The following is a 72,089-nucleotide window of genomic DNA, read 5'->3' on the forward strand; positions in this document are numbered from 1 at the left end:
CTATAGGAAGAGAAAGCAGCCCCCTTTCTGCTCCAGGGGGACAAGAAGATGTTCTAAAGGAAGCACTGACCACATTGAAAGCACACACAGAAGATCAAATAATGCTGCAATCCTATAAGCCTGACAAAAGCTTTTTTGATGTGTGGCAGGTTACAGTTATACTGAAATACACTATGAAAATATTTTTCACTTGTTAACAGATGTCTTCAGCAGATTGGTAAACATCAAAGATTCATCTTGGTCTTTTGTTATTTCTATCTCAAATACTACCCGCCTCTTTGCTTCATTGTATTCTCCCATTGGGTAAGGAATAACACAAAGGCATATGATCATTTACAAGTCAAGATATTTAATATTAGCATTTCATTAGTGATTTGAAATATACACCTTTCAGAATATGTGAAGTACAACAAATATATACATATTTTAGGGTAAACAGAATAGAATTTCACAGCAGGAGATATATTTTTTACATCAATAGTATGTTCATTTTGGAGCACAATGGCTTTAGTAAATGATATAAAATAAAGAGGACCATCAAGGCAAAAAAAGAGATGAATTGTGATAAATTATTTATATGTTGAACATTAAACAGTCTTCATAGATAGGGTGACCAAATGATTTATCATCCAAAGGGATGCTTCTGAGAGGGAAAAGGCACGCTGGCCATAATTAACACTGGGACAACAGACAAAAACCAGGACAAACCAGGATGTGTGGTCATCCTCCTCATGGGGACATTTTTTTTTTTTTTTGCAGTACGCGGGCCTCTCACTGTTGTGGCCTCTCCTGTTGCGGAGCACAGGCTCCGGACGCGCAGGCTCAGCGGCCATGGCTTACGGGCCCAGTGGCTCCGTGGCATGTGGGATCTTCCCGCATCCCCTGCATTGGCAGGCGGACTCTCAACCACTACGCCACCAGGGAAGCCCCATGGGGACATTTAATGACAACAAAACTGCTTTTGTGGTTTTTCTTTTTTTCAAAAGCCAAAACAAAACAAAATAGCTTGCTCATGTGCTAACAACTGGTCCGTTTTTGATTAACTGCTTTGTTTGCTAAAATAAAACTATTTAATCTGAATATAAATTATTGCTGACAACTGTTAGAAGAAGAAGAGAAATTCAATGGGTAATCTATTCAATTTTCAAATTGTTCTGATCATTAGAAAAAAGTCCCCCTGATGTAAAAATTAATCATAATAGAGATGTCTGCTGGGTACCATTTCTCAATTAAAATATGCATTTTATATTTTTAAGATCACCTACTTCCAATATTGACCTGGTTGGCAGATAGAGTTCATCTCCAGTCCCAGCCCTTATTGACTGTGGCCATGAGGAGCACTGTGTTGCGAGGATTCTGAGGCCACCTTAGGGCTCAGCAGAAAGGCACGTGGTGATGAGTTGGTGATGTTTACAGGAGACATAGGATATGGGGCAGTGACAGGTGTGGCAAGTATTGCCATCCTAGATTTGGAAAAATACCTGGTTTAACAATAATTTTGTGACAGATATCTAATACAAAAGAAATAATTACACCTTGTTGATCTTCTACCTCAATAAATCTACTACAGTGTAATTAATACACCAACTACACCACAGGAGAACAATGCCATCACTCTGAACTGGAATGAAGACAGCTATCTCATGATTTCCACACATCACTGTTTTACAACTCTCTCAGTCCAAAATCAAAATAAGGAAGATCAAATTCTTAACATCTGAATAGAAAGTCGTAGGGCAAAAACCCAACACAGTAAACATGCAATTAATTGTTCCTCTGTTTCCATCCCTTACCTATTTTGTTGTCTGTGGGCTGTATTTTTATCTACTCGAGAGAACACTAAGTAATAAAATGAATTTTATTACTTGTAATAAAATTTGTAATTTTTAAAATTACAAAAAATAAAACTTGTAATTACTTTATTACTTGTAAATTTTCCTCTTGTAAGCGAATACTAATATCTCAATTTCAAAGAACGATTTTCAGCATTTATTTCACTACCACATATTTTGTATTATTTATCCTTCATACAAAAGAGAGATCTGTTTTGTGCCTTGTAATGAGGAAAATTCAAAAAGATATAGTTGATACATCTTCTAAAATATAGGAGGCATCCCTAATATTGTTGCTGCTTTTGTGGCCATGAATTATGTTCTATCTTTAGATCTTAATTCTCCAATTAAAAAAAAATAGGGCAGAATTAAATTTGTGTTGAGGGAGAGAGCCATCTTCAAATTGCAAGGCAGCTTTGGACTACACAGCTCTACTTTTCTAAGAGTGAAATCCTATTGAAGTGGCTTTCCAAAATATTTTGTGGAAAATAAGAATTTATAGATGGTAACACCTCGTTCATGCTCCCCAAACAGGTCACGAATTCATCAGGCAGCAGGGTCTGTTCTGGAATAGTTTCATTTGGTGATGCATTTTCCAAAAGCATGGTGGTTTCCCCTTCTACAGGGTTTTGCATGTCTGGAGGGCTGCATTCTCCTTGATTTAAAATGAGGCTTAATTCTTCAAGAAATAGTGTGTTGCTTAGCGAATTCATACTTGAGACAGAGAAAGAAAAATTAGGATATTTTTTAAACCTGGCATTCTTTCCCAGGTTTAAACAATCAGCTGGTGGCTCCAGAGTTGAGGAAGCTGTTTCATCATTATTGCTGAGATGGTTTCCCCCAGTGAGAAAATTTGAAATCTGGGGTTTATATCCAGTGTTGAGATCAGGAATATATACAATTGTAGTGTTGGTGAGTAGTGACTTCTGCAGGCTGTCGTTTGTCTCCACGGATCCTGTGTTCTTTTCCCTTTTGTAGTCCATAGGTTTTTCTTCTGGGAGAAAGATTTCTATCTCTGTAATCACTGGATCAACATATAGGACCTGTTCTCTGGAATTACTATTCATAAATTCACTTTTTTCCTAGAAAGAAAAGACATTTTTTTTTTTTACAAAAGAATTTTAAAGGAACCAACTGGATAATTAAGGACTGGAGTTTTGCTTTCCCTCAACTTTCCTTTCCCCCTCATTTTTCTTCATATTGTTTCGCTTCCCATATGATTTCCTCCTTTTGTCTTTTGTTAACCCTGCTCCATTCCAAATGTTTGTTAAATTCTCCCAGGAGGAGACTGAAGGAAGGGAGTAATAAAAATAGTCCATGCTGTAAGCACATGCCTTTATTTAGAAATTTTAAAGAGAAAGAAGCCTCTTTCATATTAACTTGCAAATTCTTTCAGGGCCTTTTAAAATTTTGGACTATTTCTTAATATTATAGTTCCTTTCTACAAGAAAATACTTTGTTGCTTAAATAAAAGAAAGTTGGCGGTGGGGGATAGTGCATGGAGAATCCTATTTTGCTTCCATTTGAGAATAAAGTTGTAGTAAATGCTTTGTGCTGTGGTTCTAAAGGCGTGCAGCTAGCTGCTCACAAGTCAGACATGTCTGTGGTGATCAGTCAGGAGGGTGGGTGAAGAAAGTTTTTCTTTGTATAAAAGCCTGATGACTCTTCTGGTAAGAAAAGGACTCGAAGCCTTCCAGCTGATGGCTGGCTTCCCAGGGCAAATAACTCCCATCCAACACAATTACAAAATTATAGCCACTTGCTATGGACTGAATGTTTGAGTCCCTCCAAAATTCATGTGTTGAAGCCCAAACCCCCAATGTGATGGTATTAGGAGGTGGGGCCTTTGGGAGGTAGTTAGGTCATGGGGGTGGAGCCTTCATGGATAGGATTAGCGTTCTCATAAGAAAAGACACGAGAGAGCTAACCTCTCTGTCTGCTATGTGAGGACACAACCAGAAAGCAGCCATCTGCAAGAGAGCTGTCACCAGGAACCAGATCTGCTGGTGTCTTGATCTTGGACCTCCCAGCCTCCAGTACTGTAGGAAATAGATGTTTGTCATTTAAGCCACCCAGTCTATGGTATTCTGTTGGAGCAGCCTGAACTGACTAGAACACTACCCCTTAGTCTTTGGGCAGAAAACAAAACCTCATCTGAAGGAAACCCTAAGGTTCATTTCTAATTCCAGGAGCCCAGAATGGGAAGGAAGTTTGACAAAGACAAAGACCTTGAATAAAGCAGCATGAAGGGTCGTTCAAATTTTCATCAGCTCTGCCTCCCCAAGGCATTTGCCAGGTTTGGGTTGGGAAGGGCAGACATGTAGTCGTGGGTCAGATGAATTCAAAGGAACTAGAGTTGCTACAGTAAACTGAGAGGAAGGCGGTGTTTTCCCCTCTTCAGGCTGGCAGCTGAGTGGAGAAGTGGATGGGAGTCAGACCATAGTGAAGGACATAGAAGAGCAACAGGGACTATTCCAGTGTGAGGACAGTAAAGGAAGAGGAGGATCTGATCACAACGAGGGCAGGGACAATGCTCTGAATCACAGAGTGTCCCCAGTTCCCTAGGATAACTAGTGGGGGAGCAAGACAGAACGACTAAGTGGAATGTATATCAAGACCACAGTATTTATTAGTTGTAGTTTGGTGACTATGTACTTGTCCTTCAGTCAGCTGTTAACTATGTGCTTTATTCTATATGTGGGTTCAGTTATTCCAGACCACCCATCCACTGTGTAAGCAACATTACCTCCTTCAAAATCAACCACGTCCACACCCTTTCTCTCCTTCAAGGATCCAGAGGCAAGGATCCCTCCTCTTGCTCCAGGTGAGACTTTCCTCCACATCCCTTCATAGTCGTACTTGATCAGTCCCCTCCCTCCCCCGCCCCCCCCATACTAGTCCTCTCAAGCCCATTCAATTTAGTACAAACACGCTTCTGAGTCCATACTGCTCTGGAGCTACTGTTAATACATTCGTCGCATCAGTATTGAGAGTATTTGATCATGTGTCAGCATAGCCCCTTTCTTACTTCCCTTCTAGACTACACTCCTCAAAAGATGTCTCCACTCTCAGTCCCCTTCCATTCACTTCTAACTGAACCCCTGGACCGGGACCACCAGTGACCTGCTCCTTGTCACATTCCACAGATGCATTCCACTTCTTATGTTACAGACCCTCTACAAAGTCAGCACCAAGGACCCTTGCTTCTCGACACTTGGCCCACAACTCACGATGCTTATTTCTCTACCTTCCCATTCTGCCTCTTTCCTAGGACCATTCCTATTCCAATGGACACGCCCTCACTGACTCCTCACTGGCTTTAGCAATAGTTTTCAACCCCTTAACAGTGTGCTCAGCATGGCTGTGTAGTGGAATCACTTGGGAAGCTTTGGAAAATGCTGAGGCCTGGGTCTCCCCCTGCCCTCCCTCCCCCAAAGACCCTGGGTTGTGGCCTGGGAATCAGGATTCTAGCATGCAACCAAGGCTGAGAACTGTTGCCTTAGGGACTCACCTGGGGCTAGGGAAGGAGTTGGTTAACGGGCTCACTAGATCTCCAGAAAGAGCCACTTTTTCTTGTTTTACAAATACTTGTCTTCCTCACATCATTTGAACAAAGGGTTCCTAGGCTAAAAATAACTTTTTTTCAAGTTTGAAAACTATTGATTGGCAGAATGAAGTCTGAGTTCCATAATAAGGTCTCCTGTGATCTGATCCCACTCTGCATTCCCACATTATTCCAGTCACTCCTCACATCAAGTGTTTCCACAAAGCAACACCCAACATGCTCTTCTCACCTCTGTGCCTTTGCTCATGTAGCCTATTTTGAATGTCTTCCGTTTCTCCTGAGCAACTCCTTCCTGTCTTTTAATATGTTTCCTCTATACTCTCATCATGTTTTGTCTCATCTCTGTTACTGTACTACGTCACTGCATTGCAATGCTTGAATGATGTGTCTGTCCCATCAACTGAGTTTTGAACCCCTTGACAGCCAGGCTGGAGAGCCAGAAAGTGTAGGAGCACACATAGCAGATTACTTCCCCTCTTCCATAATCAGCAGCAGCTCCTCCATAACTGGCAAAGTCCCCTACAGCCTCAGGGTCTTCCTGGGGCACTCTTCTATTCTTTGCTAAACTGGATACCTGGCCCACCCCTGGTGATGCCATTTGCCATAGTCCCCTCACATTCATCTTCTCGAATTCCACTGGGTCTCAGGAGCAAAGTGGTGTCCTCCCTGGGCTCCACCTGCTTCTCCAGTCTCATGTAAAACAGAAGCCCCTTTGTGTCTCTGAGGCTCGATCTATTGAGATTTTCTTCTCTCTTCCTTTTGTCCCTGAAGACACCTTCCAATTGCTTGGCCACCAAGTAAGTGGCTCTGGCACCTGGCTTACAATCTTCCATTCACTCTTCTCTTTTGAATGGCATTGCTTCTCTCTTTCATCTCTCTTTTCTTCCCTTAGTCCATTCTCTCATCTCTCTTAAGTATGATTTGAAATATGTATAATTTTATCTCTACATAAGCCATACAGTTGTGCAAATATGCACACATATTTCTTTATTTGAATGGAAATTCTACTCTAATTATTGGACTGCACTCTTGGTTTCAGCTGCCATTTAGTTTGTATTTGATGGTGTTTGGTTACCTGTAGCATTTTCACAACATTGCTATTTTCTATATTAGGAATATCTTCATAAAGCCACTTCGGTATTAGCAATAAGATTCTTCTTTTAATTCTAAAAAACAAAAAATGACTAAGAATAAGCATCTTACTTGAGGATTGGTGCAGGCAATCATCTAGGAGATTAGGAAATCAACTAGAATGGAATGCATAATTAAAACCAAACTTTCCGATGCAGAAATTAAGATTTCCATCTCTTACTTTAAAAAGTTATGTGGAAAGTTGATTCAATATCTTTTCAGATTTTCCTCTTCTCTCTATTGCTCTGCCTGTCTCTAATAAGCCGGAACATTACAAAACACTCACACTAGATTCAAGATAAATGGGAGAACCACCCAGGAAGTGAAACTATACACATGTTAAATATGGCAAACCATTATAAGCGGAGATGTCAGTGTGGAAAAGTTTGTAAAACCTAAGGGATATTTTGTAAAACTTTCCAAGGGGACCATAACCACAGAGAAATATTAAAGAAGAGAATGTCATATAATAAAACGATAATATTTGAGCTCCTCTAATTGTAATGATTCTAAATAGGGTTGAGATGATAGTGGTGGCCCCAGACTTTCCTTATGTAGTTGGAGCAGGAGTCCTGGGAAGTTGGCTTGCAGTTGTGTGGCATGGTGAGGACACCAGTTTTTACTTAGGCTGTGTGCTTATTACGGATCTCTGGGATCGGGTGGTGGAAGGAAGAGTGAGAAGCTGTGAATACCTCACTTTTCCTCCTAAGCTACCCCTTGGCACTGCCACTGTGTTGAAAGCACTTTCTGCATTTACGTAAAAATTGATTTGAGCAAAAAGGTTGTCCCGGGAGCTTCGAAGAGACTACACTGATCTCTGGCACATTATTATGTGTTAACAATGCAGCACAACAGATCAGACTCTTATATCTGTTTATGCAGCTTCTCTAAGAACTTTTGCTAAGTATCAACCAAATTAGCTGCATGGACTTTGCTTGCCCAATTTGACCTTGAACTGTAGGGTAAAAAATAATTTCTTTACACATATTTATACAATGTTTTATGGTTCAGTTTTTTAAATAATTCACACTCCCTATGTATACCTAAAATTAGACCAAATTAGTAAGTTCATGCTACTGAAGAAAAGTTTTTATACAGCATACTGATACAGTGAGAAAAATATATATGTGTGTGTGTATATATATATATAGATAGATAGATAGATAGATAGATACCACTCTTGTTTTCATTATATTTAAAATTGTTTTGCTCTCCATTTTCCAGTTCTGTTTCTGAAATAAGCCTTTTATAAATAATGTCAAGTTATAGTAAAAACAGTATCTGCTCATATGTAAAATAGTAATATTGGAATTATCTCTAGTTTTATCTGTTTAAAAAGAATGCTTATTTAAATAATTAAATTAGCAAAGAATTGTTTTATTTTCTTATTTATCGTTACCAGTAGGAAGTTAATTTTTAGTTCGTAACAAACTTAATGTTATTTAAAATTTTACACTCTCTAGGACATCTTTGGATAATAACACAAATATTAATATGATTATGCACTACAAGTTGGAACATTAAGATATTTCAAAGGGTTTTATAATCAAGTATGTTTTAAAACAACCTGAAATAAAGTTCCATATTAGTTTTCTCACCTCACAAGGGTACCAGGGATATATTTATTAATGTGTAATTTAAAAGCTTAGGTTTTGAGGAAAAAGCCTATGTAAATTTAAAAAATATATCACTAGTGTACCTTATTCACAATAGCTTATTCTGAATCTCTCTACTGCATTTTGATTATAAATTTCAAAGAAAGAAGGATTATCTCATGAAGCAAGTTATGGCAAGAAATAGAAACTCAGTGCCAATTAGGCAAAGAACATTCACATGTGTTAAATCTGTGCGTCACTGGACGAACTGGGGGACTGCCACATCAAACAACTTTATTAACCAATTAGAAATACTCAGTGCATCTGGTAAAATTTAGGGTGTCAAAGGCCTTGCTTCCCTCAAAGTCTCATTTTAAAATAATTAGGCATTGATCTTTATTATACTAATACCATATTGGAAAAAAATGACTGAAGGAGGCCAAGGGGAACGGGCATTGGGGCTGGATGCTAAAACACTAACACGATTGGTATCAAAGTGATGAATTCACACATTGCCACACTTCTCTTCACATTGATTCAGGGGATTTGCTTGGGTAGAACTTGAGGTAGGTTACGACGTAAACTACTGTGAAGAATTCAGGCACTGTAGACAGACTTGAGGGCACAATGAGAAGGCTGCGTAAGGAAAGACAGAACATGGGCTGAGATGTCAGCTGTTCCTGGCTTAGTGTTTGGTGACCTTGGGCTGAGCACTTAACCTCTCTAAGCCTCGTGTAAGTCATCTGTAAAATAGGCCACTGAGCTTTTCTGGCAGGATCTTGCAAGGATTAAATGAATGACATTTGTAAATAGTTTGGCATGGGTGGGTACTCATTGAACAGTTTCTTTTGTCTTTCAAGAAAAATGTTGATGAATTTTTCTAGTAAATCATAGAATTGACTACATTTTGATGGTATCAATATATGTCTAAATGAGAAAACAAATTCTACAAAAACTTACCCAGTTCTGAGCGATCTGTTCAATATCCCAATCAAAGAAAGAATTGATAAAATAACGGCAAAGAAGACCATTCCTACTAGAAGCCCAATGTCTTGTTGCCTATTGTCTGAGAGGAAAGAAAAATAATTTTAGGTATAATTTCCATCTATGTGACGCCAGAATCATTGTTCTTCTACTCTGCTCCAAGTGAAGGTCATTGATCTCAAAGGAAATAGGAAGGGGAAATAAAATTAACCTTTACCTTGGGCTGTAAAGTGACTGCCCTTCCAAACTGCACAATACCTTTTGTTTGAGGGAATTGGGCTGCATATATCTGATGTCAGTGAATTGAGTCTCTGGCAAACGTGGTCAGCATTAGACATTTTTCTGAGCTTGTGCTTGCATATTTTATATAAAAAAAGTTTAGTGATAAACATCACTTGGTTTGTTCGGCACGAGTGAGAATTCCCAATTGCTTGCGACAGAGTCTAAAGCTGGCCACAATCACAAATGAGTTGTGTTTTTTTTTTTAACCTTTTGTACAAGACAGAAGTTATGTACAACTTGTCACCATTCTTCGAAATTTATTGTTCATGATTTTTTTCCTGCTAAAAAAGAACCTTCACTCTACTTAGAACAATATTTGTTATGAGAGAAATCCAAATTGCCATATATCTTACACTGACATTTTATTTTAAAAACAGTGCTTTTTTTGAATTTTGAAGTGGAATTAATCACCTGTAATCTTTAAATAATTATTATATTCAGCATGTGTTACCTACCAGGCTCATCCTATTTTCTCCCTAGTACATGAAAAACCCTATTTTCTATTTTCAAATGTAAACTTTAATTTGGACATGACTTGTCATGCTGGAGTTGGTTCTGAGCCATGCTGGGTATTGGCCCCTTCCATCCTCCTTCCTCCCCAGCTTTGGCAGACGTTTATCGGATACTTACCATGTGTCAGACACTGAATTGGCCCTGCCCTAGTTATTCCCCAGCTGCACCTAACATGCACTTGGGGGTCTCCATGCTGTCCAGCCCCTCTCCTAAAGCCACTGGTGGGCCAGGGCCAGTGTGGCTTACTTTGCTCCAAAGTCCCAGTGGGGTATGGAATTAAGTGTTTTCCTAGGACTACAATACTATTGCTAAGGATTTCAAGCAACTAATGGGAGGTACTGGCTTCCACATATCCTTGTGCATTAGTCCTGGAGGAGAATGAGGAATTCCCAAGTTAACATGGGGCCAGGTAAAGGGGTTTGAGGAGTAGAGCAGAGTCACCAAGAGAATAACCTGAGATACCTGGGTTCGAACTAGATGCTGCTGCTTATCAGCTCCGTAACATCAGAGCATAATAATGAACTTGCTGAAGCTCAAGTTTCCTCTTCTGTAAAATAATACCTATCTCACAGAGCAGCCATGGGTTCCTAGCCTCCACAATTCCCACAGAAATATCAAGGTGCAGGTCTGTGCAGGCATTTGTAATTAGGGATCTGTGCTGAACCTAAGCACTTGGCCCGTAATTGATTCACGTAACACAAGTTCAGAGTACCCTTACATTGCTTCATTTCCTTTATAACACTTGCTGCCACCTTCCTTTTCTTTTTTTTGTTTGTGGTTTCCCCCACCCAACCCTGTCTATCTGGAATGGAAGCTCCACGAAGACAGAGCCTTTGTTCATCTTTTTCACTGCTGATTCCCCAGTACTCAGAATAGTGCCTGGCACATAAAATATGTGCCTGGCAACATAGAATATTTTTTGAATAAATAAACAGAAGTCCAAAGAATGTCAATATCACCTGCCAAAGTTTTTATACTATTCTTGCCAGATTTCTATGCAAGGAGATAAATGCTCTACAACCTGATCTAATATCTTTTTTATGCCTGAAACATTTAGATATGCTTATCAATGGAAAATACAAAGTCATACTAACAAATAAAATGGGAGCTGGTTTATATAAGAGAAGGAGCACAGACTTCAGGATTTGAAAATTGTATTTGAATTTTAGTCCAAACAAGTTCCTCAACCTCTCTGAGCTCCAGTTTTCCCATCTGTAAAATAGATACATAGCACTTACCTCAACAGGTTGCTTTGAAGATTGATGACGATTTTGAAGATTGAAAAAGGTGATGTATATGAAATTCCTAGCACATGGTAGACACTCACATAATGGTATTTTTTAGGAAGAATTTTTGAGGTCTTGAGCCCCAGCAGCAATTGAACTGAACGTGTATCTAACCCAGAGCAAAGCTGGCAAAATCTACCTAAACCGCTCCTTACATTCAATTTTAAGCAGATTCTTGTTTGATTATTTTCCTATGGAAAGCATGTGGCATATCTTACTGTCAAGAAACGTATGCCTGACACATGATTTTTCAGTCTGGAGCATTCAGATGGATGATTAGTAAAGACTACTCAACAAACCTAAGCAGTATTTTCTTACCAGAAGTAAGGTGTCCTTCAAAGATGGAAGCAATTAGAAGCCCAGAATTCTGAGTATCATGTTGAAATGATTTCACTGTGACCTGGGGAACTTAAACAAAAAGAAAATAGTGTCAGCTTTTTATTTTTTGCACTCAGGTTACCCAATTTCCTAAGAGAGTTTCTTCACTTGTTTGGAGATGATTAAAGCAAACCAGTAACTTTAATAGGCTGGAAAGATGGAGTAAAAGCAAAAACCTGTGTGTGTGTGTGTGTGTGTGTGTGTGTGTGTGTGTGTGTGTGTGTGTGTGTGTGTGTGTGTGTGTGTGTGTGTGTGTGTGTGTGTGTGTATGTCTTCTTTTTATTAAATTGGGTAAATCCTAAAGGAGGAAACATTCAAAGGACAATAAAAACTACCTAGGGTTTGTAAGACTTGAAGGTGTGTCCACTAATTTCATGAGGCTTCTAGGCAACAAATTCCAAGGAGCTTTATTTCATTCACCGAGCCAGAAAAAAACACACAACTGGTCTCTACTTGATTCCTTCCAATAGATGATGCAATAAAGTTTAGGTTTCCTTAAGAGCCTCCAAGATGTGTCACTTTTGCCTTTGCACAGTCTTAGAGATGCTGTTTGTGAACAGCCTCTTGACTTCATATAAGAAGCCCAGTTTTGATTAGCAGACACTTTGAGGTTATAACATAAGGGTGGAATGCCATTAATGACTTCCCTCTGCTCCTTCCCCACGGGCAAGGATCCTGGCCAGCCCTGTCTACCCGTAAAGCCTGTCAGAACACTGCTAATGAAATCTTCTGACCAGGGTGGGGTCAGCTGCCTTGGTAGCTAACTTGTTTTCAGCCTGAACTCAGAAGAGTCCTGGATGGGCTTCCCTGGTGGCTCAGTGGTTAAGAATCCGCCTGTCAATGCAGGGGACACGGGTTTGAGCCCTGGTCGGGGAAGATCCCACATGCCGCGGAGCAACTAAGCCCGTGTGCCACAACTACTGAAGCCTGTGCTCTAGAGCCTGGGAGCCACAACTACTGAGCCCTCGTGCCACAACTACTGAAGGCCGTGCGCCTAGAGCCCATGCTCTGCAACAAGAGAAGCCACCGAATGAGAAGCCCGCACACCTCACCTCAATGGAGACCCAATGCAGCCAAAAATATAATAATGATAATAATAAAATAAAATAAATAAATTTATAAAAGAGAAAAAAAGAGTCCTGGAGTTTCCTTACCCACCTCCTCCCTCCTGATAATTAAAAGCTGCCAGAGGTGACTTCAAGGACACAATTCTCCCAGCTGACAGAAGATATTCCTGAAAATGGTTCTAAGCTCTGGATCTCCAAGAGGGCCTCAAGCCCTATTTATTCAGTCATTCTGATTTCAGTGTTCAAATTCTTCTATTAAAAGAATCACTTTGGGGGCCAGGAAGAAATCACAACTTGAGGTGTCCTTAACTGCTACGGAGATATCATAGGCTTGTATAACAAGCTATGCGGCCAGGGCAACTCTCTTTGAGAAAAATATCACAGAGTTCCGATAAAAAGATTCCTATGGGTCTTTGGAAATGTTTTAAAAAGGCTGATCTGGGTGCAAACACAGGCTCGATTGAAGAGTAGTTTTCTAAGAACAATGGGTAGGGAATTTTAGAAGATGAAAACATCAGAAAAGCCAAAAGTTCTTTCCTGTGTTTTTATTCTCACTTCTCCACAGCAAGAGGGAAGTGTTTCACTGTGGATTGTGACAAATCAGAAGCTCTTTCTGGCTCCTCAGTGCTTCACTACGTCTCTTTTTTCCCTAAGTATGTGGTTCCATCCCCAGTGGTCAACAGCCAGGTTTATTCATCTAAATTAGTATTTTACAGGCTTATGTTCATTCTCAGGGAGCCCAAGCAGGAGTCTGCATCTACATTAGTTTACAATTTTAAGAAAAATATTACATTAAAATGTAACACAACTTTCAATTTTGCAAAATCATGGGTTTATAGCATATGTTGCTGGATTATTTTTGTTTTCACTTTTATTATTTTAAAGTTAGCATTTTTATTTAAAAATATATATGGTGCTGTTGGCTTTTAATACAGGTTAATATAATTCTGTTGTATAAACTACAGGTGGTTATTTGGCATGAAACATCCGTTATTAATTTGCATCACATAAAAATAATTTTCATATCTGACTAGGGCTTTATTAGCCCTAGTAGAGAATAAACATAATCTTCCTTTAGAGTCTTTTTGTTATCATAGTTTCAAATCAACCAGGTGTATTAATTTAAATTAGATTAAATTAAAGTCAGTTAAAAGAGATGCTTAATTGTAAGAGGGTAATTTCACAAAGAATCAGATATCTGAAGTAAGACAATTTATAAACAAAACTGTCAGAGAAGAAATCAAGCCAATGACAAATTTTTTTTATTAATGTTTATTGGAGTATAGTTGCCTTACAATGTTGTGTTAGTTTCTGCTATACAGCAAAGTGAATCAGTTATACGTATATACACTGTACCTATATCCACTCTTTTTAGATTTCCTCGCCATTTAGGTCACCATAGATCATTGAGTAGAGTTCCCTGTGCTATACAGTAGGTTCTCATTAGTTACCTGTTTTATACATGGTAGTGTATATATGTCAATGACAAAATTTTTAAGCGAAGGACTGAAATGAAGCCATATAGACTATTATCTTCATGACATACTGCCACCAAGTGGCTAGGTCATTTCTTCTTAAATCATACTTAATATTTTTCATTATAAAAGCAGTAACTATAATAGGAAAAAATAATTTTAATAAGAAAAATAAAAGAGAGAGGGAAAAAACCTCTAATACATCCCCTTAATCCACCTGCCATGACTGAAAAACATTGTTTATATCAACTCTAACATCAGTGTATTGCCTAAAATGCTAGAAAAAAATCTCATGGTATTTTTGTTATTTATTTAATATCTGCAGTGTTATGTCTGTAAAGAGACAGTTCTGTCCCTGCAGCGGAATATTAAATTATGCTTTATTACTCTCACAGCATATATTTGAGTATACTCAGAAACCCCAAATCATCTCTAATTTGGTAAGAATTTTTATATAACTTATACACACTGACATTGGACACTAGAGTTAGTCTTAACAGAAGGCAGTATGTTTATAGGGAGTTTAGAATGGTTTTAAAAAAAGATGCAGTTTCTTGTTCTTGGACAAAACTAGAAGCATAACTACATTCTTTGGCCTACCCAATACCAGCTTAATTTAATCAAATCCACTCAAAAGGAATTAGTTTTAGCAATAATGTATTCCATCTGTTTCTTAGGGATAATGTCAAATCAGCCTCCTCAGCCTTTCTCTCTACGTCTACCATGGGGCAAAGTGTGTTTTGTTATTCTTTTAAAGTGATGATTTATCGAGTACTGATTATGTTCCAGATACTGTACTAGACTTTACATGCTTTCTCTCATTTAATTCTTACAACGACCCAATCAGGTAGATAGTACTATTGTCCTCATTTTATGGATGAGGAAACAAAGGCATAAAAAGGATAAATGACTTGTCCAAAGTCACCTAGGTAGAGGTCCAAGAGTGAAAATTCCTCCCTGGTTCTGGCATGTAATTTGTGCTGGTCACTGGCTCCATTAATTAATAATCTCACTTTAGTAGCAGGATGGCTCCAGATGGGGCAGCTGAGTCAGCCTTGCAAGCAGTGCTCCCATGCTGAGACTTAGCCATTGCTCCCTGGGTGCTGGCCAGTGTGTTAGAGCTGCCTGGCCTTGTAGGGCTCGGAACCCACCACAATGGACGATGGTTGGGCTAACCCATTGAGCACTGATTCTCAGACTCTTCCAGCCTAGAGTTATCTTCTTCTGAACACCAACTATTTCCCTTTTATACAAGCAATACTTGCTAACTGTAGGATGCTTGAAAAGTATAGAAGAGTATGAAAAAGAAAATATAATTTTACATTTGTTCACAAACTAGAAACAATCATTTTTTTACATTTGTTAACAGTCTTTTGTGTATATCTGTACCCTAGTTGAGATCATGCTCTTTACTAAATGTTGTGTCTGCGATTTTTAAATTTAATATTATATCATGAACATTTTAAAATTTTTTTAAAAATTGTTCAAAATCATCATACTAATGACAATTTAATATTTCATGATGTTTGTACTGTGTTTATTCAATCATCCTCCATTAAAAAAGTATATAGCTTGGTGATTTCAAATAACCAGCTTTGGATTCAGATGAAACTCAGTTCAAATCCCGGCTCTACCACTTGGAGTTGCTTGGCCCTGGGCAAGTTGCTTAACTGCTTTGTGACTCAGTATCTTCATTTGTAAAATTGGGTAATAACAACGCTTCATTCATGAGGTTTGATGACATAGTTCATACAAAGCACTTAGTACCATGCCTTATACAAATTAAAAGCTTAATAAGCGTTAGCTATTGCTATGATTGGACTTTTAGATTGTTACCAAATTCTTACTTTTATAATTAGCTTTTAAATAAATATCATTGTACATAAGACTCCTTTCCATAGCTCTGCTTATTTCCTAAGGCTAGATTTCTATAAGTGGAATTACTGGGCCAAAGGGTATGGACATTTATAATGCTCCTTTGTTTATGTTTGTCCTTGCCAGTCTTGGTGTCAGAGCCACACTAATCAAGACCTGCTTCTTAGAGGTTTGACCAGAGCCGACACAGGGACCTTTCTAGATCTTTCTCTTTCAGAAGTTTCTAGATATTTAAGAAAGAGGAGCCATATTAAAGGTGCGTTTTTCAAGTTAGTGAAGGGTTTTTTTTCCATCTTGTTTTTCTTAAAACATAAAGATCTCCTTTTGATTTCTTTCTATTCTCCTTCTTCTAATAATCTCAGCTATTCACAGCATTTACATGCTATCTCCCTAGGCCAATTTAGCTCTGTGGTTGGAATTCAACATTATTGGGCCAAGGGTGAAGATTTGACCCCAGTCCATGTCAGATGGCAAAGCAAAAGACAGTGGCCAGACCTATCAAATAGGCACCAGAAGCCCAGGGCAGAGAAAACAATACATCAGAACAAACTCTTTATCACACCTCGAAAAACAAGTCAAACTATGAATCATTTCATGAGTTACCATGTTATCCTTGTATATTAATGATAGGAGGTCGTGCCTAGGCATATTCAAGGGACCGTCTTCATGCTTATATTCCTAGGCTGTAAGTACTTGGTACATAGTACCGAGTAAAGAAGGTAAGAAATATGTATATGGCAATCATATTGTTAAAGAGAAAGAATAAGAGAAGGAAAAGGTAAAAAGCAGCAGCCACCTAGACGTTTTCTTGAGTGACATGGACCACACAGAGGTGAGGGTCTGATGTCAAAGTGTAGCAAAATTCTATGTGCAAGGATAGGCAGCTTCCAAGTTTTACCCAGTGGTTAGGATTCTTCAGAGGTGCAACCTTGTTGTCAAGCCAGCGTGTTCCTGTTCCTGAGTCTGAACAGTCTAGTGGACATTTGCCATGTTTCAGTTGCCCAGCACCAGGACTTACTCTGTGGGCATCCTAGGGTAGGTAGGAGGCCAGTAGGGCTTCCCACTGTGGTAGCCTCAATGGAGCAGAGGCCCCCTCTCCCCACAGCTAGCAAGTAGCTGCAAGCAGATGACCTGAGCCTAGCTCATCAGATGCCCTCCTCCCCACCTCGCACAGGACACATAGCTCCAGGAAATCGCTTAGAATCCAATATGGGTGCAGCAGCTATATCCAGGGTCTGGTAGCAGCAGCACCAGTGGAGTGTCCAGGGCACAGGGCAGGCAGTGGCAGTAACCACAGTGCCAGCTGCAGAGTTCTCACCAGATTCTTCCTAGGCTGCGATTTTGGCTGTGGTTCTAGTTCCTGCAGCCCTTGGATCCTGCCCGTGATCATTTTGCCAGCCTTTCTACTACTTTCCAGCTATCTTTCCCATAATTCTCTTTCTGCTTAAGAGAACCAGATTTTATTTCTTTTGCTTGCACCTGTCACAGTGAAAACTTGTGTAGTTGGTAAAAATTGCAGTTGTTGGTAGTGGGTGGTTAGGTGAGGAGACATGGTAGGACAATAATGACCCCACAAAGATGACCATGCTCTAATCCCTGGAATTTGTGTATAGATTACCTTATATGGCAAAAGGGATTTGAGATGGAGAGATTATCCTAAATTACAGGGACGAAATTTCAAGGGTCTTTATAAGAAGGAGGCAGGGGGGTCAGAGTCAGAGAAAGAGATTGGCAGATGCTATACTTCTGGCTTTGAAGATGAAAGATGAGGCTACAAGCCAAGAAATGCAGGCAGCCTCTAGAGTCTGGAAAGCGCACTGAAACTCTCTCCTAGAGCTTTCGGAAGGAACACAGTCCTGCCGATTCCTTAGTTTTGGCCCAGTGATATTTATTTTGGATTTCTCACCTCCATAACTACTAGATAATACCTTTGTATTGTTTTAAGTTACTGAATTTATGGTAACATTTTACAGAAGCAATAGGAAACTAATACAGGAGATTATTACTTCCTCATGAAAAAGCATAATCTTTATTCTCTATTACCGGATTACAAACCTCAGAGAAATTGTGAAACTCTTATGAATTGCTTTTTATTCTACAAAACCCTGGTGGTTTATTAGGGACAGGACCCAAAGATTAAATAAATCCAGATGAAGGGTCTAAAATGATTAGTATTTCAAGGAATATTGTGTATATGTTTAACCCAGTTTAGTAACCACAAATCTACAAATTTATAATCCATCTCAATATGAATGAATCAGAAATCTCTAGTTACAAATAACAGCATTTTTGCAAGAGTACTTTCTGTGTGCCACTTCTAATTTGCATTATATTTAATACCACCTATATTTGGTTCCATTGATATAACATTTGTTTTAGTGGCTAAAAAGCCACTAAAAGTCCTGGAAAATTAATGAGAATCTTTGAGTCACTGGTAATGCAACAACAAACAGTATTTTGTGAGAACAAAGTACGATGTGGTTTAATATCTTGCTTATACTTGCCTTCCTCTGGAGAATTGTCAAAAAAAAAAAAAAGAATATGATTTCTCTGGGAAACTTTTCTACTGCAAGTTGCAATTCAAGCAAGTTAATTAGTCACTATGAAATGTGACTGCCCTTCCCTCAGGCTTCTGACTTGTCTTTAAAGGGATTAGAGAAGCCTCTGCCTTTTCTTCATTACAAAGGGATCTGTATTACAATGCAGAATTGAAAAAAAAAAAAACATTCCTGCCTGGAAGACCTCTCCTCACATTGGTAGTAGGGAATTCATGTTCACATTTTCAGTGTTGGTTTTTTATGCTGACAAACCATCTTTTCCCCTTTGGGGCTCTTTCTGTACTGCTTAAAGACCCCAGAAATTTTTACAGCGACTATCCAGGTTGGTGGTCTAGAAGCTGCCATTTCAGCAGCCCCTGGAGGTTTTCAGAGCCTCTGCTGAAACCTCACACCCAGAGGCAGGGGAGGGTGTAGGCAGAGGGGGTAATGTGGGATGTGATGGTTTACTGGAGCCTAGGTCCTGCATCCCGTGCTTCTTGGGATCCTGGGCTGCCAAGAGACTTGGGGTGCCCAGTGACTGAGAAGGCGGTGGGCAGGAGGAAAAGGAATAGAGAGGGAACAGGACAGTACTAGAGAGAGTGGCCTGAGACTCTCATGTGCCCACCCTTTTCTGGCCCCCAGAGCCACTCTTACCAAGGCAATGGCTTGGGCACTCTGTTCTCCTCCTTTCTGTCCACATTTCCTACCCACACCCTTCATGACACTTCTCCTTCTTAAAGGGTGTGTCCAACTTCCAGAACACTGGTTTTTACACTTCGCTGCATAAGTATCACTTGACTAGAGGCTGAGGCGTCTGTATTTTAAACTAGTACCAAGCATTTCTAATGTAGATGGTCCACAGACCCTGCTCTGAGAAGCATTGCTTTCAGGACATTTTCCTGAGCCAGGGCCAGCTGGAAAAACACACTATGCATTTCCCTGTGGTGCCTTGTCTTGGGCAAGGTCCCCTTTCCCGTGTATACTTTGTCCTCATCTCAGACTGCACTATCCTATCCCAAGGTTTCCATTGTTTCATTCTTATCACTTTAACCCAAACGTGCTTCCACATCTTGTATTCATTGCCAAAGTAGAAATAGTTGATAGCATCTTACAGTTCCCTCTTCTCTCATTCATTTGCATTTCATAACAAGCATTACATTAAATGAAGTTATGTTGGCATATTAGCTAATGTGTAGAGGAGAATATGGTTAGGTGGCCCAGGGAAGGTTGACCTGGGACCCTCCTAGGTCTCTTAGGAAGGAGACCAGTAGAGCTACAGGATGAGTGCTGGAATCCTACAGCCTGAGCTATGCCCTGGCCCTACCATTTACCAGCTCTATAATGTTCAGGCAACTGCTTAACCTCCCTGAGCCTCATCTCTTCATCTGCACAGTTGGAATAACAGTTTTATAGGGCTGCAGTGATGAGTAAAATCCTTATCGCAGTGCCCAGCACACGATAAGCATCCAGTAAATGTTAGCTATATTATTTATTATTCTGAAGTCACCTGGATTCAGTCACCGAATTAGCCTCTTGTTATTATACCAGTGTAGAAAAATCTAGAGAAATTTCTCCTATGTGATTATTAAAGCCCAAGAGGAAGTAATCAACTAAGGTTGATTTTTTTTTTTTCTTTTTTAGTACAGGAGTCCCCCTTTATCCAACGTTTTGCTTTCCTTGGGTTGTTACCTTGGTCAGCTGGGCCCCAAAATATTTAATGGAAAATTCCAGAAATAAACAATTCTTAAGTTTTAAATTGCATACCATTCTGAGTAGTGTGATGAAATCTCACGTTGTCTAGCTCTGTCCCACCCCAGATGGGAATCATCCACGGATCTGGCCTGTTAGTCACTTAGTAGCTATCTTGGTTATCAGAACACCGTCTTGGTTATCATGGTGCTTGTGTTCAAGTGACCCATATTTTACGTAATAATGGGCCAAAGTACAAGTGCAGTGATGCTGGCAACTTGGATATGCCAAAGAGAAGCCATAAAGTGCTTCCTTTAAGTGAAAAGATGCAAGTTCTCAACTTATTAAGGAAGGAAAAATAATCCTATGCTGAGGTTGCTAACTTGTACAGTAAGAATGAATCTTCTATCCTTGAAATTGTGAAGAGGGAAAAAGAAATTTGTGCTAGTTTTGCTGTCATACCTGAAACTGTAAAAGTTACAGCTATAGAGTGTGATAAGTGCTTAGTTAAGATGCAAAAGGCATTAAATTTCCACAAGATATTTTGAAAGAGACTACGTTCACATAACTTTTACTATAGTATATTGTTATAATTGTTCTATTTTATTACTAGCTATTGTTGTTAATCTCTTGCTGTGCCTAATTTAGAAATTAAACTTTATCATAAGTGTGTATGTACTGGAAAAAAAACATAACGTATATAACGTTCAATACTATCCGTGGTTTCAGGCATCCACTGGGGGGGTTGGAATATGTCTCCCAACTGTTAAGGGGGGACTACTGTGTAAGGCTTTGTTTTCCATTGAAGTCTAAATACTCTAAGGAAGGAAAAGATAATACGTCATTTAATCCTTATTATAATTGAGTTCCTTTGGTTTCTTTTGGAGACCAGGTTTTTAAAGACCAAGGAAAGGCGCTGTCCAGAGGGAAAGTGGTACAGAAGAATGCTAGGGGCCTGCAGGAAAAGCCGTACCTACTTCATGATTTGTCCTGCTGTGCCATCTGGGCATAATTTTGGAAACACATTGTTTCAGGATGAATCAGTTTAGTGATACACATATGAGAATTTTAGAGAACAAAACCAGGAAATTCCTGCATGGAGGGTGAAGTATTGCCTGGGCTGTGTTTCTTCATAAATAAATAAACCTTAATGACTGGGAAAGTTTAGCCAAAAAAACCCCATTATTAAACAAGTTGGTTATGAAACAATTCAAACTTCAGTTGTGAGGTTTGATTCTTACTGCTTGATTTCTATATTTATAATGTTATATACTTTTTATTATACTTTTGTATTGACTGTCTTCTCTAGAATTAAGGGATCTTTGTCTCCTTTGCTCACTGAGGTTCTGCAAGTACCTAGCAAGTGTCTGGTGCATGGTAGAGGATACATGAATACTTCATGAACAACTTAAATGAATTACTGTCTTTTCATGGATACCTTTTTAAAAAGAAATTGATATTAAAGATTTACTGAAAAGCAGTTTGGCAACTTGCATCAAACATCTTAAAATGTGCTTAACTTTTGATCCAAAAAGACCTAAAGACGTAAGGAGAGTTCATATACAAAGCTATTCAAAGAAGTTTATTGATAACGGAAAAAATGCAATAACCTAGATATTGTTTAAATAGAGAAATGATTAAATTATACTACATCCATAAACTGGAATGCACCCATTAATAGGTTTTTAAATTCAACAAAGTAGATTAAGTAAGAAAATCAGGATATAAAACAGTACATATACCACAGCATCAACCATTTAAAAATATGTGCATAGGAAAAAACTAGTATTAAATCCATTAAAATGTAAACAACACTTATTTCTAGGTTGCATATTACAACAGACTTACATTGCTTTTACAAATAGATAAAAATAGATAAATTTTTGAAAAGATTTAATACTAGCACTTTCCCTAACACACTTTCCCTGTTTCTTCTTTAATGTGTCTTAGACAGGAATTTGTACCAAGACAATAGTTTATGGTTCCTCTTAGCTAACATGTTAAACATGGATAGATGCAAGTTTTCAGGGATATTTCATTTTAACTGGCATTTTTGCCTCTTAAGTGGTTTTCTCCCCCTTAGGAAACAAAGACTTTACATTTAGAATTGTTGCGGGGTAGCTGATATTCCTGTTCCTTCTATGTGAGGTTTACGGCCTTTACTTTTAAAGGAGAACATTTGTGGTCCTATACAGTAGTCCCTTGGTATCTATGGGGGATTAGTTCCAGGACCGCCCCCCCCCCCCCCACCGCGGATACAAAACTCCGAGGAAGCTCGAGTCCCTTAATTAAAATGGAGTAGTATGTTCCCATAACTTATGCACATCCTTCCGTATACTTTAAATCATCTCTAGATTATTTATAATGCCCAATACAATGTAAATGCTATGTAAATAGTTGTAAATACAATGTACATGCTACGGAAATAGTTGCTGGTGTGAGGCAAATTCAAGCTTTGCTTTTGGAACTTTCCAGGCTTTTTTCCCCCAAATATTTTCTATCTATGGTTGGTTGAATCTGTGGATGTGGAACCCATGAATATGGAGAGCTGACTGTACTGAACCTGTAGGATATTTTAGTAAGCTGTTCCTCCACTTTGATGTATAGTTGACCCTTGAACAACACAGAGGTTGGGGTGCTGACCCTCCACACAGCCAAAAATCCCCGTATAATTTATAGTTGGCCTTCAGTATTCTTGGTTCCACTGCATCCCAGTTTTGCACCCGTGGATTCAACCAACGACAGACTGTGTAGTACTGTAGCATTTATTGACAAAAATCTGTGTATAAGTGAATCCGCAGAGTTCAAACCCATGTTGTTAAAGGGTCAACTGTAATTGGTTAAAGAAAGAAATTGTGAGATTACTGAGGGCTGGTGGTAAGAAAACTCGTGTTCTCCTTTAACTGCTGTTAAAGCAAATCATGCTTGAAGCAAATCATGCTTCAGTTTCCTCATTTGTAAAATGATGCCAATTACACTACCAAATATGACTAATGTAAAGGTCAAACAAGCTTATATATAGTGGTACGTTGTAAGTGGTAAGTAAATGTTAATTATCAATTTGAATAATCTTGCTAAACAATTTTAGATTTCATTAAAATAGATTATCAACTAAATTCTGACTATTCTAAAATGGCATCTAAAGTCCTAAGAATTTTAACAATATCAACTTAAAACAGAATACCTTAAATTTAAAAATCACTTTAAAAAAAGAGAACTGATAACCAGTATTGTAAATGATTCCCTTAATAATGTGTTTCTGAGATTTTGGCAGTAGGGGGCACCAAAAGAACTTCTTAGCTTGTCTGGCTCTTGGCACCTTCTGCTTATTTGGTGTCCATCAATATTTATAATGTATGTCAAAGTGTTTTGAAAACATAAAACACAATTCCAAGATGTTGTATTATAGTAAGAACGATATTAACAGTGCTGTGATTACAATTAAGTACTTCAGTTCTGAAAAAAAAGTTTTAATCTAGTGTATAGGCTACCTACAGTAGGGAGACATCTTCAGGATAATGGGGCCACTATGGAGTATTATGAAAATTACTATAGATTTATTTTATTATTTGCTTACAATTGAGTCTATTTGGCTAAGATTTTATTGAACGATGTGTAAATGACTAGAAAATTAAACGAATAATATTAAGAGCAGGAAAATACCTAAAGATAATAGCTCAGCTAGATTTTATTGAGAAGAGAATTACGTAATCCCATGCATACTAAACAAGCACCCCCAGGTGGTTTTTATGCTCTGAAATGTTTGAGAACCATTACATAAATTGTAGTCAGCCTTAACAAAATCAAAGGAAAATGACAATTTAAATGTTATCACCTGCCCTAGAATAGTTTTGTCGATTTTGATAGAAATTAAGGAGAAACAAATATATACTTAGAAAAGAGACAGAAGTCAAAAGAGAAGCCTAAGAGATTAAATATATAAATACACTCACCTATTTCAGGAGTTTTATGAAAAAAGGGTGAACTCCAGGGCTGCCAGTACCTTTTAGCTTTTTCTTGACATCTTACTTGAAATACGTACTCAGTGTTTGGCTGCAAGTGGAATTCTGACTGTTGCGCGTATGTAAAATTGGTGTCAAATTCTTTAACCTAAAATGGATGAATAACCATAGTGAAATACCATAAAGATATGATGCACTGTGCTTTTAAAACAATTATTCCATTTAGCAGAAATGTATGGGACACTTACTATGTTCCAGGACCCTGGGAAAACAGAGAGGAATAGGCTACTTTGTATAAAAGATGGCCAAAGATAATCAAATACGTGTTATTTAACCTTAAAAGTGAAATACATGTTGCTTAGTGTTTGACAACTCTTTCAAGCTTTTAAATATCAAGAAATTCCAAAATGTAATATAGTCTTAATTTTGGAACAGCTGATTTTAATAGGGTGGGAGAAAGGGGGACATAATAGCAACTGTTTGAATTCAGTCTTCCCTCCTCTCTCTCTCTCTTTCTCTGCAGTTGCATATTTAGATCAATAATTCTTCCTGAATGATGAAATAATTTCACTTGTGAATGATGACTTTTGGAAAAAATTACCTACAAACTAAGCTGTTAAATTGGTCCTTATTGCAGATCTATGCATTCTACAAGGATATATATATCCTTTCTCATATATATATATGAGAAAACAAAACAAAACATTTAAGACTGTTGAAACGTGAAAATCCAATGGAAGATAAGCAAGAAAATAGCTGAGGGATAAACTTAAAAATCATTTTTCTGGGACTACAACCTGCTATAAAATATAATGAAAAAGGACCCCCAGACAAGCTGGTTCAGATGGGAGAGAAAAACCAAGGCATTTACGCAGCACCTTAGTGTGTCGTAATAGTGGATCTACTGAAAAAAGTGAAGCACAATTGAAACGTAAACATAAAAAACGTCTAGGGCTTCCCTGGTGGCGCAGTGGTTGAGAGTCCGCCTGCCGATGCAGAGGACACGGGTTCGTGCCCCGGTCCGGGAAGATCCCACATGCCGCGGAGCGGCTGGGCCTGTGAGCCATGGCCGCTGAGCCTGCGCGTCCGGAGCCTGTGCTCCACAATGGGAGAGGCCACAGCAGTGAGAGGCCCGCGTACCGCAAAAAAAAAAAAAAAAAAAAAGTCTAGAAATGCATTTATTCAGCAACTGGGAGAGAACAGTCACCATGAAAGAGAAAGTTAAAACTATCACGATTAAAACACACACACACAACAAGGTATACACGTCATTTAGAGATTCTAATGTTAAAACCCAGTCTTAACATAAATCTTTAAAACTTGCAATGCATTGAAAATGTAAAAATCATAAACATATCTGTTTTGGGATATCACGTTTCCTGAAAGATATCATTCAGAGTTTCCATAAGCCACATTTCTACCCACGGCCCTTGAAATTTTCTGCTCTTCTAAATATGACTGAAGGCCCCTAGAGTCTACTGGGATCCAGGAGAAATTTTTTTTTTTTTAACATCTTTATTGGAGTATAATTGCTTTACAATGGTGTGTTAGTTTCTGCTTTATAACAAAGTCAATCAGTTATACATATACATATGTTCCCATATCTCTTCCCTCTTGCGTCTCCCTCCCTCCCACCCTCCCTATCCAACCCCTCTAGGTGGTCACAAAGCACTGAGCTGATCTCCCTGTGCCAGGAGAGTTTTTATTAGTGCCAAAAGTTTGACTTCCATATGCACCCTGCTTCATATGAGCTTCTTTTGGAGGGGAGTTGCTGTTCTCCAATATGTCTCTTGCCATTATGTTTATAGATAAGTCCTCTAAGAAGAGAAATACCCTAAAGTACAGCCAGAGTTCTAAAATAGAAAGAAGAATTTTATGGAACTGTTAACAGTTGCTTCTACTAAGAGGCCAACCAGGTGCCTGCTTAGGGCCTTGCAAGCTGAAGATGGTACCTTCAAAATGATACTTTCAGAGGCTACAATAGTCATTGAGAGAGCTGGACCTAACTGTGTTCCTATGCAGAGGGTATGACCTCAAGGGCCAGAAATATAACTTTATTTTTATAGCAGCTGCTTTCTTTTTAGAGCCTCAATTCTGAAGGCGTGAGGCCTGGAAACTTAATCTCCATCATTTTGAGGTACCTCTTTTCCTAGGGTTACACCTAAATTTCTGGGAGCATCCTTGGGTGAAGGGGAGAATCTCAACCTATTCAGAGTTCTATAATCCCAACTTCCTCTGACTTCCAACCTGGGGCATGGCCCAGATGAGGGGTCCTGCTCAGTAACCACCCAAGTCTAAACTCTTTTTGTTCTTCCCCCTTACCAACCTCTTCCCCTCACCCATTCCCCCCCTCTCTGCTCAGGAATCTTTATCTAGTCTTTGGTGTGAGAGGGAAGGGGGATGGGGATTGAGAGAGCCAGTCATGACTAATCACATTTTCTTACAAGTCTTCTGTCCTATACTAGCATTTATACTTTTGAAATGCAAAGGCCAAGGATTTGAACCTTGGCTATCTGCCTGCTGTTCTACTAACCATTCCAGGAAAAAAGTGAATGCTTGGTTTTGTGCAGCCCATGAGCTAAGAAGAGTTTTTACATTTTTTAAATTGTTGAAAGAAAATCCAAAGAAGACTATTTCAATGATGCATGGAAATGATATAAAATTCAAATTTCAGTGTCCAAAAGTAAAATTTTACTGGAACACAACAATGTCCATTCATTTACATATTGCCTATGGCTACTTTTATGCTACAAATGCAGAGTTGAATAGTTGGGACAGAGATCTTATGGCCTGCAAAGCCTAAATTGTTTACTATTTGGCCCTTGAATAAAAAGTTTGCCAATACCCTGGTCTAGCTTAATCAGAGACTCGAGTCAATGTTAATCCATTCAGTTGAACTTCTAGTCAGGATTTCCCTACTTTACTATCACTGTTGTTGGCACCATTAAAGGCAAATAATAATAATACTAATAGCTAATGTGTTAAAATATTATCTGTGTGAACCAGACATTAAAATATCAATGGAAATACAAAAATGCTTATGGAACAGTCCTGTCTTCCAGGGACTCACAGTTAAAGGATGGGAAAATACACGTGTAAAATGGTAAATACAAACAACATGGTAAATGTTCCTGAGATAAGGTACACAGAAGTGGGCAAGGATGCCAGGGAGGTAGGGAGACAGTCCGTGAAGATAACCAACAAGTAGGTATTCTCCCCATGGTGTCAGCCTTGAAGGTTCACCTGAAGGACTGGCTGATACCTCGTAATTTATATGCAGCTTAGCTAAAAACAGCTGAAAACACCCTCAATGCACTGATTTTGATTTTCAGGTGGGCATCCTTGGCTCGACCACACCTGCTGCATGGCTCTCCTGGAGGTTAAGATGAAGAGGAACAGTAACAGCCAGCATTTACTGAACATTAACTCTATTCCAGGCTCTGGGCTAGCTTCTTCCATCATTTGATCATCCCCCAAACCATGTGAGGTAGGTGCTTATCTTATCCCTCTTTTAGGTGTGGTAATAATGAGGCCCAGAGAAGCTAGGGAACTTGCCCAAGGCTGCACAACCAGAAAGTGGTAGAGCCAGGCTTTGAACTCCAGAGCCTATGTGCTTAGCCACAAGGCTTTGTGCATAGCTGTCTGCCACTTTGAAGTGAAGAGCTTCCTTCCATCAGTTATGTGATGCAGGCAGAGCTGAGGTGGAAGAACAAATCGGTAGTCCTTTGTGTCTGCCCACTCTTCATGACTCTCGCTTCCTGTCTCCTTACAAGGAGGTAAAGACAACATTTTATGCATGATCCAGATGAAACTGATGGGTAACAAATGTAAAAAACAAAGCATCATTCTGGCTGTTACCCACTGGACTTGGGTCATCTGTGTGAGTAATTACATTTGGAGGAATCATGGTAAAAGGGATAGGATACACATATTGAATTGAAACTGGTTCCTTCATTTTCCCAACATTTTTGGGGTGCCCAAAGTGATGTAGGGTCTGTAAGAGGCATTAAGTTACTAACTCTGTAAGCTTGGAGAACCTGGCTTAAGCTCTTTTCAAGCCCTGTGTCCTCATTTCGATGATGGAGCTGACACTACCTATCATAAAAGATTGTGATGAAGATAAAACGAGGTAACAAATATTCTTTCAGCTCCTCCATTTGCCTGCTTCTGATAAAGAGAAGGTTTTGAAAAGGGAACTCAGGTTTACCTCTGAGTTACCAAATCTCACAGTGGCATATGTAGCACCACCAAGGGGAGCAGAGAACAAGAATTTCAACAAGAAAACAGTTGGTTTCTGAAAATCTATTCAGGGATACTGATACTGTAACTCCTTTCTATTTTCTAAACATTCTTATAGCTTATTATGCCAAATAAAGAAATTTCGTCTTCTCAGTATCATCCTATGACCCTGACACTACCCAGGTGTCTTATCAGAGTAAAGCCTCATCCACTCAGAATCTAGGATGAGAGTTTCATTTGGGTTGTTTTCAAATTTACCTAAATTCCACATATGCAAAAGATTGGCTGTGCAGTTTTTAATCTTGCTCGTCCTAGGCTTCAAGCATGGGGTTGCTGTGCACACAAATGCCGCAGTTATTTATTCAACGAAGTCCAGCAGGCTCTTCATTTGGTTACTGACCAAATGTTGCAGAACATGGACTTGCATCCAAGTGTAATCTAAACAACTAAAAGATCGCATTTCTCATGTACATTAACAAGGGTAAATAAACAACTTGGCATCCGGGATTTCTTTTTAAAGAGCAGTCTTTAGAGTATGTCATGAAATCAGTATAGTTTTACCCTCATTTTCTTGACACTCTTTAAACATATTGTTCTACAGCAAAGCCAATATCGTTCATGTTCAGAATGATGAAAACTTTGGAGCCATGCTAATCACCAGAGAATAAATACATATCATTTCACTTAACTCTCTGAAAACTGGTAAATTCATACATGACACATAACTATTAATTAAGCAAAGCCATAAACTCCATTCCTTAATTATTTTGACTAAATGCCAGTTTATTGTACTTAAAAATAATAAAATGGCATTTGTTTTCAAATACACTAAAATTGGTACTTTTTCTTCAGCCAGGCTAGTGTTACCCTGTAGTTCAAATTAGTGAGTTTTTATTATAATGTTCACAGGTGCTGTCATGTGATGCGATTTTATTAATGAACCTTGTACCTATGCCTCTCCTAAGACGCTTACTAACTTACCATTGGTATTTAAGGATGATTAGTTTGCCTAGACATTCACTTTTTACCTTATGCTCATCTAAGACTAATATAGTAACAAATTTTACATTTTGGATTGCACATTTTTCATTTAAAAAGAGACACCCATAAATCTGAAGTTCTTTGAACAGATTTTATTTCCCTGGGTGGCTGTTAAATTTCAGCATAGAATACTTACATTTTATATTCATAATCACTGATATAAATTTCACCCTAAGAGACAGTGAATTACAAGGAGCTAAAGAGATGAATCCGTCCTAGTTGGACATTTGTCTATTTAGCAGTTTACAAAAGGCAAGAGACCTTTTCAGGAAACACCTCTCTATTTGGAAGCATCATTATTAAAAGTAGAGTGGTTTGAATATTACATGAACAATCAGATAAAAACATGTAAAATAGATCATTATACATCCACTGTGGTCACTGACTATTGGCTGGCTTTTCTTTCACTCACTTACATGCAAAAGAATAGTGAAAGTTAGCTTACGTTCCAAGTTTGGTTTGTTGTAGCCTTGTATCTCATTTCACAGGAAACCTTTTCAATTGATGTTTGACTATTCCAGTGGATTATGGTTTTGGGCACTGTAGTATTTATATCCTCAGCCCTGGAAATAATGGATGCAGAAGGTATCACTAAAGAAAAACAAAAACAGAAATCCAGCAGCTTAAAACTTGCCTAGGGAGAAATCAATATTTTTTCATCAATATTTAGAATGTTAAAACTCAAAGTACCAAAAAAAAAAAATCTCATGATCTAATTAACATGAAATTTTTCTTGTTTTCTAATCTATTATGTAGGAGAAAACTGCTGTTCTTAAGTAAAATTCTGTTCCACCCATTCTCCATTTCTGTTAAATGGAGCTCTGTCTTGTCCTTTCCCACCTCATACTCCCCTGTATTCCGAACTAATGAAATTCTGAAGCCTGGCCTATTAACAAAAGAATGTAAAAAGGAGGTAAAGAAGATATCTCTTCTTTCCCGCATCTGTTTAGGGAGAAATGATGTTTTGCATCCTAAATTTAGTTCAGAGAATCTAATTTGGTAAGATGTAAAATTAAGATCGTTCACAATAATATTTTTATTCTCTTGTGTCATAGGGAAACTTGTATGAATATTTATATTTATTGCTAACTTTTGTTATCTATTAAAATAAATCTGTACTTGAAAGTATGATTTGAACAAGGAGTCTCACAAGACTCTTAGACTTTACAAATTATTGCTGTGTTCTGTGATTATGATTTTCAAAAGGAAACTGACATTCTGATTGGTTATCTTACTAGTTATTTTTTGTAGTAGGTGTAATGGTGTAACTGGAAGCTCTGTATTTCTAAACTGTGTAAATTCTTGTAAATTTGTTCTGTCTGAACAGAATAAAATCATGGGCATTTCCCATTTCTCCTATATGCATAGTAGAACAGTGAAAACCTATAACTTTGTTAGATGTATTACTTAACAAAGAACTCAAGAACCTGTATGTGTGTTTTTAGAGGCCATTATTACAGCTTAATATTCTCTATGACTTAGTTTCCTTTTTGTTTATTCTAAGTTTATAAAGTATTCTTTGGGAAATTTGTTTTATTTTCAGTGAATAATATTATCTAAAATTATGTGCACAGATATATGATTTGTAGAAAAATATAAAAATTAAAGATTTGCTTTCTAGTAGCACTGACCTAAAATAAAATCCGTGGGCTAAACCCAGTATAGAACATAAGTAGTAGTAGCAGGATTAATCTAATTAAAGAGCTTACCATACTGAAGTTTTATCATCTGAATTCCATAGGTGGTTTCCTTTTGCTAGTTTAAGCTTCTTGTAATGAGAATCAGAATTCAGAGATTTCTAGAGTCAGGGAAGTGGATCTCCAGGGCTCTGAAACCACTTGGGACCATTTAAGCACCCTCAAGGCTACAAATTACCTACCCCCTCCTGTCTCCCACCTCTGAGTGTGACCTGCCACAGACGTAACAGCACAAGCATTCCGAGACCCTTTTGCAGAAAGAGATATTCTGGGGAGGAAGCAAAAGTCTGCTTAGTCCTATGAGAAACGTAAGTTGAGTTTAAGATAGAGTCTTAGCACAGAGCAGATCGGTGCAATAGAGATCTGACGGTTTAGGTTTGAATGAGCTTATATTTTTCAAATAAAAACATGTTATGTAATATGTACTTGAACATTAGTTTGTTACAGAAGACTCAGAATGTTGAATTTTTGCTCTCATTGCTTTGGTTTCATACATTCCCATTAGAGCTTACATTTTTTTAAAAAACCGTCAATTCCATCGTAGATGCCATATCTTTAGTTTCCACTTATATTGAAATAAAGAACCATATTATAGTTCTTTGGTGTCTTTCTAACAGCATGTATTTACTTATAATTATTCAGTGGGGAGAACTAATGTTCAAGATGGCAGCCGGAAGGCACTGCATTTTCCATATTGAAACTTATTTCTCTATAAGAGAAGTTTAAGCATTCCTCTCACATGTCATTTTGGCAGTGTTACTGCACTCTTAATTCAGCCCTGCCTTTCAGCATATCTTCCTAACTTAATTAAAGACCAATCCCATAGCCGTTATGTGGAAATTGCTCCCAGGAGAGTTCCCTGTCTTCAGTTTCGTAGAACAGTTCATATATCTAACTTGCAATGTCTCATTCTTAAAGGGCCACAAATGAATATAGTTCATCCATTAATAACCTAGGGGCTTTGTTGGGAGTAGCCTCCTACACTGTCAACCTGTGCTTTTCAACCTGAGTTTCTAAGAGTGCATTTTGGGATACTGAGAAAGGAGGAAGAGAAGGAGGTGGAGTAACTCTAAACAAGAGGCTCCCTGGTTCAGTGTGAAAAGCAGATTTGGAGGTGACAGCCAGATGAGATTTTCCCTTTATGGGAGGTGGGGTGCTGGTTAATTACAGCAAGTCGGCAAGTCTGAGATGACATCTGGCTCTCCTCCTTCCTAGCTATGTGCTTTGAGCAAATTATTTTATCTCTCTCTTCGTCTGTAAAATGGGCACAGTGGTACCATGCATGATTGTTTTCAGAATTAAATGTGATTTGCATGTTAATTGTCTGGAACACTATAGGTGTTCAATAAATGGATGCAATGACACTAAGATCATAATAAGATAACAATGGTAATAATAGCAGTAAGACTAATAGTAATAATCTAGTTCCTAAAAATGATACTGCCAAAATGATACTGAACACAATAGCCTTTAAACATCATTAATCCATTGAGGGGAACCTGTTTTAAGATAAGGGCATGTTATGGCTATATCCTACCTCAAAATGTAAACTTACAAAAATGTGGAGAACTATAAGTCCAAGAATATACAGTACAATGGAGTTACTATTCACCACCATAGTCAGCAGTGTTTGTTTTCAAAGCCAATATTCATAGCATAAGGACAGATTTTTAGACCAATCTTATTAGTTGAGATAGTTCAGTTTAGTTGAGACGTTGAGATATTAGTTCCAATAAAAGACCCCAGTAGTCCCCAAAGGATACCCGTGTTGTGCCCCAAGAGGTGTCACATCCCCTAGAACATTAATCAGCAGGAAAGTTGTCAGACACATTGCAGTGTGCTTTAAATAAAGACTGAGGATAGGAGTTGAGGATACTAGAACTAGAGGCTTCCTAGCTCTGCAAACTCAACTTCTAATGCCACCTAGCCTTGGTTTCCTCATGTGTAAATTATAATCTCTTCTACAGAATAGGACTGTTGTGAGGGTTAAATAAGATAATGTATGTAAAAGCAGTTAGCACTGAAGAAAGTGTGCCATAAATGTTAGCTACTGAAATCATCTTTAATAACAAAAACAGGAATAATTGGCACTAGAATCTCCAGAGAAGGTGATTCACACTTGGTGCTCTTTGGCTGTACTCTGGCTTTAGGACTACGATATAGTTGTAAAAGGCTCAAGGGCAATCACTTTTTGGAAGTTATCTTAAGGAAAAAAACAACTACTATGCAAAAATTCAGCCAAAAGGTTGTCCATGGCAGTGCAGTTTATGATGGTGAAAAATTGAGAACAATAATAAGGGACTAATTAAAGATATTAATTAAAAATAAGATTATAGATTAAATTAATAGAAATATGTATTCTATATTATTATTTTTTTAAAGGCAAGTTCTAAAATACCTGAAGCAAAAAATGTTAACTTTTGTTGAATCTGGCTGGTGTACATAGAGACGTCTACATAATTCTCCACAATTTTCTGTTTTTTGTAGAACTTTTCAAACAAAATCAAACAAAAACATAACTTCCAAAATAGCATATACAGTAGAATGCTTTAGTATGCTGTACTTCTCACAACATAAGACGCATCACACTTTATTATAATCCTTATTTCTTTCCCTCTTCCCTGGTAGATTGCAAGATATTTAGGACAGGAAGTATCTTCCTTGTCTATCTCATTCTCCCTAGCCCTTAGAACAATGGTTAAACATAAGAAGTTCCCAGTAAATATTGTGAAAAGACATACCCCATGTAGAAATAAGACTGGAAGAATATACAACACAATGGCAGCCTTACTTATCTTTGGCTTGTCTCAGGCAGTGACTTATGGGTAATTCTTGTTGTCTGTATCATGATCTTCAGGAACTTTAGGGAAACTCTTTTCAAATCTCAACTTCATTTGATTAGGTCAGAACAAATTAGTTGTTTATTCGTAAAGCCATTACAGAATTTCTTTTTCTTTACCTATATCGTCCAGGTGAATTTGCACTTGTTTTGACTTCTCCGTGCCCAGTACATTTGAAGCTTGGACCCAAACCAAATACTTCTTGCCCCCTTGCAATGAATCAGTGGAGATGTTAACATAACTTGAAGTGAGATACTCTTGCTCTTCTTCTGTCTCTAAACTTAAAAAAAAGATTATGATCACCAGTTATGTTGGTTTGAATTAATTATTCCTCAATTTTTTTGATGCTATCTTTTTAGCTAGCTTTCAGAAGGCAACCTTTTACTTAAAAATGAATCAGAATTGGTTTCACTTTTAGAATTTTTTAAAACAAAGTCAAGACCATCCAGGGCCACAGTATGACTTTCATGGGCCCTAAGCACTTTTGCCTTCATAGACCCCTTCTCCCATTAACATAAAAAAGTTTATATGTGTGTAGGTATGTTTATGTTTATATATATATATATATATATATATATATATATATATATATACACACACACACACACACATATATTCATATAGATTATGTTTCACAACTGCTGATATAAAAGCAACTATATTAATATCACATATTAAACCATTTTCTTTGACCTAATGGTTCATTTTTTCCTGTGATTTTAAATGCAATTAAACATCCTGTAGACTCCTGAAAGTATGGCTAGCCCTGGGTACTATGCCTACTGTACCTCTTTGGGAAGGGCAGCTGTGGACATGGCTTGAAGTAAATGAGCTCCCTCTGAGAAGGAGCATTGCACAGGGGTTCCATGCAAGGGCTTTGTAATAAGGAATGCTAACTTCATGGTAAATAAGTATTCAAATGTGAAAATAAGAGAATGGCAACTATGTGTAAGTAGTAAGTAGGGCAGCTTTGAATATTTTCCAGTTAGAGAAAACCACATACATGTTGTTAATTGGTTTGTGGCTAATTCTTTTATCACACATATTGAGACCACAAGTCAAAATGGAAATGTATTCTCAAACCGACATTAACCATAGTTACTAGGCAATTTAATTCTTCTTTTAAAGTCTACCCCTCATATCAGCACCTAGACCACAAAGCACTATTTTAGATGAAGAATCTAATTGTAATGACTGACTATATACTTTAGGACAATTTTTGCATACAACTGTATGTTACAAAGGTTTTTTTTGTTTGTTTCTTTTTTTTCTTTCTTTTTTTTTTTTTGCGGTCCGTGGGCCTCTCACTGTTGTGGCCTCTCCCGTTGCAGAGCACAGGCTCTGGATGCGCAGGCTCAGCAGCCATGGCTCACGGGCCCAGCCTCTCCGCAGAACATGGGATCCTCTCGGACCAGGGCACGAACCCGTGTCCCCTGCATCGGCAGGAGGACTCTCAACCACTGCGCCACCAGGGAAGCCCTGTTACAAAGTTTTTTAAATTTCTTACTTCTATTTCTTTTTTTCTTGTGCTAACTAATACATAACAGATTATTTGTTGAAGGAGTCAGCATGATTTATATTTTTCTGAAGTTTCCATTGCACCTAATCCTAGTTGTAGTTAATAGATTTTTAATAAACACTGCTGATTTGTGGTGATAATGGTGAACAGTACTTTTTAATGTAATCATTCATTCAAAAAATGTTTATTTAACACCCACTATGTTCCAAGCACTACTTTAGTCACTGGGGCTACCACAGTGAACAAAACAGGTAAAGTCCCAACCTTTGTGGAGCACACATTCTGGTGGAAACAAATGCATATATAATATGTCTTGTGGTGATAAACATTCAGAAGAGAAAAGAAGGAGGTTAGGAAATGCTAGGAGTAGGTGTGGGGGTATTTTTTTTTTTTTTTTTTTTTAGGGAGATTGGGAAGATCTGAGCATCTGAGAAGGTAACACTAGAGCAGTAAAGAATCAGGTCTTGTGGCTCTTTGGAGCATTCTAGGTGATATGCAAAGGCCCTGAGGCAGGACCTTGCCTGTCCTGTTCAAGAACAGTAAGGAGGTCATTGAGGCTTGGTAGACTGAGGGATGGAAAGGGATGAGATGATATCAGAGAGTCCTAGAGGAGTGGGAGATTTAGAAGGCATTGTAAGGTCACATAAGGCCATGGAAGGACTGCCTTTGATCTCTGAGTGAAATGGGAGATTTTGAGCAGAGGAGTGACATCTGATGTGCATGTGAAAAGGATTACTCTGACTACTTGTGCATAATAGACTGTAGCAGGGCAAAGGTGAAGGGTAGAGCACCAGTTTACTAATGCAGGTGAGAGATGATATGGCTTGGATCAGGCAGTGAGAAGTCAGTTTTTTAAAGACAGATCCAGTAGGTTTTGCTGATCAGTTGAATGGGGGGGGGGGCATGTTAGAGAGGAATCCAGGAGGACTCCAATGATTTTAACCTGAATACTGCAAAGGATGGTGTTACCACTTACTGAGATAGGGAATGCGAGTCTGGGGAAAGGAAACTGGGTATTTGGTTTTGAAAGTGTTAGCTTGAAAATACATTTTGGACATCTAAGAGGAAATACTGAGTAAGATGTTAGATAAATGATGGCTGCATTGCAGGAGAGATATCTGGACTGGAGATATAGATTAGGGAGTTTTACACCATAAATTTGGGTGAGATCTTTTAGGTAATGAATGTAGATAGAGATAATAAGAGGTCCTAGGATAGAGCTCTGGGTCACCATTACTTTACTGGAATAAAGGGGAACTGGCAAAAGAGACTGAGGAAAAGCATCCAGGAAGGTAGGAGGAGAACCAAAAGGGAGTGCTGTCCTGGAAACCAAAAGAAGGAAGTAAAAAGCTAAGTTAAATGTTCCTGATGGTAAATCCTCCTGATAAGGAGGGTGGGGACTGAGAATAAACCATTGCATCTGGCAATGGGGAAGTCATTAGTGACACTGCTAAGACCTGGAGGTGAAGGGCAAAAACTTGACTAGATTAAAGAGACGATGAAAAGAGAGGAAGTAGAGGCAGAAAGTACAAACAACTCTTTTGAGGAGTTTGCCATAGAAGGAGCAGAGAAATAGATTAGTGGAAGGCAAGGACCAAGGGAGGGTTGTATTTTCAAGAGAGCAGATGCTACAGCATCTTTGAAAGCTGATGAGGAGATCCAGTAAAGATAGAAAAGGTGATGATACAGAGAAAAGGAGTATTGTTGGAGCGATGTCCTCTAGTAGGCAGGCAGGGTAAGATCTAGTACACAGTGGAGAGCTGGCATCAGGGCAATGGTAGTTCATCCACAGTACTAGAAGGGAAGACCAAGTATGTGGATACAGATGTCAGTGTGTCAGCAGATGAGGGAGGCTGTGGTATTTCTCATTACTCCTATTTTCTCAGTGAAATAGAAAGCAGGTCATCAATAGAGTGAGGAAGAGGAGAAGATGTTAGAGACCAGAGATGAAAGAAAGAGTAATGAAATAATTACCCGGTTAGTGGGGGAGTGACTTGACCAGTGAAGTGTAGTAGGACTACTGGGTGGCTACCTGGGTCCAGGTGAGGTGAGTGGTCATGAATATAAAGTAATATCAGTCAGTAAGTTTGTGTTTGTCCCCAGCCACAATTAGCTCTCCAAGCACTGGTGCAGAATCGGTGAGGAGATGGATTTTAACATATGAACTGGTTATTGAACTCAGTAGAAATATAACATCACAGCCTCAAATATATTTGGAATTATATCTAAGAACTCTGGTTATAATGAATATGCATATGGAGAGGAAGATGCGGCAGAAACAAGCAGGCCTTATGAACTGGAAGAGTAGGCAGTTGTTTTTAGGGGTCTCATTAAAACTAAAAGACCCTGGGCTTCCCTGGTGGCGCAGTGGTTAAGAATCTGCCTGCCAATGCAGGGAACACGGGTTCGAGCCCTGGTCTGGGAAGATCCCACATGTCGCGGAGCAACTAGGACTGTGAGCCACAACTACTGAGCCTGCGCATCTGGAGCCTGTGCTCCGGAACGGGAGAGGCCGCGACTGTAAGAGGCCCGCGCACCACAATGAAGAGTGGCCCCTGCTCGCCACAGCTGGAGAAAGCCCTCGCACAGAAACGAAGACCCAACACAGCCAAAAGATAAATAAATAAATAAATAAAAAGTGGAAGTGTAGCAGTTACATAATAAGAATAATACAATATCTAAAACAAAAAACAAAAAATTAAAAGACCCTATTGGTCTTTCATAGTACCTGAAAATTCTACCATTGATGCTGTTCTAAACAGTTTATAAACTTGTCATGCACCGACATGTTGCGTATTTTAAAAATTTTTCTAGCATTTAACATAGTTCCAAGAAGACATGAAATACTAAATAAATATTTGTTAAATTGACTTGAATAAAATAGAATGAAGGGCCATCATGCACTTATTTTCATTCAACAAGTTATTTATTTTCATTCAACAAGGTACTGTGCCAGACATTGCAAGAGTATCCAAGGTAAAGAAAGAACGTATTTACATGAAGTTGTTGAGCGTAATGGGACAACAGTAAGTAGATATTTATTAGCAGAGATTCTTTTTTTTTTTCTATCACCACCCACTGGTACATAGCAAAATACAAAGGGGTTGAGGAGTGTATGTGAATGGACATGTAGCTCTGCTGGTGGGGTCACCACAAAGGTTCTGGGGAGAAAGAAGACTCTTGAAGCAACACAGACACAATTCCTCTACATTACAACTTCAATCCAACACCAGACGGAGGCCCTGATGGCCCCTATGCTGCCATAGAGGGAATGCCATCTTTCTGCCACTGTGGAAACAAGTGGGTGGGCTGAGGTGAAATGCTTCTCTCTATATGTGATTTTACTGGAAAACAGAACCACATGAGTTGGAAGTGAAACCTTGCAAATGCTGATCTCTACCTATCTGCCCAAGTGGAAAATACCCTGAGAACCCAGGATCTAGAAAAGGCTTTTTAAATCTGATACCACTTCAACCACAAAATTCATTATAACTCACCTTTTTCCTAGGGGGAAAGGCCTTCTTAACCATAAGTTAGAAAAATGGATTTCTCTAATTTTTCTCAACTCGTGGGTGCATTTTTAATTAATTGTAAGACAAACAGATGTTTATTTTCTTTTCCAATTTGTCTGTGCTTATAGGAGCTCATTCTTTGAATTTGCTAGAGGAGAACATTTGCTTTTATGGTAACCCTTCACATCTTTTATGATAACCTATGATAAAGTTTTTAAAAAAATGATAAAATTCCATTAATCTGGACTCAATCAAGTCAGAATTTGGGTTAGGTTTGCCTGAGTTTGGCTATAATTTGCTCTTGGTTTCAGAAAAGACAGTAAGAAAAGTTTTTTTTAATATATAGGACCTTGTAGTATTATTAGTTAACTAGATTGTGAAGGGAGGATGCAGGAAATGTTTATTTCTAGTTATCAGAATAATCACTCAACGAGTGTTTATTGAGCGCTTACTATGCGCCAGGCCTCATCCTGGGCTCAAGCAATATAGCAATGAACAAAACAAACAAAAATTCTTGCCCACATTGGGTTTACATTTCTAGTTTGAATAAATGAGTGACTTTACTACTGACATATGTACAACAGTTAGAAAATTAGTCTTATTAGAGCACATTTAACAATCTTTCTAGATAGTCATCTGTCCAAAATTACTGTTACTTGAAAATAATGTAAATAAAGTTATTGTTTATAATATCCTGTAAGTGATCATTTTTATGGCTTTACATTAATCTTGTCTCCCACATCAGTCAGGTTTTGATTTTGGAACAAATCAAACAAGTCTAGAGAGCCAGCCTTGAGTTTCACCCTAATGTTCTAATATTCTAACATCACCTTTTTGTCAGTTTCTAAGCATTTCCTATTTGTGAGCCTTTTCTTATAATTTGCTTTCTTGTAAGTTTTATAACACTCAGTATGGTATTACTTATACTCATTTCTCAGGAGGCTGAGGCTTAGCAAAGCTAAACAAATTTACCAAGATCCCTCAGCTAGCAATTGTGGCAGATACTATTAGATGACAGTACTGAACTCCACCCATAACACCCCTTCTGAGGTTGCCATCCTGACAGAGTAGACATGTAACTCAACTCTGGCCAATGAGATGCAAGTGGAATTCCATGGGAGAATATCCTTTTCCCTTCACCTCTTTCCTTCCTGAAACGTGGATGAGAAGCCCGATGTGTAGCATCTGAGGATTAAGGCCAACACACTAAAGGCTGCAGAGGAGAAAAGTGGAAAGAGCCTGGTTCCTTGGGGTATCATTGAATTAACATGCTATCTCCGTACTACCTACCACTATGGCCTTGTCTGTTTAAGTCACTGCACTTGGGTTTTCAGATATTTGTACCATAAAAGACATCTAAATGATAAGCCTCAGAACTGGAATTCAAACATAAAATTCTAAAGCCTGTACTCTTTCCAAGGGATATTTCTGACAGTTTGCTCTTTAATAAATCTATTCTTAAAACTTCCAAAGTGACTTTTTGGGTACTGAGAACAATTTCAGTATTCATAACTACTGCAAGTATTCCTCACTTGATAGAGAAGATGTGTCCCTCAAAAACCACGTGTAAATAATTTAGACAGATATAATTGTTAATGCATTAATGGCTTTTAAAAGAGATATATAATAATCTTATAAAATATTAGGAGAACATTTTTATGATACTAAATAGGAAATTAGGGGTAGCCAACAGGCACATGAAAAAATGCTCAACATTGCTGATCATTAGAGAAATGCAAATTAAAACAACGAGAGGGGCCCTGGCGGTCCAGTTGTTAGGACTATGCGCTCTCATTGCCAAGGGCCTGGGTTCAGTCCCTGGTCGGGGAACTAAGATCCCACAAGATGTGCGGCATGGCCAAAACAAAACAGAACTAAACAATGAGATACCACCTCACGCGTGTCAGAATGGTTATTATCAAAAAGTCTACAAATAACAAATGTTGGCAGGGATGTGGAGAAAAGGAAACCCTAGTACACTGTTGATGGGATTGAAAATTGGTGCAGCCACTATGGAGAATAGTATGGAGGTTCCTCAAAAAACTAAAAATAGAACTACCATATGATCCATCAATTCCACTGCTGAGTATATATCGGAAGAAAATGAAAACACTAATTCAAAAAGAGACATGCATCCCAATGTTCATAACAGCATTATTTACAATAGCCAAGATATGGAAGCAACCTAAGTATCCATCAACGGATGAATGGACAAAGAAGATGTGGTATATATATATATATATATAATATAAATAAATATATAAATATATAAATATAAATATATAAATAAATATAAATAAATAAGGAACAAAAATATATTGTACAGCACTGGGAAACACAGCCATTATTTTGCAATAACTTTAAAGGGAATATGACCTATAAAAATATTGAATCATTATGTTGTACACCTGAAACTAACATAATATTGTAAATCAACTATAATTCAATTAAAAAAAGCAGTATGGCAGTTCCTCAAAAGTTTAAACTGAGTTACCATATGACCTAGCAATTCTATTCCTAAGTATCAATATATGCTCAAGCGAAATGAAAACATATGTCTATACATAATTTTGTACATGAATGTTAGTAGAGCATTATTCATGGTAGCCCCCAAAATGGAAACCACCCAAATGTCCATCAACTAATGAATGGATACATGTGATATATTCATACAATAATGGAACTTTAGTCAGCCATAAAAAGGAGTGAAGTACTGATACATGCTACACCATGGATGAACCTTGAAAACCTTACACTAAGTGAAAGAAGCCAGTCATGAAAGACCACAAATTGTATAATTCCTTTTATATAAAATGTCCCGAGTAGGCAAATGCACAGAGGATGCCTAGGGCTGGGAGGGTTGGGGGGAGATGGGGAGTAACTGCTAATGACGATGGGGTTTCTTTCTGGCATGAAGAAAATGTGCTAATATTGTGGTGATGGTTGCACAACTCTTTGAATATACTAAAATCATTGAATTGTACACTTTAAATAAGGTGAATTGTATGGTATGTGAATTATACTCAATAAAGCTGTTATATTAAAAGAAAAAGAATTAACCAACTAATCAAGATCAGTGAGTCCATGAGATAGTATAAGTTGCAGGAGATAGCAAAGCCTAGGCATTCTCTGTCAATCTGGCACTATCTAACTTTTCTTTGAGCTTAAACTGTGGTGTTTGCTCCCATACTGCCCTCATTTTCACATTCCTAAAGTTGCCTTTGCAATGAGATTCTTGTCCTCATGGACTCTTTTCATCTCGAGGGGACTACTTTGTCCCAGAGGCAAGGAGGATTGGTTAAGTCTTGGACACCTGTTAGAATTCTGGCTCCCTTATGTCTAAGGGGAAGTAACATAAGCTCTGTAAAGGGGACAATTCTAATAGTTACTGCTCAAGGTTAAGCTGAGGATTGAAGATGTAAGGCACGTGAAGTATGGAGCGCAGTGCTTAGTATATTATATGTTTGACAACACAACCCATCACTGATCTCAGTGTTTCCATCATCCCTTTGCTACCTGACCATACCGCTACTTAGTGAAAGATGTGAGCTTCTTGCCCATGACATGTAGCCAGTAACCCCAGGCTTAGCAATGTATTCATAAAATCTGTCTAGTTTTTACCCAAAATGTCTTGAACACAGAGGTGTTATTTTTATGTTTCACTTAGTCAAAGTTATTCTGAGTACCTAACAGATGGAGAGAGAGAGTAAGATTGGAAGGTTATTCTTTCCCATAATGATGAGACCTGGATAGCATCTCTCAAATATACCCTGTGATCTGGGTTCCCACACCACTTCAGCAGAAAAGACTAAACTAGGAAGAAAGCAGACAGGCCACCCCAGATTCAAATCCCACCTCTCCCTCTCATAGCTGCGTGGCCCTGGATGCATCACCTAACCTAGCTAAGCCTCAGTCACCTGTCTACAAAAATCGGAAAAATAATCATATGTACCACACAAGGTTGTATAGGGGATTAAATGAGGTAGCACATATAAAGCTTTTGGCCCAGTGCTTGGCAAACAGTAGGAGCCCAATAAATATATATATATTTTTAAGTATAAAAGAAAAAGTAGTTTGTGAAACTTTTGAGAATCACTAAGAAAACGTGTACTTCAAATACAGTTGACCCTTGAACAACACGGGTTTGAACTGTGCAGGTCCACTTATAGGTGGATTATTTTCAATAAATATATTGGAAAAATTTTAGGAGATTTGCGACAATTTGAAAAAACTCACAGATGAACTGCATAGAGATATAGCCTAGAGATATCAAAAAATTAAGAAAAACTTAGGTATGTCATAAATGCATAAAATATTTGTAGATGTTAGTAGATACTTGTCTATCCTTACATAGGCATAAAGTGAGTGATATTTAATATAAAATTAATGATGTGTTACTTTCTTACTGTTCTATAACTTTGCTTTCAAAGAATTACATTACCATATAGTACGCCTGTTTTTCCTAATCAGAGAAACTGCATATCAGCCTATCATCACAGGTAAGTGGTTTTTTAAAAAATGTAACAGAGTTTCCAGTGCTGTATTATGAATATGACTGCAATATTGTATGCCATAAAAATTTTATAATGATTCATTCATTAGTGTATAGGCTAGGCTATTATAAAGCAATCATATTGCTGCTTCTTCCCTATCAATGCATGAATTGTGACACCTGTAAATAAACATGAATTTCTTTTTCACATGATCTTTTCATTTTTGATATCAGTAGTAAGAGATGATTAATCTTGTAAACAGACAACATTAACTTACAGTATCAAGAAATACAGTACAGTATTATAAATGTATTTTCTCTTATGATTTTCTTAATAACATATTCTTTTCTCTAGCTTACTTTATTGTAAGAATACAGTATATAATACATATAACATACAAAATATGTCAATCAACTGTTTATGTTATCAGTAAGGTCTCTGGTCAACTATTAGTTGACTATTAGTAGCTAAGTTTGGGGAGAGTCAAAAGTTGCACGAAGTTACACAAAGGGGTCAGCACCCCAACCCCTGCGTTTTTCAAGGATCAATTGTACAAAACTAAAGACATTCTTTTAAAAAAAAAATAAATGAAACAAAACAAGGATAGGGTGACCAATGTAGCCCAGTTTGCCCACAATTTTCCCCCCCAAATTAATGGTATTATTTCCATCTTTAACACTAGCAAAGGAGTCCAACACAGACTGACATACGTGGATATAGTTTAGATGTAACAGTGAAACATTTTTTTTTTTAAAGGATAGAAGAGAGTTTTATTCAAGCCAAACTGAGGACTATAGCCCAGGAGACAGCCTCAGTAGCTCTGAGGAACTGCTGTAACAGTGAAACATTTGAACTATGTACATTCAGGAAGGAAAAGATTTTTTTCACATCAACCTTTTCCTATTTTGCAGTTTCTGAATAGCAGAAACTAAAGATACATTTCTCCCAATTTAATTTAGTATGAAGTAATAGAACTCTTATGATCAATTATTTGTCCTTAAGCATAAAACTTAAGAGATTTTGGCTGCATGGTTGTCTGGCTCCTGAAGTCTGGTTATCATTAGAACGTAACAAAAGAGCATTTCCACAAAGCCCTCCTCAACTCCAATTAGAAAATTATTACTTTCATTCAATTATTACTTTCAGTTTTAAAATTGAAAGTCCTGTGTCCCGATAGCTCCCTTAGTCTCAGGCAAACCAGGGAAGATGGTCAGCCTACACAGACACCAAATTTAAGATTTGGGGATCATTATTAATAACTAATAGCTTCGATAAGTGTAGTGCTAACTATGGACCTGGCACAGTGATACATACTTAAAAAGCCAAATTCCACTTAAATAATTAAAATTACCCAGTGCATTAGGTTTTATTTTTAAACCCATTTTAAAGATAAAGAAATGGCAATTTGGAGAGATTAAAATTGCCTAAACCCTAGAAGGAGGATGGAGCTGGGATTTGAGCAAAGATCCTTTTAAAACTGTGCTGTGCTGTATCCCATTAGGCCCTTGCCCCCAATTACCTCCAATGAGTAAAAAGAGTAGAAAGATTATGGAACACATTTTCCCACAGAGTGAAAATATTAATGGCCTGAAAAGCGTTTTGGTAGCTTCCTTGATCATTATTAGGGAGTTGGTGATAAAAAGGATGCATTTAATATTTAAAGTTGATTTCTTGGATCTCTGCTGGAGGCACAGCATGGGCTGGACTGGAGTGGAATTGCTCAGGTTAGACTGTTAGGAGGGAACCTACCTCTGCACGTACACCACATACTTGGTGTCTATGTAGGTGGGCTTCCCAGGGTTCCAGGTGCAAGTCATGTTGCCTGAATATTCATAAATGACACAGGTTACTTTGTCAGGGACATCTGGTGGATCTGCAACAAAATATATCACTTAGGAGCATAGAAACATAAAGTTTTTTATAGTTACTTGATAAACTTTCCATTTTATTTGGAAAACCAGGCCAATTGGTACACAGCACCTCCCCCATTCCATCCCTACCAGCTCACCTTGCAACCCACTTTGCCCTCAAACATTGCTACTTTTCTCCATATACTTTACTATATTCTCCCCTCCTTTGGGATACTAAGGTGATCAAGTTCCTCCCATCCAAAAAGAAAATTCCTCTCCAAATTGTCTCCCCTCAGCTGCCAACGTATCTTTCTCCGTTTCATAATAGCTTTTTTTTTTTTAAGTCCATTACACTGGTCTTTTCCCTCAACTCCCATTTACTCTTGAACCCCAAACAATCAAGATTCAGACCTGCAATTCCACCAGAACCACTGTTGTTAAGGTCATCGTGACTTTCTAATCCACAAATCCCATGATTTCTGTGAAGTCATCATTGAGCTTGACCTCTGCAGCATTTGCTATTTTGGTCACTCCCACCTTGAAACCTCTCTGCCGTTTGGCTCTTGTGAAAGGGTTCTCCATGGTGTTTTTCTTCTGCTCTGGCAACTATCTACTTCTCCAGCACCTATTCCACTACCCACTTTAAAAGTTTGGTGTTCATACGTACAATGGAGTATTACTGAGCCTTTAAAAGAAAGGGAATTCTGACATGCTACAACATGGATGAACCTTGAGGACATTATGCTAAATAAAATAAGCCAGACATGGAAGTGCAAACACTATATGATTCCACTTATAGGAGGTATCTAGAACAGTCAAACACACAGAGACTGAAAGCAGAATGATGGTGTCTGGGGAGATGGGGGAGATGGGGAGTTGTTCGATGGGTACAGAGTTTTGGGTTTGCAAGATGAAAAAAGTTCTGGGAATGGATGGTGGTGATGGTTAGACAGTGATGTGAATATACAATATGCTTAACGCCACAGAACTGTGCACTTAAGAATAGTTAAAATGGTACATTTTACTACAATAAAAAAAGATTAAAAATTTTTGGCATTCATAGAATTCTATTTCTAGTTTCTCTCTCTTTTTCCCTTCTCCCATGCCCTCAACTCTTTCCCCGAGTGGCCCTGTTATGGGGAATATTGTTAGTTTTTGTCTGCTACCATCTTTCCCTGTGAGAATTGACATCTCCCTCACTCCCAACCTCCACCCCTATGCCAAGGGCTGTCAATCATACAGAAGTGTACCCTTGACCTAGGATAACTAATCAGAGTATTTCCCTTGGGAATGAACACATGACTCAAGATGAACCAATCAGAGTTATCCAAGGATCTTCTTCTGGAGCCATTGTAAAAGAGGTGCTTCTCCCCCACCGAAACTGCTATCTCTGAGTAACATGTGAGCTGTGAGTTGTTGATGGCCATCTTGCTGTCATAGTGAAACAGTCTATTTAAGAATGAAGCCAACACAGGGGAAAACAAAACCCAAGAAATGAGAAAAGATGAGAGAGTTCTAATGACATTGTTTGAGCCCTTGGAGCCTCTGAAGCCTATGAAACCCCAGCAACTGTAGAACTGCATCTGGAATTTCAGATGCATCATCCAATAATAAATTACCAAGAATCAAGATAAAAAAAGAAGTATGGAAATACTGAGTGTTTAGCATATGCTCACTTTTCAGGTGTGGCTCTCTCAGCTTGTGCCTACATTTGCAATACTGCCTGGGAAACTTGACGACTCAAAAAATGACAAGAGGGATTTCCCTGGCAGTCCAGTGGTTAAGACTCCACACTTGCACTTCAGGGGGCGTGGGTTCGATCCCTGCTCGGGGAGCTAAGATCCCACATGCCTCACTGTGTGCCCCCAAAAAAAGGAAAAAAAAAAAAGAAAATGATAATTCTTTCCCATTAAAAAAAAAAAGGAAAGGATGGGGGCTCAGAAAGAATAAAAATGCAGACATTTATGCACCTGAAGTTATACCCAAAGCTTTATCTTAAATACAAGTATGTTCTTGCACTTCACCTGTAAATCATCTACCAAGAATACTACTTATAAAAGAAGAAATAAATATATGAAAAATTTATCCTCATTGCAAATTAAACCAATAATAGATGTCATTTAGATCTATCAAATTGGCAAGGATTTTGAAAAATGTTAATCCACAGTATTGGAATGAACTCGGGGAAATCCTCTAACACACTGCTGGTGGGAATGCAAATTGATACAACCTTTATGGAGAGCACTTTGCATATCACAATCTTTAAAAGTGGGAGTAATATCTTGCGACCCAGCAATTTTAAATCTAGGAAGGCAACCATATTGAAATGCTCATAGATATACAAAAATATTTGGCTAAAAAGGGTGTGCCTCTTAAAGTGTTGTTCCTAATAATGAAAGAATTGGAGACCACCTTAACAACCCAAAATACACTCCTAAAATACATCCAAAAACAAAGTTATAGAAGACAGTTTAAGTATATGGCCTTTGGAAGGCACTAGAAATATGTTTAATTAAGTAAGTAAGTACTGGCCATATGATAAAGTGAAAAAAATAATATAGTATAGTAGTCTCATTTGAGAGACAGAGAGATAGAGAAGGGGAGAGAGAGAAAAAGACTGAAACTTGAAAGACATATTCCAAATTATTAAAGAGGGAGTCTGTTAGTAGTGAGATTATGGGATTATAGAAATGATAAGTATTTCTTTTTTGTTAGTCCAAAATTTTAAAAACTTTCTACATGAATGCAATTTGATTTTACAATTAAAAAACATATTTTCGAGGAGATACGGGGATATATGTATAGCTGATTTACTTTGTTTTAAAACAGAAACTAACACACCATTGTAAAGCAATTATACTCCGATAAAGATGTTAAATAAAAATAAAACTTTAACTTGGCGTTCTCAGAAAAAAAACAAAAAAAAAAACGTGTTTTCAAACAGTAAGAACACACTAAAATGTGTAGTTGTAGTATCAAGTTACAATGGGGAGAAACTGGACTCCAAGTAGGATAAAAGAAATCTTTAAGTTTTCTTTGAGCCTTGAAGGAGGTAGCTGTGGAAACATAAATTTAAATCATTTTGGATATTGATTGAATTGGGGTCCCTCAGTGATCTGTGCTGAAGTTATTTTTTTCCCTCTGGTTTCAGACAGAGTATCACTGATTTGGCCATCCTAAAAGACAGCTGTCAGTCTTTTGGGCTATGTTATTCCACAGCATTCTCTCTGAAGTGTCTGATAACTAATTAACTTTGCAAAAGATCAAATAGATTATATACACACATGCAAATATACACACTATTTGTTAATGTGAAGCTATGTAAAGAAGGGCATGTGAATATGGTTATAAGAATAAGACCGAATTGTTTTTAGATCTCATTTCCAGGTTATTAAATGTCCATGGATAAAAACCTTCTGTACAGCCAGATAGCAGAAAACACTCTGCTCTCTCCTACTAATTGCACCTCTCCCCTACCATTGGGTCCCTCACTATTCACAGGCCAGGTTTCTTGTTAATTCAAAGTTTAGCCAAGTATCATTTTCTACTGAGAGCTTCTTGAAGGCACTGTCTGTGATCCCCTCTTCTCTGAATTTCTACCGTTTAACACATTTATGGTGCATACCAACCACTTAGTAAAGTTTATTTCATGACTTGATTGGCTTGATTAATAAAATGACAATGAGAAGAATTTAAAATTAAAAGAAAGTCAATACTTCTGTCAAAGATCACTCCATAATTCCTTACCTAAGGAGCACGCAGACCAGCCTATTGTGTCACTAATGAGACTTAGTAGCAATGTTAAAGACGAATATTCAGTGCCTTCTAGGCACTGATGACAAGTAGAGATCAAAGATGGTTAAAATTTAAGTCAAAGATATTTAAACTTTTAAATAAATGATTATGTGGATATATGACTTTCATGAATAGTTTAATCTGGTGTTTTTAAATGAATAAAGACATCTTATAGTATTTTATCCCGTGAATGGTGTGACTCTAATAGAATACTTTTCATAATATGCATGCATATAATCACAGATAAGAATCTAGGAAGTTTTTAAGATTATGGCTAAAAATGAAAACTGTGATAATAATAGTTTGTATTTCACAAATTACACATTAAGGTACAGAACCTTTTTAATATGTTTAGATATCTTTTTAGGAACAGCAACGACTCATTTATCTTCTCTTTGTCTTTTATGATTTGTCTCCAGTTTAAAAAAATACACATAATCATTTTGTTCAGAACAGTGATGTTAAGTTGACACAATAAAGCTCACAGGATGAATATCCTGTAATCAAAGTGATCCAGTGAAAGCAATGTGATTTCTAGAATACCACAAAACCCCTCAAAAACCTTTGCTTGACCTACTTAAATAGAAAGTTCTGTTTGCTAAGAGTGCAGAGCCTGAGAACACAGGGGTTCTTGAATCCAGGGGTTTGAGTAAACCCTTACATGGCAGTTACAATTTCACGCTCATAACCAGAGGTCTATGTAAGAAGTTCCAACTCACAAAGTAAATAAGTGGAAAGGATGATGTTCTTTCTAAGCAGCCATCAGCAAAAAGTATAAGTGCTTCTAATATGTTGTCCTGGAAGGGGAGAAAAAGCCATTTCCTGGCCTTAAACATCACCTGGTGGTTGTGTTTGAGGGCAGAGGGCCTCAGGCAACACAGGGAGAGCGGTTGGCAATAACCTGTCATCCAAACTGCAACAGAGGGAAGGAGGCGTACTTCTTTTGCCTCCTTTCTTACTCTGGCTTTAATTAAAAACTAACCTTTCCACACAACTGTGAAAGTTACTCATTTGCCCTCTAAAGAAATATTCTCTCAACACCCCACCACACCCCCAAAGAAAAAATAGGAAAGTATTTAAGCATGAAGGGTTATTTCTGTTTCCTGAGGATGTGGACAAGCTAAGAAGTCCTTAGACATCAGATAAGATGTCTACTTGTGGTTTCAATTCCTACAATTTAGGGCAAGTTTAGCATGTTAGTATTACTTTAAGGCATAAATTTTTTCTTTGACTCCAAAACCTACTAATTTCCTTCCTTAGTTGACCTCTACCACTTCCCACGGCTCTTCTCTCTTGAAAATCACAGAGATCAGGAGCCCAGCAGGACGATAGCCTTACTTGAGAACAAGGAAGCCTCTTGCTTCTCAGACATCCCCTCAAGGGGCAGGTGGAGGTGGCCAGGTGGGCTTGCTCTGTCTAGCTGAGGACTGGAGATGAGGAAGAACTCAGATTTGATTCTCAAAAGTATGGAGAAAGGGAGCATGACAAAGACCCAAAGCCCTCTATCTTTCACTGAAAATGGGCCCAGATGCTATAGGGAATGAACCTCTGGGTTAAAACCGTGCTGAACTTACTGATTTTTCCTTCATAATAGTAGAACCAAGAGTTAAGTGTATAATTATACAAGCCAGCCCATATTACTATAGTAACTTAAACACCTTCAGAATACCATGAACACAAATTGAACTTACCAAATATTTAAAAAATTAACTTAATTAATTTTTTTCTTAATAATTATAATAACAAACACAATTATTCACAATTAGGGCAGTGACATTAGGAGCAGGGAATTGTATCAGAATCTCCCCATGTTTTATCAAAAGGATGCATTTAAGAGGGTTTAGGCACATTAATGTTGTAGTTTAAAGTGTATAATATGCTTTCAAATAAATTATTGAAATTTGATGCTTACCATAGCCAATATAATTAGCCTCATTTTACAGACATGGAATTGAGGCTCAGGCTAGTTAAGCAACTTGCCCAAGGTCACACAGCTGGTGAGAAGTATAGCAGGCACACAAAGCTAATGTTGCAAATGTTTTTCTCCTTCCTAAATCTTAGCCTCAAAATTTTTCAATGGGATCGGCTTCAAGGTTGATATTATTGAATAGTTTGGATAACAATGTTAAGTAAAAAACAGATGAGAAGAGCAACAGTGAAAATCTGAGGATGCTGCCCTTCACATATGCTGTGTTTGGCCAGACTAGTGTTGAAAAATTATTTTTTGAATGCATTGGCATACAAACATTTAAAGTTTGTAGAGTTCACATTGAAAATTTACACTTCTGTCTTCTTTTGAAGTGTCCAAAGATCTAGGGATACTGGACCCTCATAGATGCTGAAGCTGGGCAGTGGCTGAGCCCAGTAGACCATCTCTGTGCTTTCCTCTCTGCACGGATCCCACCAGCCTCCTTAAGTCACACATTTCACCAGCCTGGACCCTGGAGACATTTGAATTTGCAACTCCTACATTAAACTAATACAAGAAGTGAACTATATTAATTTGCCTCTATTTTTAGACAAGATTGGTAATTACCAGTTAATTGTTAGCCTAACTTTCATTTGGATTTTGAATGCACCTCAACACTTACATCCAGAAGAAATGTCTTTTCCACATATCAGTGTCTCTTGAAAATATCCAGGACATTCAGCAGTACAGTACATAAAGGCTTGTGGCTCCTGAAAGTTGTTATACCAAAGGCGAGCCGTTGTTTTATTAATTCTTGTGATTTGAAATCTTTCTTTGATGCCATTTTTATAAAAATAAAGTTTCCTTGGTTGGCAGTTCTTAATTGCTGCTTGGCAATATATAGAGATATTCATACCCATCTTAAAAATTGTGGCTGGTTCTACCCAGATGTGTCCAGAGCAGTTTATATTTGTAATTCCTGGAAAACAAATAGATAAAAATTCCATGTAAAGCATTAAAACCAGAGATTCAGAAGAATGTGCTATTGCATTTAAAAATTTTTTTCGATTAACTGAATAATTTCCATTGGAAAAGAGTTTTAGGACTCAGAGTATCATTTGTTTAGTTTATCAAAGTGTGTTTTTACCGTGTTCTATTGATGTTCGGCAGCATGACACCAGACTAGAGTCAGCTTTCAGCCTTTAAGTTTCTCTAGCTGTCTAAAGAGCAAATATGATTAGCTCTCCTGTTTTAAAGGTGAGGACTGAGACTTTTTGAGTCTACCTCATTTTTCAAAGGTAACATTAGGAATAAGAATTGGCACTGCAGAATCCAAACCCCATTAACCAGCTACTCAATCTTTCACTCTTTCACCAGCTACTTTCACTTTCACTTGATAAAGGCTACTTTTAACAGAAAACTATGAGTTTAATGAGTAAAATCAGTACTAATTACTAACTGCAAAAATTTATTGCTTGACAACCACTTAAAATTCATCATTTTTAAGTTGAAAAGCAAGTTTCAAAACAACATATTTAATGGAGGCTCAATGTTAAAAATAACTCGATGAATGAATTAAAAAGAAATACACTAAGATGTTAACAATGATAATCTCTGTGTTAGAGTAATGTTTTATTGTATATTTCTGTGTTTTAAAAATTATATAATATATTATTTTTATAACCAAAAGACAATAAAGTCATTTTCATAAATTTGAATGACAGTGCAATGCAATATCAATTAAATTAAATTCACATCAAGGAAAATTTATTGTAGGCTTTTTCTGGAAATACCTGTATCAGAATATCTTAAAACCTTATCAAAATAGTGATAATTAAAGGTCAGTATTTGATTTTTAAAAGTTCTTATCTTTGGAATTCAAAGCTTAAAGAATTAAATTTTTTGGGCTTCCCTGGTGGCGCAGTGGTTAAGAATCCGCCTGCCAATGCAGGGGACACGGGTTCGAGCCCTGGTCTGGGAAGATCCCACATGCCGCAGAGCAACTGAGCCCGTGCACCACAACTGCTGAGCCTGCGCCCTGGAGCCCGCAAGCCACAACTACTGAGCCCACGTGCCACAACTACTGAAGCCCACATGCCTAGAGCCCATGCTTCACAATAAGAGAAGCCACCACAATGAGAAGCCCGCACACTGCAATGACCAATGCAGCCAAAAGTAAATAAATTAATTAATAAATTAATTAATTTAAAAAAAAAGAATTAAATTTTTAATAATATAAACATAATTGAATATGGCCATTTATGTAATGAACATTTACATATATGTTATAAATATTTAAATGTTGAGGTAATGCTAAAAATAATTCCATCATTATCAATAGGGAATTGAAGGCAAAGACATGGAAAGAAGTTTTAAGAAAGCATCTGACTGCTTTAAATAAGTTCAACAATTCATGTTCAGACAAACTGCATCTTGAGCACCTTAAAAAATCTGTGAATACTTTCATGAAACCATTGTGAGTAGTGTTTGAGAATACACAGAAAATATCAATTCAGATTTGGACAAATATTCTCCTGGTTTTCAAAAGTGGAATAAAGAAGAACCCCAGAAACACTGGCCCACTGAGCTTCACAACATTCAAGAATGAATTAGTAAGTTGATCATTTTTCAGTACATAGAAAAAAATCAGTAATCAGCAGGAGTCAACATGGATTATATAAGAATAAGTCATACGAAAAATTGTCAATTTCTCTTTTTAATATGTTAAAATAAGTCATATAAAACATTAATTTCTTCTTTTTAGATTGGTCAGAGGAATGCTAAACATAGTATATTTTTTATTCAGCAAATCTGTTAAAAAGGGGTAAAATATTGTTCTAGTAGAAAACGTGGAAAAGATAGTCTGGATGATATTAAAAATATTCATAGCAGATTGAACAATAATATATAAAATAATTTTTAATGGACAGCTGGTAGGTCTCTGCCACATGACACGGGCTTGTCTTATTTCTCTATGCTTTATATTAATCACTTGGATATATAAACAGAAGTCCTACTTATCATTTGCATATTTCCAGAAGCTGGAAAAAGTAGCTGGTGTCTTATTTTTACTAAATCTTCTTGGATAGCTGTTGGTCTGACTCTGGAAGTGTCCAATATCCTGCTGGAAGGATTCTAGTTCTCAAGGTGGGGCTACTTCTATCTCTAATATAATGTGTCCCAAACTACAGAAGACAGTTTTGCTTTTGTCACTATTCTGAGTAACTTGCATGATTTGCAAAGCTTCCTTCAAGGTCTAGAACCCTGCCTTGGTGTTGCTTATCTCCTAGTAAATGAATCCCTGTCACCTGCCCAGGATGCTATGCAGAAACTCTCAAATGCTGATGGCTGCCCTGCCTGAACTTCTGATGATCTCCCTCCTGGACTCCTAAAATCTGTGTATGCCTTTGTCATAATGCCAGATGTTTATATGAATTACAAAATAGGAATAATAATAGCACATAATACTACTGCACAAAGGAATACAAGGCTTAGCACAGCACCTGACACACGGTAACCGTCAATAAATGGTTTGTGGAATTGAATTAAGTTGAAATGTTTGATGAATTATCGTATAAGTTAAAAATGTTCAAAGATAGAATATGCCAACTCAAAATAATAAGCTCCTTTGTGGAAATGTTCGTATAAGAATTAGACGTCTGTCTGTTAGGATGCTTGATAAATGAATCCTGAATTAGTAGGGAGGTTGGACTTTATTTCATTCCACATAATTTTATGTGCATATAATTTTTTTGAATATAATAAGTTTTTATTCTTCAGAGATCCTAGCATAATGCCATGAACATAATAAACACTCAATATTTTATTTGAATAAAAAATAGCAATAGGTACTCAAAACACTGTACCTCCATGACACCAATTGAAGAATATGTAAAGAGCTATTGCCACGTCCCATTGAATTGTGACCTGATTCATGACCAAAAGCAGGAAAAAGCTCTTTGTCGCCCTCTAGAAAAAATATGAAAAATGTTTAAATTGTAATATTTTAATAATATAACAATAAAATACTAAAAGGCATAACATTTTTTCTAACAGTTGTTTTTGATGAGAATAATTAGGAAGAAAAAATGGAAGGAAGGAAGGAAGGAAGGAAGGGGGAGGTAAAGGAAACAGGGCAAAGGAGTTACTGGAGTGCGAGGAGGTATAATACAGGTGGAGGAGTAAAGCAAAAGTATGGAATTTTATACCCTCCCAAAATCACTATGAATTACCTTAGTAGGACATTTTGACCCTTGATAAAATATAACTCCTCCTAATCTTGTCTCTCTCATCGGAAATCTCTCTCTGCTCTAACCCCTGATGCTCAGTTCTTTTCCTGACCAGGTTTACATGCCTATCAAGCTTCAGAAATATTAGTCTTTGATAAGTAAAACTCAGGAAAAGCCAAAGATGTCAGAACTTCCAGAAAAAAAAGCATTCAAAATGAAGAAAGAGAAAGTGAGACAAAGGCCTATGTGCTATCACCAGTTAAATCTACAGAAAGCCCTTTTATCTGTAGAGAGTTCAAAAGAAATACCTTATAGAAATTCCAAACAATATTGCCATGAGTTTACAACTGGAGTTACATTATTCAGTTAATCAGTTACCTACATTATTGAATAAATTATTCAATAATCAACATTATTCAGTTATTTTTATCTCTTTAGTAAAATCTGAGCCTTTCATATAAAACAACAAAACTCATGACTCATCAAATAGCACAAGATATCTGATAACACTTTTAAAAACTGGGGTCCCCGTGACTTATGAATATAAGGATCCCTTTCATAATTTGTTAACAATAGTAGGTCTTCATTTTATAAATAATAGGCAAAACAAGACCTAAAATGTTTCTAGTTAGGAGTTAACTACTCACCTAATAGAATATACGCAATAATATTATTTAAAGTGATGTGATAGACAATATTACAGATTCAACTTCCATCAGTAACCACTGTATGAAATACCACAAGAACTTATAAGAGAAGACAACTTGGCCCGTGTATTTCCAAAAGAAAATATAGCTGTTTTTTGAGTATTTAGATGATCGTTGTCTCTTTACCTTTCAACGTGTTTGAAGCACATAATTCCACTTCAGAGCCAGGCTGTCGCCTGTGTCACATCTTCTTTCCTCACTGCCTGCCTGTCAACGATCACTTCAGGTTTTCAGTGATGAGGCAAATGGAAATGTCAGCAAAGCACCGACCTACATTTCAGATTCTCAAAGAGGAACTCAAACCGTCCAATTCAAAACGACTGGCTCTTATGTCACTATTTGGGAAAACCCAGATTACTGAAAGTGAACTGCTTTGTCAGTACTTTTTTTCCCTCATCTTAATTTAAAATAATCTGTCTCAGACAAGAAGTAGAACACATATATATGCTTTATCTATCAAAATCTTTGACACCAAAGATATGATGCTTAGTTTTCCTTTGCAACCAACAGTGATATCCATTATAAACCCATTTCTTAAGAAAAGAAAGTTTAAATGCTACTGTTGACCATTCATGTATTTAACAAGCATTTTTGAGCATCTAATATGTGCCAGGTATTGTTCAGGGCATTAAAGATATAATGGTGATTAATCACAGAACATCCGCTTTATTGTATTGTTTACATGACAAAATTACAGATTAGTGGCTTTGAACTATTGTTCATGGTTTAGCAGGATCCTACAACCAAATAAAATAATTATCAAATTATTTGGTTGGTTTATAGTAAGCATCACCAGGAGACTTCTGCGACACACCTTTTCTTGCCTCCTTATTTGTTGTACATGAATATCTTTTCACTCTTTGTACTCCTTTATATTGTAAATGACAATTAATTTATTAATTTCCTCCACAGTGAATTTCTTGAAGTTAGAAACTCCATACTGTCTTTTTAATTTTTATATCTTTTGTACCTAGCACATTAGAATACTCTGGGGGAATATGTAAAACATTCCTATGCTCAAATTTATTGTACCCAATGAAATCAGAATTTCTGTGAGTGGATGTTTGTGCATCAATATTTTTTAAAAGCCTCTCCTGGTAGTTACAAGGAACAGCCAGGTCTGAGGTCCACTGGAATACACGAATAAGAGTGTCTTTGATTATCAACTGGGTTTTAATCACCAGTAACAATTTTCTAAACTGTGAAGGAGAGGGTATGGGAAAACATTTCACATACCAAGAACAGAAGGTGCAAGTAAATTGTTTGGGACTGGCAGGTTGTTTCTCCAGGTTGAAGGGAAAAGGATTTGAGCTGGAAAATTAGGTCAGTGGCAGAATGTAATGGGCTTTGTATTCCTGTGTATTCCTGTCCGTCCTCCCATTCACCCAGCTGCACATCGCCACCTGGCCGTTGCTTGTCAGTCTACACAGCTGAAAAAAAAACCAAAACAACAACAACAAAACCCCAACTTCCTTTATCAGAAAGTGTCAGAGATAGCAAAGATTGTTAGGCAGAGAAATACATAATCAAGTTGGATTTTTAGAAAGATAATTCTAATTACTGTGTGAAGAATTGAATGAGGGTAGAGAGTCCAGTTAGGAGGCTATGGAAAGCCAGAGTCTGATGAAGGCCTAAGGCAAAGCAAAGGCAGTAAGAACTGAGAGGAGGAAACACACCTGAGAGCTCTGTGGAGGCCAATTCAACAGCTGTGCAGTGAACAACCGCTGTGTGGGGCTAAGAATTTGGGAGCTTAAGGATTGACTCTGGAAGAAGTAGCTTAGGACTTCCGGGAAGATGGCGGAAGAGTAAGACGCGGAGATCACCTTCCTCCCCACAGATACACCAGAAATACATCTACGCGTGGAACAACTCCTACGGAGCACCTACTGAACGCTGGCAGAAGACCTCAGACCTCCCAAAAGGCAAGGAGCCCCCCACGTACCTGGTTAGGGCAAAAGAAAAAACTAAACAGAGACAAAAGGATAGGGACGGGTCCTGCACCAGCGGGAGAGAGCTGTGAAGGAGGAAAAGTGTCCACACACTAGGAAGCCCCTTCGCGGGTGGAGACTTCGGGAGGCGGAGTGGGGGAGCTTGGGAGCCGCGGAGGAGAGCACAGCAACAGGGGTGCGGAGGGCAAAGCGGACAGATTCCAGTGCAGAGGATCGGGCCGACCGGAACTCACCAGCCGAGAGGCTTGTCTGCTCGCCCGCCGGGGCGGGCGGGACTGGGAGCTGAGGCTCCGGCCTTTGTCGGAGCGCCGGGAGAGGACTGGGGTTGGCGGCGTGAACACAGCCTGCAGGGCGTTAGTGCACCGCGGCTAGCCGGGAGAGAGTCCGGGGAAAAGTCTGGACCTGCCGAAGAGGCAAGAGACTTTTACGTCCCTCTTTGTTTCCTGGTGCACGAGGAGAGGGGATTAAGAGCGCTGCTTAAAGGAGCTCCAGGGACGGGCGCGAGCCGCGGCTAAAAGTGCGGAGCCCAGAGACAGACATGAGACGCTAAGGCCGCTGCTGCCGCCACCAGGAGGCCTGCGCGCGAACACAGGTCACTAGCCACACGCCCTTCCGGGGAGCCTGTGCAGCCTGCCACTGCCAGGGTCCCGGGATCCAGGGACAACTCCCCCGGGAGAACGCACGGCGCGCCTCAGGCTGCAACGTCACGCCGGCCTCTGCCGCCGCAGGCCCGCCCCGCACTCCGTGACCCTCCCTACCCGCCCGGCCTGAGTGAGCCAGAGCCTCCGAATCAGCGGCTCCTTTAACCCCGTCCTGTCTGAGCAAAGAACAGACGCCCTCCAGCGACCTACATGCACAGGCGGGGCCAAATCCAAAGCTGAGCCCCTGGGAACTGTGAGAACAAAGAAGAGAAAGGGAAATCTCTCCCAGCAGCCTCAGGAGCAGCGGATTAAAGCTCCACAATCAACTTGATATACCCTGCATCTGTGGAATACCTGAATAGACAAGGAATCATCCCAAATTAAGGAGCGGTGTGGATGAAAGGCTCTTGGTGCTGCAGCCAGGAGTCAGTGCTGTGCCTCTGAGGTGGGAGAGCCAACTTCAGGACACTGGTCCACAAGAGGCCTCCCAGCTGCACATAATATCAAACAGCAAAAATCTCCGAGAGATCTCCATCTCAACGCCAGCACCCAGCTTCACTCAACGACCAGCAAGCTACAGTGCTGGACATCCTATGCCAAACAACTAGCAAGACAGGAACACAACCCCACCCATTAGCAGAGGGGCTGCCCAAAATCATAATAAGTCTACAGACACCCCAAAACACACCACCAGACGTGGACCTGCCCACCAGAAAGACAAGATCCAGCCTCATCCACCAGAACACAGGCACTAGTACCCTCCACCAGGAAGCCTACACAACCCACTGAACCAACCTTAGCCACTGGGGACAGACACAAAAAACAACAGGAACTACGAACCTTCAGCCTGCAAAAAAGGAGACCCCAAACACAGTAAGATAAGCAAAATGAAGAGACAGAAAAACACACAGCAGATGAAGGAGCAAGATAAAAACCCACCAGACCTAACAAATGAAGAGGAAATAGGCAGTCTAACTGAAAAAGAATTCAGAATAATGATAGTAAGGTTGATCCGAAATCTTGGAGATAGAATGGACAGTAGAATGGACAAAATGCAAGAATCAGTTAACAAGGACCTAGAAGAACTAAAGATGAAACAAGCAACGATGAACAACACAATAAATGAAATTAAAAGTACTCTAGATGGGATCAATAGCAGAATAACTGAAGCAGAAGAATGGATGAGTGACCTGGAAGATAAAATAGTGGAAATAACTACTGCAGAGCAGAATAAAGAAAAAAGAATGAAAAGAACTGAGGACAGTCTCAGAGACCTCTGGGACAACATTAAACACACCAACATTCGAATTATAGGGGTTCCAGAAGAAGAAGAGAAAAAGAAAGGGACTGAGAAAATATTTGAAGAGATTATAGTTGAAAACTTCCCTAATATGGGAAAGGAAATAGTTAATCAAGTCCAGGAAGCACAGAGAGTCCCATACAGGATAAATCCAAGGAGAAATATGCCAAGACACATATTAATCAAACTGTCAAAAATTAAATACAAAGAAAACATATTAAAAGCAGCAAGGGAAAAACAACAAATAACACACAAGGGAATCCCCATAAGGTTAACAGCTGATCTTTCAGCAGAAACTCTGCAAGGCAGAAGGGAGTGGCAGGACATATTGAAAGTGTTGAAGGAGAAAAACCTACAACCAAGATTACTCTACCCAGCAGGATCTCATTCAGATTTGATGGAGAAATTAAAACCTTTACAGACAAGCAAAAGCTGAGAGAGTTCAGCACCACCAAACCAGCTCTACAACAACTGCTAAAGGAACTTCTCTAGGCAAGAAACACAAAAGAAGGAAAAGACCTACAATAACAAACCCCAAACAATTAAGAAAATGGGAATGGGAACACACATATCGATAATTACCTTAAATGTAAATGGACTAAATGCTCCCACCAAAAGACACAGATTGGCTGAATGGATAGAAAAACAAGACCCATATATTTGCCTTCTACAAGAGACCCACTTCAGACCTAGAGACACATACAGACTGAAAGTAAGGGGATGGAAAAAGGTATTTCATGCAAATGGAAACCAAAAGAAAGCTGGAGTAGCAATTCTCATATCAGACAAAATAGACTTTAAAACAAAGACTATTAGAAGAGACAAAGAAGGACACTACATAATGATCAAGGGATCGATCCAAGAGGAAGATATAATATTGTCAATATTTATGCACCCAACATAGGTGCACCTCAATACATAAGGCAAATACTGACAACCATAAAAGGGGAAATCGACAGTAACACATTCATAGTAGGAGACTTTAACACCCCACTTTCACCAATGGACAGATCATCCAAAATGAAAATAAATAAGGAAACACAAACTTTAAATGATACATTAAACGAGATGGAGTTAATTGATATTTATAGGACATTCCATCCAAAAACAACAGAATACACATTTTTCTCAAGTGCTCATGGAACATTCTCCAGGATAGATCATATCTTGGGTCACAAATCAAGCCTTGGTAAATTTAAGAAAATTGAAATTGTATCAAGTATCTTTTCCGACCACAACGCTATGAGACTCGATATCAATTACAGGAGAAGATCTGTAAAAAATACAAACACATGGAGGCTAAACAATACACTACTTAATAACGAAGTGATCACTGAAGAAATCAAAGAGGAAATCAAAAAATACCTAGAAACAAATGACAATGGAGACACGACGACTCAAAATCTATGGGATGCAGCAAAAGCAGTTCTAAGGGGGAAGTTTATAGCAATACAAGCCCACCTTAAGAAGCAGGAAACATCTCGAATAAACAACCTAACCTTGCACCTAAAGCAATTAGAGAAAGAAGAACAAAAAAACCCCAAAGTTAGCAGGAGGAAAGAAATCATAAAAATCAGATCAGAAATAAGTGAAAAAGAAATGAAGGAAACGATAGCAAAGATCAATAAAACTAAAAGCTGGTTCTTTGAAAGGATAAACAAAATTGATAAACCATTAGCCAGACTCATCAAGAGAAAAAGGGAGAAGACTCAAATTAATAGAATTAGAAATGAAAAAGGAGAAGTAACAACTGACACTGCAGAAATACAAAAGATCATGAGAGATTACTACAAGCAACTCTATGCCAATAAAATGGACAACCTGGAAGAAATGGACAAATTCTTAGAAAGGCACAACCTTCCAAGACTGAATCAGGAAGAAATAGAAAATATGAACAGACCAATCACAAGCACTGAAATTGAAACTGTGATTAAAAATCTTCCAACAAGCAAAAGCCCAGGACCAGATGGCTTCACAGGCGAATTCTATCAAACATTTAGAGAAGAGCTATCACCTATCCTTCTCAGACTCTTCCAAAATATAGCAGAGGGAGGAACACTCCCCAACTCATTCTACGAGGCCACCATCACCCTGATACCAAAACCAGACAAGGATGTCACAAAGAAAGAAAACTACAGGCCAATATCACTGATGAACATAGATGCAAAGATCCTCAACAAAATACTAGCAAACAGAATCCAACAGCACATTAAACGGATCATACACCATGATCAAGTGGGGTTTATTCCAGGAATGCAAGGATTCTTCAATGTACGCAAATCAATCAACGTGATACACCATATTAACAAATTGAAGGAGAAAAACCATATGATCATCTCAATAGATGCAGAGAAAGCTTTTGACAAAATTCAACACCCATTTATGATAAAAACCCTGCAGAAAGTAGGCATAGAGGGAACTTTCCTCAACATAATAAAGGCCATATATGACAAACCCACAGCCAACATCGTCCTCAATGGTGAAAAACTGAAAGCATTTCCACTAAGATCAGGAACAAGACAAGGTTGCCCACTCTCACCACTCTTATTCAACATAGTTTTGGAAGTTTTAGCCACAGCAATCAGAGAAGAAAAGGAAATAAAAGGAATCCAAATCGGAAAAGAAGAAGTAAAGCTGTCACTGTTTGCAGATGACATGATACTATACATAGAGAATCCTAAAGATGCTACCAGAAAACTACTAGAGCTAATCAATGAATTTGGTAAAGTAGCAGGATACAAAATTAATGCACAGAAATCTCTGGCATTCCTATACCCTAAGGATGAAAAATCTGAAAGTGACATCAAGAAAACACTCCCATTTACCATTGCAACAAAAAGAATAAAATACCTAGGAATAAATCTACCTAAGGAGACAAAAGACCTGTATGCAGAAAATTATAAGGCACTGATGAAAGAAATTAAAGATGATACAAATAGATGGAGAGATATACCATGTTCTTGGATTGGAAGAATCAACATTGTGAAAATGACTCTACTACCCAAAGCAATCTACAGATTCAATGCAATCCCTATGAAACTACCACTGGCCTTTTTCACAGAACTAGAACAAAAAATTTCACAATTTGTATGGAAACGCAAAAGACCCCGAATAGCCAAAGCAATCTTGAGAACGAAAAATGGAGCTGGAGGAATCAGGCTTCCTGACTTCAGACTATACTACAAAGCTACAGTAATCAAGACAGTATGGTACTGGCACAAAAACAGAAATATAGATCAATGGAACAGGATAGAAAGCCCAGAGATAAACCCACACACATATGGTCACCTTATCTTTGACAAAGGAGGCAGGAATGTACAGTGGAGAAAGGACAGCCTATTCAATAAGTGGTGCTGGGAAAACTGGACAGCTACATGTAAAAGTATGAGATTAGATCACTCCCTAACACCATACACAAAAATAAGCTCAAAATGGATTAAAGACCTAAATGTAAGATCAGAAACTATCAAACTCTTAGAGGAAAACATAGGCAGAACACTCTATGACATAAATCACAGCAAGGTCCTTTTTGACCCACCTCCTAGAGAAATGGAAATAAAAACAAAAGTAAACAAATGGGACCTAATGAAACTTAAAAGCTTTTGCGCAGCAAAGGAAACCATAAAGAAGACCAAAAGACAACCCTCAGAATGGGAGAAAATATTTGCAAATGAAGCAACTGACAAAGGATTAATCTCCAAAATTTATAAGCAGCTCATGCAGCTTAATAACAAAAAAACAAACAACCCAATCCAAAAATGGGCAGAAGACCTAAATAGACATTTCTCCAAAGAAGATATACAGAGTGCCAACAAACACATGAAAGAATGCTCAACATCACTAATCATTAGAGAAATGCAAATCAAAACTACAATGAGATATCATCTCACACCAGTCAGAATGGCCATCATCAAAAAATCTAGAAACAATAAATGCTGGAGAGGGTGTGGAGAAAAGGGAACCCTCTTGCACTGTTGGTGGGAATGTAAATTGATACAGCCACTGTGGAGAACAGTATGGAGATTCCTTAAAAAGCTACAAATAGAACTACCATATGACCCAGCAATCCCACTACTGGGCATATACCCTGAGAAAACCATAATTCAAAAAGAGTCATGTACCAAAATGTTCATTGCAGCTCTATTTACAATAGCCCAGAGATGGAAACAACCTAAGTGTCCATCATCGGATGAATGGATAAAGAAGATGTGGCACATATATACAATGGAATATTACTCAGCCATAAAAAGAGACGAAATTGAGCTATTTGTAATGAGTTGGATAGACCTAGAGTCTGTCATACAGAGTGAAGTAAGTCAGAAAGAGAGAGACAAATACCGTATGCTAAAACATATATATGGAATTTAAGAAAAAAAAAATGTCATGAAAAACCTACGGGTGAAACAGGAATAAAGACACAGACTTACTAGAGAATGGACTTGAGGCTATGGGGAGGGGGAAGGGTAAATGGTGACAAAGCGATAAAGAGGCATGGACATATATACACTACCAAACGTAAGGTAGATAGCTAGTGGGAAGCAGCCGCATAGCACAGGGAGATCAGCTCGGTGCTTTGTGACCGCCTGGAGGGGTGGGATAGGGAGGGTGGGAGGGAGGGAGACGCAAGCGAGAAGAGATATGGGAACATATGTATATATATAACTGATTCATTTTGTTGTGAAGCTGAAACTAATATACCATTGTAAAGCAATTATACTCCAATAAAGATGTTTAAAAAGAAAAAAAAAAAAAAAAGTAGCTTAGAGAAGTCGAGGCAGAGAGACTGAGAGCCCTCTATAGTACTTTGTGGTTAAGAGCTACGACTTTGGACCCAGGCCAACTTGTGTTTGCTTCCCTGCTCTACCAGCTACTGGCTATATGACTTTGGCAAAATGATTTAACCTTTCTGAATCTCAGTGTCTCATCTATAAAATAAGGATAATAATGTCAATTGTAAAGAGTTGTATTAAGGATTAAATGGAATAGTGAATATTAAAAAAAAAAAAAAAAAAAAAAGGATTGACTCTGTGGCTACTTTTGCTGACTCAGCAGATAACAGCATTAACTGAGCACACAAAAGGAGGAGTGAGGGTGGGGAAGTAATGAATTTGGTTCTGATCATGGTGATTTGGAGGAGCTTACAGCATGTTCAGAGAAGACTGGTAGGATATTGGAGACATGGGTAAACTTAAGAGAGAAGTTTGAGCTGAAGATCTAAATTTAGAAGATTTCAGCATGTCAATAGTATTAAAAGTAAGATTAGAATAAGAGAACTCAAAGAGAACATCCAGGGAGCTAAGGGAAGGGAGTAGGTGGCCAGAACCAAAAATCTTGACCAAAGGACAGAAGAAGAGATACGAGAAGTGTGTGACCAGTCAGAGATTAAATATGATAGGAACTAACAGGTAGTGTTGAATTTAACAAAAATCTGTCTTCCCTGAGAATAGTTTCAGAAAAGAAATGGGGGCAAAAAGGAGATTGAAGTTAATTAGAATAGAAAATAAAGGAGAGGGCATCATCTAATCTTTCAGGAATTCGGACAGTGGAGGTGAGATTGATGGACAGCTCAGTGCAAATCAGGATTCATTTATTTATTTATTTTAATGGGGGCTGGTGGTACTTCTTAACCATCTTTTCAAAGATATTTGCCATGCATATCTCTTTTTTAGTGAACAGTCTGTTCAAATCTTTTGTCCATTTTTATTGGTTTATTATGTTTCTTATTACTGAGTTTTGAGAGTTCTATATGTGGTTTGGAAACTAGTCCTTTATCAGACATACGTTTCGCAAATATTTTGTCCTAGTCTGTACTTTATTTTTTCATTTTTCTTACCAACATCTTTTGAAAGAAGTTTTAAATTTTGATTAAGTCCAATTCATTAATTATTTTAGTGATTCTTTCTTTTGCTTCTTTGTCCTGTGAGTCTCTGCTTACAATTTTATCAATGGATCAATACGTAATATTGCTTTATGTGTGTTTCTGTTTATGTGTGTTTCTGTTTATGTGTGTTTCTGTTTATATTGTTGACTCATTAACATTGAACTTAGGGCCAACAGCCCTATAATTCATATCTGAACAAAGCTTATGTAACACGGGTGTTCTTTGTAGTGTACATTGCACACTTCTTACACTTAGGAACACTAGACAATACTACAGGACTATACTTGGGGGCCATGTTAAACAGCAAAATCACCAAAAAAAAAAGCACAGAATGTGAAAAATGTAGCACTAAAATAGACTTGAGAAAGGACACTTGATTACAGTATCATGCCGAAACAAGTTTCTTAGCTGGGAACTTGCACATTGTGTGACTCAAATCTTTCGCCACTCTGTAAATCTCAGCAAATGACTGACAAAGTGCTGCAAGTGTCGATTTTGGGGTTACAAATCAATTTTAGTTAGTAAATAAATTCACAAATACAGAATTGGAATGATGAGGATCGACTGTATAAAATCTTGTATGTAAATGGTTTGACTTCACTTGCTAATCAGAAAGCATCAAAACCCATTGTCTTGGCTTGCTTTCCGTAGGCAGGGTTGCCATCTGGGTACCCTGGGACAGTGCAATTTAAACTTGTCCCAAGGTAATTACACATAACACTCCATTTTACTTTCAAAATTATTCCATTTTGGAAGATATCTTGTCACCATCTTACAAGCCTGCAAGTAATAAACCTTGTTTATTTTCTAAAAGTCACACAATTTCAAGTTTTTCTCTAGCATTTGGTAAAAGTTTGGAATGGTTGTTGGCTGAGGGGATGAAAAGGGTGATTGAGTGTAAAATGCATGACCTTGAAAATATATCATATTAAATTAGTAAGTATATTTTGAGTTAACACATACAGGGTAAATACATTTAATGCAACATTTAGCTTTTTTCCAACTTAAAATCCACTGTAGGGAACTTCAGAACAGAAGAAAACAGCTAGAACTGTAGTCCTTATGCAATTGTGCTTTTCTATAAATTTACCTGCCTATTGTGGATTGAAAATATCTCTAGTTTCCCCATCCAGTGGCAACATTGTCATAGACCAACTGACTACTAGAAGGAGCTCCTTGAAGTGGATTGGTTAGGATCTTCCAGTTTAAGAAGTATAGCTGGACCAAGACTGGAATGTTAAACTGTTGCCTAACAACACTCGTCTAGCATTGGGGAGGAGACCTAGAGGGATCTGTCTTGCCTCAGAACTCAGATGCCCTATATGGGTGGGAATGAGAAGAACAAGGAGTGGGCTGTTGATCCCTGAAATGGGAACTTAGTGACTCCCTGACTTTGAATAGAGGTGGAAAACCTACCACCTCTATCTAGGGAAGTGATATGGCAGCCCCAACATTTTTAAATAGGCCTGGCTTAGGGCAGATAATCTGGTTAGAGAGGAGGACTAGGGAACTCTTGAATTTGTGCTTGCAAAGCAGGTACACTATTTCTACTTTGATTACTGCGTTTCTTTGAAGTGGCTTTAGTAGGGGAGAATGTCTGAATCATGTGTAAAGCTCCTAAGCCATCCCTTTGAAGGTACCACTAAATATGCAGATCCCATTCAGTAGACCTGATTTGGGAGGCTTAAAGTTTTGTGCCATAGTAATCTAGCAATTCTGTGTGGAAAAAAGGAAATCAATATTATGGAAGGGTGGGGAGACTGATGGGTGTTTGGATGAATTGTTTTTTGTAGGAGAGAAGATGACAACGGCTACCCACAGAGGCCAGAGGAAGTCACCTAATATACCGATATGCTCAGGGCAGACATTTGTACATATCTGCACAATTCTTGGTAGCTAGGATACAGTGGTACAGCCCAGTCTCTCGCTACACCATGTAAAACAGGTGTTCCCATTTGAGAGGGCTTACTGTACTACAATGACTAAAGTGTGACTGGATTCCCTCCTCACTCCCTGCCAGGGGCTAGACATGTATCCACTCTTCCTCCTTGGGCAGTCACAAATCGAACCAAGATGACAGAAAAGGGCCTTTAGAAACTGCAGCACAAAGATAAGACAGAGGGCTTCTTTTTCCCTAGGCAAAAAACGGGAGTTATGCTTTGAAGCAATTCCCCAATTCATAGTAGAATAATAATCTAATTGTTTAATAGACATTTGGCTAGGAAAGTGGCTTCCTCCTCCCAATTTCTTCTTTAAACATTCAAAAGAGAGGCAACTGCAGGGGTGGGCCCCCCAAAATTTAGGATGAGAGAAGAAAAACCCACTGTGGCTGTGGATGGACTTGTGCAGGGGCAGTGAGCCACTCCTCAGGTCTATTTAAGGTGGTTTCTGTATATACTGCAATAAGGGGCTTGAGCCTGGAGTAAAGAACCATTTTGCACTCTTCAATATACTGACATTTGCATGTGCAATTGAAGACTTATTTGGATAATTGACTGTGTCACCCTGCCCTTCTATTGTTACAGGCCTGATAAAGGGGCCTTAAGTGCCTTCTGTGCGCCAGCATAGACTGGCTAAGTGTTGTGACTACAGAAGAGGATGTTAATGGTTTTCAAGGACCCTGAAGTAGGAAACAAAATTGTATTTTAAAATTACAATGAAAAAAAATGCTAATAGAAAATATGAAAACAATTAGGGGATCAGAGAGGAATATGCAGGAGCCTCAGGTTCACACTTTTGCAAGCTTCAGCCCTGAATGCCAACTCCTGTAGGGCAGAGTTTACCTGATCTGGGTCAGTGACTCAGGCTTGGTTTCTTACCTATTCCCTGCAGTTTGATCTCACACTTGTGACTCTGAACTAGATTTTATGGTACCAGATCACGTAAATCTTTTACCTTTTTATGGTACCAGCATTCCTCTTTCAGCTGACTCTACTTCTACCCCATCATCCTCCAATGGGTGTGTACCACACCATATCACTTTGCTTCACCAACAGTGCCCAGCTCACTGTCTGGGCCTGCCCTACTTTTCAAAACTCACAACTGAGTAATTACGAAAAGCACAATTTCAGTTCTGCAGTCTTAAGAATGTAACAGACAGTATTATTCATTTCAGAAAACTTTTTGTCAAAAATGTTCAACTTACTTTTGTAACTTTAATGGCCTTGGAGTTATAATTTTCTTGATGATAATTTTACCTGGAAAAACTCATTCTTCTACTATGCCAGATAAAAGAGGTGTGACTTTATTAATTTTCTCAACTACTGAATTAATAATCCCATTATTCATAAAGAGTTAGGTAGTCGCTTTAAAGAGAATACCATAAATCTTTTGACTCATCCAAAGGACCCTACATGTGCCCTACATGCATCTGCTCAGCATTTCTCAGTATCAAATACCTTATGGCTCATTCAGTTCTATCGGAGGAGTGGGTGCTACTGGCTGAATCATCACCATTTCCTGTGAGGTGTGCATTAAAGGTCAACTTTATCTTATTTCCTGTGAGTTTCTTAGAGACTTAAGAATGCTCAGAAGCGGAGGTGAACTCAAAACCTTCAGTGTACAACTGTAGCTCTTGGAGACTTCATGCATACTCCTAAGGAGATCAGTTTCCAGATTTTCAACTTCCTAATGTGCACTTCCCTACATTTGATTTCTCTGAGAATGAGCCTGGGTTCGCAGTAGTCACTCTTTCGTTTCTTAAAGAATGGTATCCCTCCACCCCAAATCTCAGTATTGTGCATGACCCTGGGTATAATTAGCTCCAGGGTACCAAACAAACAGAGAAATGGAGATACTGGTTTCAGGGAGAACTCTTCTGATTACTAATCAAGGTGCGTTAAACTCCTAAGGCTTCTAATCTTTTCCTGCATTGTATACATTTTTTAGAAAAGTGAAGCTTACTAAAATACTTGTATTTCAGCCCATATTGATGTACTCTGAATTTTAGCCGATTTGGGGATATTTGGGCCCATTTTGGAATAGTCTGAATGCTGAGCATCAGAAGTAACATGGGGGACTTATGGTTATCCTCTTAAATGTAAAAGAGATTTTTGATGGACTGTCATATTTTTTCTAGACACATTGGATAAAATTCATGTGTAACTACCTTATCAATAAAGTACAGCAAATCTGAAAGAAATCAAGTAAAATTTTAAAGGTTTTGTTATCAAACTATATCATGGCATATTTGTCCCTATAACAGCCTTGTCTCACTTATTTCATCTTGTAAAACATTCAGTAATTTCTATTTAAAAGGAAGTAAACTTTTTTAGACTTATGTTTAATATTTTAGACATTAATTTAAAAATATGCAATAGGGTACATAATTTTTAAAGTTTATTTTAAGGGTATTTAAGGAAAACATTTGGAAGACCACTGTACTAGTTCTCACCTATACTAGCCAAACAAAATCCATATGTGGAAAAAATACACCAAAATATCAATAGTGGTTTCTTTGGATTATGGAATTATGGTTACTTTTTCTTCCTTTTGCTTTTCTATAACTTCCTATTTTTTAGGATGAGTATATTGTATATGATAATTTAAAAACATTTAAAAAATACTAAACACATTAAGGACAGGAAGTCTTTAAAGGGAAGGATATAAAGAGGAGATTACTTCCTAGTCGATTCTAAAATATGAGGCAGCTGGAGGCAATTGTTGATATGTCTACTGGTGTACACATTTATTTATGCAAGCTCAACTCTAAGTGGAGGGGGGGAAGAGTTTTTATCCCACTAAATTCTCCTTCATTCTTCTACCATCTTCTTTAAAAGAGACCTTAAGTCTTTAGTGACTCAAAGAAAAGAAGGCCATACCAGAAATGCAATAATAATAAACATTTTTTAAATTGAGGTATAATTGACAAATAAAATTGTATTCAATATATATTTAAAATGTACAATGTGATGATTTGGTATATGTATACATATGTTAAATGATTACCACAATCAAGATAATCAGTGCATTCATCACCTCACATAGTTACTCTTTTTCTTTCTTTCTTTTTTTTTTTTTTTGTAAGAACACTTCAGATCTACTCTCTTAGCAAGTATACAATATGGTATTATGAACGATATTCACCATGCTGTATGTTAGATCCTCAGAACTTATTCATCTTATAAATAAAAGTTTGCACCCCTGGATCAACATCTCCCTATTTCCCCCACCCCACAGCCTCTGGGAACTACCATTCTACTCTCTGTTTCTATGAGTATCACTTTTTATTTTTTTTAGATTCCTCATATAAGTGATACCAAATAGTATTTGTCTTTCTCTGTCTTGTGTATTTCATTTTGTGTCCTCCAAATTCATACATGTTGTCGCAAATGGCAGGATTCCTTTCTGTCTCATGGCTGAATAATATTCCATTGTATATATACATCACATCTTTTTTATCCATTCATCTTGTCGGACACTTAGGTTGTTTCCATAGCTTGGTTATTGCATTTATTGTGTATAAAGGTAATGAACATAGGTGTGCAGATATCTCTTTGGATACTGATTTCAGTTCCTTCAGATATATACCCAGGAGTGGGATTGTTGGATCATATGGTAGTTCAATTTTTAATTTTTTAAGGAACCTCTATACTATCTCCAATAATGGCTGTACCATTTTACATTCCCACCAACAGTGTAGAAGTGTTCCCTTTTCTCTACATCTTCTGCAACATTTGTTATCTCTTGTCTTTTTGATAAAAAAGTCCTTCTAACAAGTGTGAGGTAATATCTCACTGTAGTTTTGATGTGCATTTCCTTCATGATTAGTGATGTTGAGCACCTTCTCTGTTACCAGTTGGCCATTTGTGTATCTTTTTTTGGAAAAATGTCTATTCAGTTCCTCTGCCCATTTTTTAATCAGATTGTTTTTCTGCTATTGAGTTGTATGTTCCTTATAGATTTTAGATATTAACCCCTTATCAGATATATAGTTTGCAATTATTTTCTCTCATTCCATAGGTTGCCTTTCCTTTGTGTTGATTGTTTTCTTTGCTGTGCAGAAGCTTTTCAGTTTGATGTAGTCCCATTTGCTTATTTTTGCTTTTGTTGTCTGGGCTTTTGGTGTCATATCCAAAAAATCATTGCCAAGACCAGTGTCAAGGAGCTTTTTCTCTGTGTTTTCTTCCAAGAGTTTTATGGGTTCAGGTCTTATATTTAAGTCTTTAAGTAATTTCAAGTTAATTTTTTTGAATGATGTAAGATAGGGGTCTAATTTCATTCTTTTGCATGTGGAAATCCAGTTTTCTCAGCACCATTTATTGAAGAGACTATACTTTCCCCATTGTGTGTTCTTGGTGTCTTTGTCAAAAATTGA

General features: G+C 38.0%; 1 protein-coding gene across 1 annotated transcript; it reads right to left on the minus strand.

Moving 5' to 3' along the window:
• Nucleotides 1-1,939: 1,939 nt before the first annotated feature.
• IL23R (interleukin 23 receptor) lies at nt 1,940-56,182 on the minus strand. The gene is made up of 11 exons (XM_004280764.3): nt 56,129-56,182; nt 54,933-55,035; nt 51,749-52,045; nt 45,262-45,385; nt 34,108-34,268; nt 29,897-30,042; nt 24,163-24,319; nt 11,507-11,596; nt 9,084-9,189; nt 6,473-6,563; nt 1,940-2,914 (listed from the first exon to the last, which is right to left on the minus strand). The coding sequence occupies exons 2-11, from the start codon at nt 55,000-55,002 to the stop codon at nt 2,264-2,266; spliced, it is 1,893 nt and encodes a 630-aa protein (XP_004280812.1). The 5' UTR covers nt 55,003-55,035; nt 56,129-56,182; the 3' UTR covers nt 1,940-2,263.
• Nucleotides 56,183-72,089: the final 15,907 nt, after the last annotated feature.

Source organism: Orcinus orca, chromosome 1, assembly GCF_937001465.1.
Source record: "Orcinus orca chromosome 1, mOrcOrc1.1, whole genome shotgun sequence".
NCBI lineage: Eukaryota > Metazoa > Chordata > Mammalia > Artiodactyla > Delphinidae > Orcinus > Orcinus orca.

What these genes read in the sequence shown, in the direction of transcription:
- IL23R (XM_004280764.3), bottom strand. Translation starts at nt 55,002, where the DNA reads ATGAATCAGGTCACAATTCAATGGGACGTGGCAATAGCTCTTTACATA. An exon ending in AATTCACCTGGACGATATAG is followed by an intron (nt 30,043 to 34,107) that starts GTAAAGAAAAAG and finishes GTTTTTCTTTAG; the next exon opens with TGATACCTTCTGCATCCATT. An exon ending in CAACAAACCAAACTTGGAAC is followed by an intron (nt 24,320 to 29,896) that starts GTAAGCTAACTT and finishes CATCCATTTTAG; the next exon opens with GTTAAAGAATTTGACACCAA.